General features: G+C 43.2%; 2 protein-coding genes across 2 annotated transcripts; one reads left to right on the forward strand and one right to left on the reverse strand.

The window, feature by feature from the left end:
• The first annotated feature begins 10,572 nt into the window (after positions 1-10,572).
• Positions 10,573-32,779, forward strand: MRPS18A (mitochondrial ribosomal protein S18A). The gene is made up of 6 exons (XM_030945917.1): positions 10,573-10,721; positions 10,894-10,925; positions 14,386-14,490; positions 22,401-22,524; positions 23,289-23,355; positions 31,972-32,779. The coding sequence occupies exons 1-6, from the start codon at positions 10,622-10,624 to the stop codon at positions 32,114-32,116; spliced, it is 573 nt and encodes a 190-aa protein (XP_030801777.1). The 5' UTR covers positions 10,573-10,621; the 3' UTR covers positions 32,117-32,779.
• Positions 32,780-34,078: 1,299 nt separating this feature from the next.
• On the reverse strand, positions 34,079-52,576 carry RSPH9 (radial spoke head component 9). The gene is made up of 5 exons (XM_030945916.1): positions 52,350-52,576; positions 52,010-52,172; positions 51,140-51,269; positions 50,433-50,585; positions 34,079-34,307 (listed from the first exon to the last, which is right to left on the reverse strand). Exons 1-5 carry the CDS (start codon positions 52,574-52,576, stop codon positions 34,147-34,149), a joined length of 834 nt encoding a protein of 277 aa, XP_030801776.1. The 3' UTR covers positions 34,079-34,146.
• Positions 52,577-60,948: the final 8,372 nt, after the last annotated feature.

Here is a 60,948-nt window from a genome sequence, read left to right on the forward strand (position 1 = left end):
GATTGAGACAGCAGCTGGGAGCAGAGAAGGTTCCAGCCTGGCCTCTGGGCACCCACAGAGGGCATAATAACTTCTGATGATCCTTACACAACAGTTGTGAGGCCATTGCTGCCTGTTTGGAAAGGGTCTTGGTATACAGTGAGGAAAGTTGAAAAAAAAATCCTGAAGAGACCAGTCTAGCTCAGCTGGTCGAGAACAAAGACCCTCCTAGCAGCAAATAACTGGGCACAGCCCTGACTCCTTCACCTAGGAGGTGATTTTCATCCAAGAGCTCCTCAGGAATAACACCTTTTCAGCCAGCTCTCTGCAGTTCCTACTGATTTGGTCTAATGAAAGTGACTCCTAACCAATACTGCTTTAGTAAAGTTTCCACCAGATCAAAACTGACCTCAGTTGGCTCCTGTCATTTCCAAAAAGCTCCTGCTGATTTGGCTGACTAACTGAGCTCCAGGAAAATTGTGTGTAAGCCTTGCATTTGCAGAGGGTAAATTCTCGCTTTCTGGAACACAGAGGAGACAGGAACAAAGCCAACAGGAACAAACCGAGTCAATTTGTCTGGACGAAAATGTTTGCAGCAACCCCAGCTCTAAGGCTACTGCATCTGAGCTGGACACCAAGACATCCTGGACAGACCAGCATCCCGTGCCACAGAGACACAAAACTTCCCAGGGCCTGGCCACTTTCTTTCTAGCTTTATTTGATTGCTCCAGGCCTAGACACTAGCACAACTGCATGCTGCAGACACTTGCAGTGAGAACTATCATTACAAAGAGTTCCTTCATCTAGCAAGAGGCCAAAAGATTAGGCCTGAAACAGACATTCAAAAGCATGCTGTACTTTGGAGATGAGGCCAGCAGGATTTTCAGGCACTTTCCTCACCCCTCTCAAACTCTTGGCAGAGCTGTGATTCAAAATTATTGCTTTAATTAGAGACTTACAGCTACTTAAGCATCTGACTTCCATGCATGGCCCACCTGGCAAAGCAGGCACACCTCCCCCAAGCCCACGTCGGGCCCATAACATTTGCAGGCTGTGTGGGCTGCTCTGTTTCAGGGCTGTGGAGCCTGTTGTGTTCCCCTCCAGCTGCAGCATCGGCAGCCTCACGCTGACAGCTTCAAGCCATGCAGAGATGGTTGTTTTTGTAACCCACTCTCTTTTAACAAAACTTTCCCAAGCTTATTCCTCTGCATTATAGTTAAAATCACCTGCTGCTCAAGGAGATTCAGATTATTAAAGGAAAATTCCAAAAAACCTCCAAAAACCTGGGAAAACTGACACATGATGGGCATCCAAAGAAGAAGAAAGCACCTCAGCACTAACCAGTTAGTCCAAATACTGCTAACATCTATAATTTTTGACTGGCAACTCCCCTCCTCTCTCTGTTGTTCCCTGATGTCACCACAAAATCTCTGCTGACCTGCAGCTCTCCCTACTGTTCCAGCCCTGGGACAATATATTCCCCAGTAGTTGTCTTTGAGCCTTGATCAACAGCCAGTGTGACAGTGACATGCTGGACTACTAAAAAATAAATCACAGCTCAGATCTGGCATCCCACAACCCATCTCTGCTGCACGCCTGGGCTTTTGCTCATGACATCCCAACTGTTATTCCCAGAAATGTCCCTCATTCACAGCCCAGCTCCTTCCATGCACTTCAATTCACCACCTTCTTTAGCCCATATAGACAGAAACCAGCAGATGTGGAACATGTGAGTCCCCATGTTGCATCAGTCCCAAGGTGCCCATAGTCCAGTATTTTTCCTCCTGAAAAAGCTACCAGACAAGAGAGGGGAGGGTTTAAAATCCACTTAGTAGCCTGTCTACCATCTGAATTTGAACTGACATTAGCTTAGAAGCTTGAATCATCACGTTTATTCTGGCTTTCAATTATGTTGTTAATAACTGCAGTGATTCTCCACATACTTGCCATTCACACACTGCCCAACCAAGTAAACAGTAATACTGTAAATGCACTGAGTAGCACTACTCAGGTCTTTTCCTAAACTAATAGAATTGAATTAGAGCAATTCAAGATGTCTGAACAAATGAGTTTTCTCTCAAAGCATGCACTGTCTCCTGGCAGTCTACAGGGAAATTCTTTGCCATGAAGCCTCCTATTCAGTAAGTTTAGCTCGGTCTCTCTGAAGTCCTCTCTAGTTTTGATCAACCTAAATTTGGCTAGTGCTCACATAGTAATATTTAAAGCTCACGCAGTGCAAATGAAAAAAACATGCTATAAAAGGATTCAAAACAATACTATTTGTTTTTTGGTTTAAAATTTTGGTATTGAATTTCATACTATTGAATCCACAGCCCTGGAGAGCAAAATCCCCCTCTTAACTCAAAAGAAGCTGCACAGATTCTTCACAGTGTGGTGGAGAATCCACTTCTACACTCCCTAGTGAGTTTAGACTCCGTGTAACATTTAGTCCACAACTTTTTTGATTAAACAGTCAATGATATGGCCTTTTAGAGAAAGGGATATTCTCTCTCACTAGGAACTGGACTACAAAAAACACAACTTATTTCACACATGTACTGCCAAAAAGCTGTCAAATGGAAATAGCTTATTGTGAAATGTTTTTGTCATGAGAATGAATATTCAGTCAAGAACAAAACAAAACCTACCAACCTCTCCGACTTTAAAAACAAAAAGCCCTCTGGCCAAGAGTTTCAAAGCTGTTCATCACCCTCCACTGGCCTGAGATCCAGGATTCAACAAGGTTCAAGAGCTGCTGCCCAGTAGAACAGAGAATGAGATCCCAAACAGGTGTGGACCAGGTGTGAAAAAGTAGAAGGTTAACACACCCCATCCATCACTGGACAGCACATCTGTAAAAACGGAAATAAATATTAAACTCCAGTCACCATCTTGTCTGGAGATGACCAGAATTCCCCCCAGTGGCAACTACAGAATATCACGTGGTAAGGACTGCAGCTGGCCTGATTTACTGCTAAACTGTACTTGTATGTTTGCAGGAGGCTCTCATTCCCTTGCAGTGAAATTGCTTCTTCTTAATACAAGAGACAGAGAGTCCTAGTGCTCTTCTGAATATCTCTCTGGTTCATTTTTCCAGTTGCAAAGCAAATGGTTTGAAGTTTGATTGTCTTGCCAGACTCATAAAAACAAACTATCAAGTGCTAGCCAAATTGTGAAGAACAGCATGTTTTATGAAAACCCAATTAAACTATGGCCATCAGTGTCTCACTTTCATCTTTGCCGAGCACTGCCTCGGCTTTCTTGCTGCATGCCAAACTCGTATTCTTCTCTGATGCACTCAGTGAGATTACAGTTAATAGTTTTGTTTTGTTGTTTGGGGAAAACACACACACACACACACACACACACACACACACAAACAAAATTCCTAGTTTATATACTAGATCTGCAGGCTACAAGTATCTTTGGGGCCAGGAGGGGATTTTATTTCTATGTATTGGATGTCAAAATGGGAATTGTTTGTCATTATCACTTACACAAATAGGCACAGAATGTCTTTCCCAAAAACAAACTGACAGACATTAAAAGAAAAGCACCACACTGCAATACACTTTGGTAATCCTCAGCAGTAGAATAGCTTTTTGAGCTGCACAACATGACCCATGTAGATCCTACAGTCCAATGTACCAGGAGATTTGGAAAGTGTCATGAAAGTACTCTTTGGAAATTCTCTTTTCCCTTATCTGTCTCTAAACAGGTCAGGCATCCAGCCATCCACTCTAGAAGACAAAGGGAAATGCAAGATCATATTGTGTTTTCACCTGATGGCAAGGAGGACATCACAGTTTTCCAGCAGCCACCAGGTCTCTTCCAAGTGGATGACTAATAAAAGTACAGAATTCACTAAAAATGCAATGCACCAGATTGCCAAGTAGAAAGTACATACAGTTAGGGATGAAGTAAAACTGATTTTAATGGACCATTAATAATCACTTCAGCTCATATAACCTTTTTTCCAACATGCCAGCTCAGGAAGCAAGCTTGATGATGACTGAAACAAAACAAAACAGAGATGTCCTACTGTCTTGCACTGGTATCACTCTTCTATTGTCTTCTCTTTAGAAAACGGTCTAATAAGACTGTCCCCTATTGTTTACTACTCAGTGCGATTCTGATGCTAAATGATAAAAATGCATTGAGAAGAGCATTCCCTGCTTTTATTTGTTGTGATATTTGAAGCTTTTCATGCTGAACAATACCAGAAGATTTTTTAAAAATCAAAAAACCAAAAAAACCCAAACAAACCCAAAACCCTAGAAAGCAAATGCATTCTTTCCAGATTTATAGAACGCAAAGATAAATCAAGATTCAGATAACAGTTCTCTGTGGATTAGACAAATCTGCTGAGACTCAGAGTGGTAGCACATATAGGTGTGTACAAGAAGTGCCATGTTTTAAAATTTCAATCCAGCTGGAAAACAGCAGCATCACAAAGAAATACCACTCCGAGAACTACATCGACAGCACAGTTGGCTAAGTGAACACTCTTCTCAGAAATACTTGGAGGAGTTAGATGACTGAAAATCTCCAAAAGTAAAGGACTTTGAGGCGAATCCAGCTGATATATTTGTAATATGGTGCCAGCATAATTTCCCCGAATGGCTAAAGAAAAAGAGAAGCATGAAAGGGGTCAGTTGCGAATATATGTGCATGTGGGGGAGGGGGACAAGGAAAAGGCAAAACTAGCTGAGAACAGGCTCCATTTAAATTGCATACAGACCTCACACAAAGCACAGAGAATTGGTCAGTAGATTGAAGCCATCTGGCTGGAGGAGCCATAAGAGTAAAACCCTGCTGGAGATCTCCCCATCACGTCCCATCATGGTCCAACATCAGAGCACAGCACGGGCTTCCCCCACTCCAATCTCATGGAGTGAAATATGGGAAGATGAGCAAAAAGAGGATTGAAAAGTTCATCCTTATGACATAGCCCCTACTCTTTTCACAAAGTATGTTGTCCCAAGGCCTCTCCAATAAATCTCAAGCTTTGGTGGCAACAAGAGAGAAACTGAGTCAAGGCTCTACGTGCTGCAGCCAACAGCACAGAACACTGACACCAACAGCTGTCTTCAGGCTTCCATGACTCCCCAGTGAAAGACCACCCCAGGGCTCTCCTAATGTGAATGAACCAGAGGATTCTGGTCTCCTCCTGCTCACCCTGGCCATTTACAAGCATGTTTGTTGTAGAAGGCAGATGCAGCATTTGTTACAGTGCAGCCTGGAAACATCTGAAGAAGCAATATTTTTATTAGAAAAACATACAAATGTATTTTAAAACTTATAAAACATATCTTGATTTATGTCTCAGATAAAGCCTCTGATTTCATTTAATGCAAATTAAGACTGCTTTTGTTTCAGAACATTGGTATCTGAACACTAAGCAATGGAGTGCTCTTTATGCCAGCCAACCACTACAAAGGTAATGGGTTTTTATTGCCTGTTTTTCTGAAGTCCCTCCTTTACCTGGGTTGGAAAATCAAGGCACTTAACATCTGGAAAAATTAAAGCTTCTGGAAGTTTGCCGGTCTGATTGCCATGGTGTTGTTACAGAGTTTTTGTTCCTTATGATTCTTCCATGCAGCCTAAATATTAATTGCCAGAGATCAAATCCAGTGCAAGTGGTTCAGTTGTTTTCCATCATTTTAACTTGCCCATATGGAACATTCCCAAAGCATCAAAAGTCATCAGTATTTTTTAAGTACTGAGAAGCTCAGCACTTATCATTTTTACATCAGAAGTAATTTTGAGTGATTCTAAATTCTTCTCCCTCTAATAAATGCCATCACTGAGGTATTTTAGCTGGTGTCAGCAATGCCCCAGATAATGGGTATAACAGTAGCAGCGAAAATATATAAGGAGGGTGGTGGGGGGAGAAACAGAACTGAAATGCTCTCTCAAAAGGAAGTTGGATTAATTTTCCCACTAGATTTTTCTTGTTTACACTTAGCTTGAAATCTTGGAAGGAAATGTAATGAAATTATTCCTTGGTTATTTTACTTTGAAAAATAGCCATATCCACTGGGAAAACAAGAAAACCTTAAAAATATAAACAAGTTGTATTCAAGTGAGTCACTCGTTCTTCTATCCCAGTGCCATCTCTCTCTGCTCTCTTTGCAGCATTTCCTTCTTACCATCTCCAGCCACCTTTTCATCTCCCTTCACACTTCCAACGATTAATTTTTCTCCCAATGTCATTCTCCTCCACCCTCTAAAGTCAGTTTGAAAAGCTAGGCTGTCACTTCTTCACGGATACAGGCATTTTGGGTACACTATGGTGGTGTGGAATGGGCCAGCCTTTCCTGCTGATGAGATCTGGCCACTCTTGACCAGACAGCTGATTCACACGTGATGAACTCTGCAGGAGCCTCCATGCCCTAAAGACTCGTGACACAGGACAATCTTCAAGGACATTACTGTATCTCACTGGTTGAGTAGGATGAACCGTATTGTGGTGCAGGATGATTGTTATTCTCTTCCCTTATTTAGACTCATGACAGTTTTTGTCACATTTGTCTTTTATGATCAGAATTTTGAATTATCCAGGCTTTTGTTTGTGTAACTATAAAATATTATAATAATATGTGCTTTCTAAGTATGGACAACTCACCAGGATAAACCTGTGAATCTGTGTCCCTCTCATTACAGCCGAGCATCCCCAGAACAGTTCTTAGGATCTGTAACATCTAATTTATGTACATTTCTAACAAGTAATTTTGAAAAGTTTACTAATTTTCCTCATTTAAAATCTTGGATGATCAGTTGTTGGATTTGAGCACATTTCTTCGGCTTTTGATCGCCCAACATCAAACTACAGACTTTAACATAAATTCTAGATGTTTTGCAACCTACTTGTAACCAGATTCAGGTTTCCTAATTTTTCAAGAAGGGGGAAGGGCTGTTGGATGCAAAGTGAGCGCTGACCTGCACTGACCCCTTCTGGAAAGCACCAAGAATGTACCATTGGAAACAAACCTGCGCTGGTCCTGGGGGTGCGTGTGGGAACTACTTGACCTAATAGCTTTTTCCATCTTGATTCCTATGACTTTTAATCATGTTTGGTTGGAACAGCCTCAGCCTTCAGAAGCTATTTGCATGGGTAAGGCTCTAGAGCAAATATACATGTCATCCATTAACATCCAGCAGACCAGAAAAGGCTCACAGGACCAGAAAAGTTTCTTTGCAGATGGAAGCAGATACACTAATACATTACAAGAAACAAGAAAAATAACACAACGTAGTCCATTTTCAGACAAGAACATAACACAGATTAGTATGAAAAGAAAAATGGAGCCTTACAGAACATCGACAATGTGTAATCCCAAAGCAGTTCAAAGAAGAGAATACAATTTCTTTGAGAACAGCCCCATAAAATCTCTGGAGGCTGTAAGCAGTTAGGGCATAAGTTTCTCAAGTAAAATACAGTACTTCCTTGCTCCTGACCAGATCCACATTTTGGAGCACAGGTTTAATTTTTATTCAAAAGGAAAATGACTAATTCTTCAACTGCCAGTGACATTGCATTCTGCTCCTTGGAAACGTCCAGTTCTATCTAAACTGGATGACCCACCACAGTGCTGACAAATCACAGACTACAGCTGAACCAGCTTACAGAAAGAAAATCACTTTATTTTCCCTCATGTACGGGGACATCGTATTCAGGGCTACATTTCTTCTTCTCTGAACACAAGGGCTTGATGAAATAAACACATTCAAAAATTATCTGCAAGAAATCAGAAATATGTCAAATGTCCAAATTTGGAAATAGATTATGGGCTTCAACTCAAATTGGCACATGCTTTGTTTTTCTCCTTGGGACTCGATGGTCTGCACTGCTAACAGTTGTAGAAATATGCACAAGACAAAAAAAAAATTCTCAGGAGAAGAGACAAATCGCTCAACCCAAGCATGCGGGTTTTTAAGAATGCAACTATCTTCCTTCTTTGCATTAAATTATTTGTCACTTAAACCCCTGTAGAGACAGCATTTGTTTGAAGGTGAAGCAAGCAAGTGGAGTACTTACTGCATTTGAACTACCACCATGTCGCTGGTCTCCTTCTGTCTGACCAAAAGCCACACTACTGCTTAAGTATCTGCTTCAAAAGTCCCATGACATGGAGAAATTTTTGAACAGCCACTAATCTTCTGTCTACATAACTTTACCATGGTGAGCCAGCACTGTGCTTATCAACTGTTGATTTCCATCCCATAAATTAAGTTTTCCCACTCACAAGAGGCAACAAAGCTGGCGGAAGAAACTGCATTTATTTTAAGGCATTGAATAAACTCTTCTGCTAGGTTGTTTCTTCCCCTAGGATAAAACTCACTTTATAAAGAAAAGAAAACAACAACCAACCCATAAAATTGTGACTTCACTACATCACTGTGCCCAGCGATGTTCCTTCTCCTCATAAGGAAATAATTCCCAGACTGGATGGCAGTAAATATTTTGTTTGGCTCTTATGTTTAAGCTTTTGGACAAGTTGAAAATCACCCTGATTCTAGAAATTATTATATAGCATAAAACGGTGAGAGAGGAAGAGCTCTCTTCCGGCAAGCATTCTTACTCAATTTGTTCTCTGAATTAATGGGATGGCCCTGCTTTCACTGCTTGGCATAAAGTACAAGAGTCTGGACAGAAGCCCTGCCTTCATTCCCACTTCTTTGGAAAGTCCCAGAGTTGAGAGCTTAGACCTGCAACTGAAAGAGATTTCCAAAGTAGACTGTAACAAGAAGCAAGTGTAACACACAAGAGGAAAGAGATGGAAGGATCTCCTGTGACAGGAAGATCAAATTATATTTTACAATAAATTTTACATTTATGCTGCAGTTTACATTTTGCACCACATTTTAGATACAAACTCAGAAAAACACGCAGAACATCTTGGATGAGCACTGTTGACCACTTATGAAACAGAATGGCATGAATGTCCATCAGCATGCATGACTCACAAGTGATTTTAATTTACTCTGTTAGTTTTCACTTTCTGGATTTTTTTAAAGAGTTGAAATGACAGAAAATAAACAAGCACTTGGAGAAACTCCATGAATGACCTTTGCTCTCAAGTACAGTTCAACTCAAGTATGCCCTTCACGAAGATGCAGCATTACCATCTAAGATAAATTGTTTGTTGGTATCTGAAATCCCAGTGGACTATGTGGGTCTGAGCAAGCAGCTCTAGGCTACCTTGCACCAAAGGCAGGTGTGAGAAGTGAAGCGATGAGGTATGCTAAGAAAGGTGATTGGAAAAAATGATCTCTCAGGAGCCTTCAAACTGTCAAAGACAAGTGATATTAAAACAAAACTGGAAAGTGTTTAAACTAGACTGACTGTTTACAAGACTTACAGCCAGATAACACACTACTTCAAATTGTCACCCGTTGAAATGCACAAAACACTGCAGGAACAGGCAGGAACCTCAGGATCCCTGGAACATACAGATGTGATAATGGTGATTTGAAACAAACCCCCGAATCCCACAGCTGGCCTGACACCCTCCTTGATGCAGGAGGCACTCCAGAGCCCATCCAAACAGAGGAGCCATATAGTTGAAGTAAAACCACCTCTCAGCCTTCCCTCACTGGAAAGCTAGGAGATTCAGGAGCTGTGGCAAGAGTGTAGCTCAGGCTTCCACAACACAAAGGCATCACTACGAGTAGATTTACCTCCATCCTCCTAAACATGAACCAACTGTGCCCAGGGGATAAAGGAGACTGGTGGCATCCTGGCCTGGGTCAGCAATGGTGTGGCCAGCAGGACCAAGACAGGGATTGTCCTCCTGTGCTGGTGAGGCCACACCTCATGCGCTGTGTCCAGTTCTGGGCCCTCACTGCAAAAAGGACATGGACGGGCTGGAGAGGGTCCAGAGAAGGGCAGTGGAGCTGGTGAAGGGTCTGGAGCACAAGTCCTGTAAGGAATAGCTGAGGGAGCTGCGGGTGTTTAGGCTGAAGAAGAGGAGGCTCAGGGATTACTTTATCGCTCTCTACACCTCCCAGAAGGTCGTAGCCAAGTGGGGATCGGCCACTTCCCCCCGGCCACCAGTGCCAGGACAACCTCAGGCTGCCCAGGGGAGGTTCAGGTTGAACAGCCGGAGGAATTCCTCTACAGAAAGGGTGATTTGACTTTGGAATGTGCTACCCGGGGAGGTGGTGGAGTCACCATCCCTGGAGGTGCTCAAGGAAAGACTGGATGTGGCACTGCCAGTATCTAGTTCCCATGGTGGTGTTCAGTCACAGGTTGCACTCGATGACCTCAGAGGTCTTTTCCAACCTAGCGGAATCTGCGATGCTGTGATCCCGAGCTGATACGACCGCCAGAAAATCCAAGCCCCCAACCAACCAACCAAGCAACCAAGCAACCAAAGAAAAAAAACCAAAAACAAAACCAGGAAAACCCAAGCCCAGCACCAACCACAATAAACTCAAAAGAAACAAACGCAAACAATGAGGAGGACCAGCCCGCGCAGAAGACGCCGGGCAGGAGAACAGACTCCTCCCCTCCTGTTCCCCCCGGCTCTGCCCCTCGGGCCCCGGGGCGGGCGGGACGTGCCCCGAAATGGCGGCAGCGGCAGCACCTCCTCCCCGCCGGCGGAAGCGCCGTGACGGCAGCGCCGGCCGCGGCAAGATGGCGGCGCCCAGCCTGCTGCGAGGGGGGCTGCGGCGGATCTTCTCCGGGCTCCTGGGGAGCGGCTGGGCCGCGCCGCCGGCCCGGGCCCTCCGCCAGGGTGAGTCCGCAGGGGGCTCTGCACGGCCCCGCGCCCCGTTGCCTCGCCGCTGTCCTTGAGAGATGGTTGCGGTCACTGTAATTTGCCCTCTCCTCCCGCCCCCTCCTAAGTACTACTTCTTTCAGGCTGCATGGGTCTCATTGTGGCTTCCCGTCTCTTTTTTCTTTTGCAGTCGTGGAAGTGACTGAAGGCAACACGACCACAGTAAGTCCCTGCACCCCTTTTCCTTGGTAGCTGCCTCTGCCGTGGCCTCTCCTTCCTTCAGCCGTGTGTGTGTCCGTGCCCTACCCAACAAGTAAAGGAGAAACGGGGACGCTTTTCTGCTTTAAAGACCTCTCAGAGTGTGAAGGCAGAGCCAGGGTAGGGATTTGCTGGGAGTGCAGGTTAGCAGTGGAGGGTTTGGCTGCTAAAGGACAGGATTGTCACTCTGTTGCTGGTGATGGGTACCTCCAGTCAGAGCCCTCAGGAGCACCAAACCCCTTGCTGTGGCCCGGGTGAAGTCGGAATCCCTGACCAGAGGCATTCAGGATCTAAAACACTAGAGGCCGTTCTTCAGACGGTTCTGTTTCCTAAACTGGCGCCATTTGGCATCATCTTGAGTGTGGACAGGCACTAGGGAGGATTGCCAGTGGCTTTGTCACTTCACCCTGTGCTGGCAGTGCAATGTGGCACTGCAGGACGTGTCTGTACCGCCTACATGCCACACACATCTCATGCCTTTGATCTGTGTTGTGTTTGTTAATCGCAGAGTGTGCCATACTGGCTTCAGGTGATACAGAGCTTCCATCTTATAACACATGTGAAAAAAAATTAAGTAAAAGGGGTGTTTTCAAAGGAAGACCTTAAATACTAAAGGAAAACTGCTCCTGGAAATGAAACAGAAGTTCCAAAGTAACTGATAAAGAAGAGCATTTTCTTAGCTACAGTTTAAGGCAGGAAGGAAAAGATAAAAGCAGTAGAATTAAAACTTTGCATAGTTAGCACCATCAAATGTGTTACACTTTTAGCAAGAAAATTGTCATTTTTAGAGGCACTGAAATTCTGAAGGGGAAAGGAGATTGCATTATTCTGTTCACATTGCATATGGCAGTAGCACTATATGCCTTGGCTGGAGAGAGATAACACAGATATTTTTTATGTACTTATTTTATAGACATACATACATGCGCATATATATATATATATATATATATATATATAAGATGAGAGTAAAGGACGAATTTGGGAATGGCTAGAACAGGGTTCACTTAAATGTTACTCTATATACATATAAATAATAGGAAGGGGATAGACTATCCTAAACCTGCTTGTTCATGCCTTTGAAACTCTTAAGTATTTTTGTCAGAAATATAATTTCTTGAAAGTTTTGTTGTATTTGTGCTAGCAGACATTGTCGTGTCTGAAACCTGCATGGAGCAGAAAACTTACTCTATTTGATACTATATATCTAAAATATATGGCAGCTAGCAAGATGTCCTAAGACTGTCAACAAAAAATAAGTTTAAGATGTGACAGTAGGTATGATGGAAAGTATCTATTTCTTGCCTTCAGGTGCAAAATTACTAATCTTTGCCCAGAAACCTGAAGAGAAGAGTTTGCAAGTGTGATCTGAGGTTGTTTTAACCAAAACAAGAGGGGAGTGTGCACACTAACAAAACACGCTCAATGGATTGCTGTATTTTGTACTCAGTCAGTTTCAAAGGGGATGGTAAATTATATTCTCAAAAGTCCAAAACATTAACTGAGGCTTGAAGTAGAAAAAATAAGCATTACATTAGCAGAGCCCTTTATGAAAATAACTCTTCCTGGAGATTGGATATATTTGCTGTGTAATATCCTAGCATCAGTCTGGAATCCATCAATGCCCCTAGATGAGGGAAATGTTGTCAGAAATGGTGTAAATTGACAAACCAAAGGGCTGATACATTTCTCAGTGTATCCATTGGTCACTCCATTTATCCTGCCAATTCTACATCAGTCTTCCCTGAATCCATAGTTCCCTGCTCATCTTTCTGTGTTTTTAATCAGTATTGAAGGAAGTGTTTGATGTGAACTAATTGATAAGTCCCAGAGAAATACAGATTTAATCAGCATACTGAGAGTGTAGATCCCCTACACTCCCTTTCAGATGTTTAATAGAATAGCAACTGAGTGGATTAACAGTATAGAAGTCCACAGCAGTTGGGAGGTAATTGCCAAAACTTGTACACGGAAATTTATCTCAAGAAAAATTGATGTTGACGTAGCATTCTGAATCTCTGTTTATTTCCAAGATGGAATTACAGTCATAGTACAGTCTGAAGCCAGACTGGCAAGAATCAAGACTAGATACACAGACTTCCCTGAAAATAACTTCACTGATTAATAAAAAATTAGATACTGGCCTACATCTTGTATTCATAGTTAAGTACTTGTTTTTGTAAAATTGGCTGTTGTACTTGTGGAGGGAGGAATCTTTCTTAAAAATTGACAATTCTGTCTGAGGTACTGAGATGTAAACTACAAGTAACTTAACCTATTTCTGTTTTATCACCAGAAAGGCAGAAATCTGGCATATGAAATAGTTCTGTGACTTCAGCTGGATGCCAGTTTCCAGTGCACCCTTACAGAAAAGGTCATGCTTTTCTCTTCCCAGGTTTTCAGGCATAGAACCTGATGTTTTCTTAAAAGTAATCTTGCATTCCACCTAGGTTTTCTTTTCAAACTCTGGTGCTTGCACTCTTTGAGGCTGACAGTTAGTGTTCAGAATTGCTTTTAATCTTAATTTGACCTGAGGAAACTCCAAAATGTCTTGAAGAAAAAAACAGCTTAGTTTTATTGTCTCTTCATTTGGGTGCAATTTGAGATAGCTCTTGTTTCCATTAGTAAGTCCTCAAAAAAGAAAAAAAAAAAACCAAGTACACATGCAGATAGACTTTGTATTTCTAACACATCTCTGAATAGGAAACAAGTTTGTCAAGTTCTCCCTTTGCACGTCTTGTACATCTCTTTGCATGTTACTTGTGAGAAAATTTGAGTATTAGATGCCACCACTTTATAGTGATGTACAAAATACAATTTTATAATCTTGTAAAAGAATTGTTCAGAGAATTAAACAGGATAAAATATTGGTATTATAAAATAAATCTACAAGCCCCACAGACATTTCCTAACTATCCTTTCTTAAATTTAAATTTTGCTCAGAGTTTTCCCTGCTTGTGATTTATAATCCAGCAAGCCCCTATATGTTTTCAGCTTTAACATGCATCTGCTATTCTGTGACATTCTCATATTCCCAGAAGAAAAGTTATTTTAAAGCTTTTAGCTAAAGGGCCTCTACACTTTCAAGGCATGGTGGTTCAATAAGTGGAATTCAGGTGAATATGAGACCTGCACACTGACTGTCAACTAGTTTACATTTAGAAAAACATACACAAGAATTTGCCAGAGGGTTTTCTATGCCCTTTGAATTTGTCCTTCTCCCCGTAGTCTGTGGCATAAGCATTCCAAAGGGCTTGTTATATCTCTGTAAAAGTGTGTTGAATGATGCAGGTACTGTTCCCCTTACATCCTCACAGAACTGGTCAATGTACTGTGGACTCAATGAAAAGTATTCTTTGAGTCACAGCTGCAGGTAGAGCTGTAAGCTGTGCCTGATCATTGCATGCTTTGAATTGTTCCCTAGATTGAAGGGAGAATTATAGAGGATGCTGAAGCACCACCTCCTCCAAACCCCTCTGGCCAGTGTCCCATCTGTCGCTGGAACCTGAAGCATAAGTACGATTATGTGGTAAGTTTAATGGGAGAATTCTCCCAACCGTCATCGCTGGACAAGTATTGCTCTCAGATCTACACACCCCACAACCTGCCCCTCTCAAGTTTTCCTGGGTGTAGTAAAGATAGTTAACTCCAGCTCTGCTTCTCTTGGGTGTAGCAAGAGCCTCCTACACAGTAATTGTATGCCTTGGCTGATGGTGTTCCTGGGAAAAAGGATGAGCTTGTATCAAATAGGAGATTTGGAATTACTCACATGGCCATCTGATCTGAAATGCCATATAGCTCTTCTGTGCCCAGCTGCCTTTCACCATTGCACTTCCCAGAGAATCAAACTGGAATGTAGCATTTTGTCAGTGGATACAGGCCTAGCTCCAGAGAGGCCAGAAGATTTGACTGGGTCACTTATATGACTTCAAGCACTAAGATTTCTTATTTGTCATTATTCACTAAGTTAGTAACTGTTTCATACAGCTTTTAAAACTCTTCATGAGTATGAAGGAGCATACATTTTTACTTACCTTGCAAAAGAAAAAACCAGGTTTTATTCAAGCATTTTGTAGGAAATGCTAATGAGAAGTTTATTAACTAAGAGGGGATAACACTAAACCTAGAATATGTGAAGGAAATCCTATAGTGCTGTGAAACAAAAGCACAACAGTCACGAACGCTTCAGAATAAGAAGCATGATATAGCAGATGCAGAATGTAACTTTACAAGAGGTCACTCAGACACAGAGTTTCCAAAAGGACTAATTTACCCCCTTGCATGCTCAAAACCCAGCACTGGAATTAGAAAAGAAGAAAAACAGACAGGAACATGCTGTTACTAAGATAAGGCAACAGAAAACTCAGAATAAGCTAATGTCAATAGGATTAGAGAGGGGGATACAAATACATTGGAAAAAAGAAATGTTTGTGAGAAAGTCCATTACTGAGAGGAGAAGGGGACTGAAAGCCACTTTGGCTGCAAAATGACTGTGCTGCTTGTGTGTAGTCCTAGTGCATGCATGCAAAGGAAAAATTATGTTTTACTATCTGTATATTGATGGCAATTTGCAAATGTAAAACAGCAGGGAAAAACAAATACAGAAATACCTTAAGCATTGCATTAGGTACAGACCAGCAGGCCCGTATTGCATGTTGCCTCAAGGTCTTGAAGGAATTAGCTAACAAATACATTACTTCGCTCACGGGATTTTTTTAAAGCCTAAAAAATAATCCTAGGGAATCACCAAATTGTTTGAAAACTGCAAGTGACGTAAGTAGATAAGAGAGGAAGGAGAATGATGCTCATGATTACACATTGGTAAATAAAACATTGCAAATTCAAAATAAAAGGTGTCAGCTAGGAGTAAAAGCAAATAACCTGTTGGATAGGACTAATTAAGACTCATGAATTATGAAGAATAGGAATACAGCAATACTACCAGACAAAATACTTGCAATTACTCCAGACAGGTGAAACAACAGATGTGAGGTGTAAATGAAATACGTTTAGTATCTTTCACAGCCTGTGTTGCAGAAGTGGAGACATTTAGAATCTAATGTTGTTGGTGATTCTTACTCAGGCTGGGTGCAATATTAAACAGTGAAATAAGTTGGGGGCAGGGGAGTATTTAGTGTTTCCTGGCTTGGTTTCTCAACAACGTGGGAAACCTGGATATACAGTGAATTTGCAGATCATAATAAATTAGGTGAAATGACAAATACCATTAAGCTTTGTAAAGTACTACAAATGTCTGTTTTCTGTGGCCTGTGTTTGAATGCAGAGATTCCTTGCAATTCTTTTTCATGGTTACTGAATTGTGTAGTGATCAAAACTAACTTGTTACTGACTCTGGAAAATACTTTTTTAAGGTTCATATCATTTTATGTGACTTATAAATTCAAGACATAAACAGCATCATTAAACTCAGTAATTCTAGAGATTTACAGAAAGCATTCCATGAGTCACACATTTACAACCCTTCAGAAACTATAAACTGATGTTCAGGGATGAAATAAGTTACGGCAATGGATTACATCTTGGAAATCTATATGTAGACTTACATAGATTCAGTTCCTGCTGCCATGTGTGGTAGAAGACTCTGAGTATCTGGAGAGATAATGCCATCAAGAACCGAAGATGTTTTAGACAATGTGCTTCTGTAGAGTCTGAGTTCCAGAATTAGAAATTGGTCACAACAGACAGTGTGAAATATGAGTTTTACATGTGTTTGTAGGGTGAACTAAGTTATGAGTTTTCTTCCACACTTCACTTCGATTCTTAGATCCTGATTTCTACTGTGCATTAAGTAGGCAAGAGGAAACTAAATGTGAAGAGAGATTCTGCAGCCAGTCTTGAGAATCATTGCTAAGATAATTTCTTATCTAAGATAAATTGTGGTGCTGAGAGGCAATCTACGAATGTAGATTCATCTCAGCTGTCACATAGATTTTGAATGCATGTGCATCTAGTGTGTATATATCCAGTGCTCCTTCTGGACAAAGAGCTAAAGAGAGCACTGTGAAGTGGTATTTTGAAATTGTAGAGATTTCTTACCTCATATTTAGAAGCATCCCTCTGTGGGGCTGATTAGAACTAGGAGAAATTTGACCACTTCTCACTTGTCCCTTATGTTTTTCAATGCTTTGTACTAGTTGCATATATTCAGGATTTTCAAATGTTAAAATCTCCCTTTTCTGCACTAAAGTGAATAAAAAGGTGAATAAAAATCTCCCTTTTCTGCACTGGAGTACTTTCTGCTATTTTATTCTCTGCTGTGGCTGTGGTGAGCAGCAGAATCTTGAGATGCTTTAGTGAAGTGCAGGCATTTAACTCTGTGGGCAATTAAACAGTGGGACATTTTTCTCAATGATGGTTAATTGTCCTAAATATCTGTAAATTGAGAGCAGCTATTTTTGTTAAAGATATAACCTAATTCATACAGCATAACCTATAAGGTAAGCTTGGTGAGAGATTGGAATAGATGGTGGTTCCTTTGAGATTGATAAGCTGAGATCAGTCTGTTGCACAGAAAGGAAAGTGTGAGCTTTTTTGCTTGGGACGCTTATAATTGGACTGAATGAGGCACTATGAAAAGGGAAGTGTTGAATTAGCCCCTGAGGGAGTTGAGTAATATGACCTCACAGGACTTTCCTTTTGTCCTGTGCAGCTAGCACAGTCTAAAGTAGTGGCATAATGAGTTACTCTGGCTGTCAGAGAACTGGGGGACCAGTGTCTCCAGAGTCATTAATCAATCGAACAGGCATTGTGAGCGCTAGCAGGTCATGATTCCAACCTGCCTCAGCTGGGGTGTAGAGGGCTGCAGTTGTCTTTCCCAGTTCAATCCTGATCCTCTGGTGTGGCTCAGGATAACAGAGCTTAATATATAAATTCCCACAGTTTGTGGTCTGCATATGTCTGTCTGTCCAGTGAAACTGAGATCTCGGTTGATTTTTTTTCATATCCATCGAAGATAAAAAAATTATTTTGGTCATTGTACAGATGCAACTGGATTGAAATCTGCAATTTTACAAAACGTGTGGAGAATGGTGTACAGCTCCCAGGAGCTAGGGAGAGAGGACAAACTAGATTCTTATATAACTGGAAATAATGACTGACAGACTTGTCTGATACAGCCCAGTAGTAATTTGGCTGCACAGATAGAACTGTTCTTGTGGTAAATAAAAGTTTTAATGAATCACGTGTCAGTCAAGGATCCTGCTTTTCTAAGTGTCTGCTGACATTAAAATGCAGTGCCTCTGCATTTTGGTTACCATCTATTCACAAGAATATGTGGTACATAGTGCTCCATCTAGCAAGTTTGTCCAGCCCTTTTAGAAGTGGAGGCTAAACTTGTTTTTCATTTCCCCCCCTTATCCACTTCAAACATCATTAGTTTGAGTAGGCAGTAAATATGTCATCTTGCTTTGGCAACAGTTAGGGGAAATCGAACTGCAGGCTTTGCCTATTAGCCCTAGATTAATTCAGTCCAAGTTGTTTTCATCAAATGCTGCAGATTACAGGGGTGGGAATCTGGGTCCAGCCTCATGGGAGCTGTCCAGTGATTAAAGCAAATCAGTGGTTACAGACTTGGCTGTCCACTAGCACAAAATGTGAATTTCATGGAACATGACGGCACCATGAGAACTTGCCAGACATATTTTTTAATTTGACCGCCCTGTGTACTTGTTCACTTCCCTCTACAGCTGCCCCATGAAGTTGGCTGTACCTGTCTGCTTTGTCCCAGTGGTAAGATACATCTGTGTGAATATTCTGGGAGAGGCACCTGGCCTGTTGACTGTGGGGAATCTTCAGAAATGGACAAACCTTTGGTCAAGAGTGCAGCATTTTGAGCCAAGCAGCATGACTGTGATTTGGAACTGTAGCAGCTGGGACATGACTGATGATTTCAGTCAAGAAATGACTGCCACACCAGGGTGTTGGTCAGTTGGTGACACTGTTGGTCAGAGATGATAACAGAGAACAGATTCGCTTGATTTTTTTTTTCCCCATAGGAAGAAAAAAAAAAATTATCTCCATTTGCTTCCCACCACCTCTTTGCATGGAAACACTTGATAACAAGCCTGTGACTCCATGAGGTGTGGTGGTAATATGAGAAATCGCTTGGACCACACACACACCCTTCAAAAGAGTGTGTGGCCTACTTAGGCTTTCATGGCTGCAAAGACTGAAACTGCCTCAAATTTGCCATCAGCTTTCTTCCTCTTCTCCACAGAGTAATGCAGCAGGCTAGTAGCATAGTCTTGCAAGTTTTTTTCTTTCTAGGTACTTAGAGCTGAACAGTTTTTTTTCACTTAGGGAAGTGTTATGTGCTAAATGGCAGATTGAGCTGTTGGTGATTTGAAGATCCATACATCTAAAGAAGGGGGATGGGGGGGGCGGGGATAGAGTCCTGCTCTGGTTTCCTGAATCCAATCCAGTGTATTTCAGGAGTGGTCAAAAGTCAATGTTCTTGGACATTTTGGTTGGCCTCCATCCAGTTTCTACTAGTGCAGCTGGCACCATCTGGTGCCCTGGTTACTGTTCTCCTTGGCAGGGCCATTTTTAGCTGGGCTGAGGGATACTCTGCTTCCCTTTAACCATGGATGGCCTCCCAGGAGCCAAGGGCTAGTCGCTCAGCTGGCTTTTCTCCTTTGGATACAGCATAGTTCTATAGGGTGCTTGGTAAGTAATTTTGTATCAGTGAGGTATTAAAGTCGGTGTCTAAATGTCAGTGGGCCTACATGACATGCCATGTTTCCAAAGGAGCTGAGACTCAGTCTGAATGGGTTCACTGTAGACGAGTGGCTGCAGAAGGCAAGAATTATGGGAAGAGGGAAGCTGCGTGTCATGATGATATATTAGTGAGCATGGTATTGATTGGGGGTGGGAAGGACAAAAACAAACCACAGAACCCCCAAACAAATAAAAACCCTCAACATTTTGTCTATAACACTTGTAACCAGCATTTTATCCCGGGTGACTGGAATGCATTTTTAAAAAGAGTAGGAAGGAGGAGCGTGAGAGCTACTAATCTATCAGCCTTACCTCTGTGCCTAGGAAGATCACAGAACATTCCCTCTAGAAGCTGTGCTAAGGCACATGGCTGACAGATTTGATAGATTTGATAGAGCCAACAAGGCTTCACCAAGGGTAAGTCCTGCCTGACCAACCCAGTGGCCTTCGGCAATGGAGTGACTCCATCAGTGGACAAGGGAAATAGATATCATTTATCTGGACTTCTGTAAAGCCTTTGATATGGTCCCCACAATATTTTTCTTTCTAAACTGGGGGGAGATATACTCAATGGCTGGACTATTAGATGCATAAGGCATTGATTGGATAGCCACATCCAAAGAGTAGTGGTCAACTGCTCAGGTCTGATAGACATCATTGACAAGTGGTCTACCTCAAGGGTCCTTACTGGGACCAGTTCTATTTAGTACCTTCATTAATGACATAGACAGTGGGATTGAGTGCACCTTTGTCAGGTTGCAGATGTCACAACTGAAGGGTGGGATGCTTGTCCAGAGGAACCTGGACAAGTTCCAGAAATGGGCCTGTGGGAATTTCATGCAGTTTAATGAGACCATGTGCAAAATGCTGCACCTGGGTCAGCGCAGCCCCCGGTATCAAGACAGGCAGGGAATGAACAGATGGAGAGCAGCCCTGGGAAGGACTTGAGGGTGCTGGTGGATGAGAGGCTGGACATGACCCAGCAATGTGCACTCACAGGCTAGAAACACAATTCTGTCCTGAGCTACATCAAACAGAGTGCCCAGCAGGGCAAGGGAGGGGATGAACTCAATGATCGTTAAGGTCCCTTGCAACCCGAACCATTCTATGATTCTACGACAGCATCTCTCAGAATCCATCATTACCAAGGGCGTCCTAAATTCCAGCAGCCCCCTTGATAGCTGAGCTGGTCTTGTGCAATGGGCTGCATGAGTAATTCCTAGTTAGCTAGATTTCTGAATACTCACTTTATATTCACTTGTGATTATTTGCTTTTGCAAGGCCAGTAAATGAGTAAATGAAGGTAAGAATGCTCCAGGGAGCTCTTTGTAGAACAGCAAGGGTGGGGGGTTAGGAGCAGGTCTGTGAATCTGTGACCTAGCAGTCAGGATCACCCAACATGAAAAGCAACAAGTGCTCTTTGTTCTTGCCTGTTGCCCTGGCTGAGGGGTGCAAAGTGCTGCCATGCCTCGTTTGGACTCGCTCTGTCTGGACACTCACTGGCTGGTCCCCTCAGCATACAGGCACCTCTGCATGGTCCTGCTGCCTCCACTAGGAACATACAGCAGCCGTGGAGAAGTAAACTCAACCAGCAACAAGTCTGTTGCAGGGGAAATAACAAGTGGGAAGTCTCTGGAGTCCATTTGGGCCAACTTATGCTGATGTCAGGATGTCAGGAATGCCTACTTATATTGGCCTGAGGGGTATCTTTGAATACCCCCTTGAGGGGTATCTAGCTCTGGTGTTGTGTGTGGAAATGGAGAGCATGGATCTGAATCCTGGGCTGTTGTACTGTGTACAGTTAATGGGACACTTGTGCAACAGCTGTTGCTGCTGTGTTTAAAAATTTGTCATTCCAGCCCTGTGATACTATCTGATCCTAGAGATCCCTTTAAATTGTTTTTATTAAAAAGGCTGCTTTACATTTCTAGGGTTTTTAATTGTAAAGGTCAACAGCAGCGTAGTCTAAATTGTTCTCGAATCACAGACGAGCCCTCAGCATGCTTCAAGTGCTCCTTTCGTGCACCATGACTGTCACAGCCCCACCTAATGCACGCACAGTTGAAGGACTGACTGCAGCAATTTATCCTATTAGTCCTTTCTCATCAGCACATATTCTTTTCTTACATAAAGCTTCCTCATGCAACATCTTGGAACATTTCCCTGCTCTCCACCCCTCTGGAGAGACCTGAGGGGAGCTCCACCATGGGAAACTAGATAAAAGTTTGAAGAGGAGATAGCAGAGAACAGTCCTGCTCTGAGGGAACAAGGAGGGAGTCAGAGGTGATCTAACATATCTGTGAACTTTAGGACAGCAGCTGTGATGGCATTTCAAGTTGTGTAAACAATATCCATCTGTAGGTCTTGTGTAATTCTTAGTACCTAGGACACATTATCTTAGCAAGAATCTTGGAGCAAGTAGTGAGACAGTGAAGGAGCAGGGATTGCAGCTGACATCATGTGTTTACACTAGTGAAGTCAGGGGAAGACTCAAACCATCTGAGTGACCTTACTAAGCTAAACTGGCAGGCAGTGACAGCAGGCAAAAGCCACTTGTTGCCAAGCTGCAGACAAAATGCGTAGGGAGGAATCATTGTTTGTTTTACATTGTTTTGAGTTCTGTACACAACACAAGGCTCAGCACAACACCTGCAGTCACAGCAGTGAAGGTAGCTGATGGTTTTGCCCTTCTTTCTCCCTCAGGATGTCTTGCTGCTCAGTCAGTTTATCCGTTCAGATGGAGGGATGCTGCCACGAAGGGTCACAGGCCTCTGCTTGGAGGAGCACAAGAAGGTTGCTGTGTGTGTGCAGATGGCTCACCGTGCAGGTACATAACCCCTGACTGTAAGGTACCTACTGAACCTCTTGAGAGGGGTCTCCTGCCCAGTTCGTATAGCTCAGTGAGATGTCATTGTCCAGTCACCCAGCAAACTTGTTATGGTCCAAGTGCTGGAACAGGGTGATGGAACAGAGACTACTTGTTCTGCTTTCTCTGTGTCCTGACTCTTGCCTTGACAGCAGATATTTATCCCTATAGATGAGACAAGTGTTGCAGAAAGATCTAGGAAATGGCTCAGTCTCCAGTAACTAATGATTAAACACCTGCTTCTGAAATTACTTGATTTACCTAAGCTTGACCTACCCCATTAGTAATGTGCAACTCTGCCATCTGCCATGTGATGACTTTTTTACTTTTCCCAGGTTGACACAGTCAAGAGTATTGTGCTGATCTTTGTGCCTGGTACCTGAGTTGTATCCAAGTTAAATGGACTGAGAATTTTAATAGTCAGATTTTCCATCCTGGAGATGGAATCTGATGGGACACCAGTGCCCCGTGTCCTCTGTAAAAGCCTCTGTGATAAGCCCAAGTGACAGTGTCTTTGGTGTATATTTCTTCCCTATACCCAGCACAACTTCCCAGCTTCTCTGGCTGGGGTGCAGATTCAGCAGTGACTGAAGATAAAATAGCGTTTCTAATGTACTTGAGCTTTTGTTGTGCTGTTGCCTGGCTTATGAGGTGTAATGTGACTTCTGAATGCAATAGAAGCAAAGAGACACTGCAAAATATTCTCACATCTTTTTCTGTTTCAGGTTTGTTGCCAAACCATAGGCCTCCACTTCCTGAAGGGCATGTTCCCAAGAAACCCAAGCTGAACAGGTGAATAGTCTTGTCTTTCCACATTTCTCTTATTCAGGAATAAATTGGAAAGGGAAAAGCAGTTCCTTACAACTGGGTGAGAAATGCCTCAGGCAGCAGGGTTCATAAGGAGTACTCAGGATTTTGGAGAAGATCTGTCATGATATTCTCTTGGCAGTCTTAAGGACAAGTCATATCTCATATAAACCATTTGTTCACACAAGATTAAAACTGCCACACATGTTAGAGTCTGCCTGCCCTTCCTCAGCTGTGCTCACCTCCTCATCACTAACAATCAGTAAGGCAGTCACAGGAGGATGCCACAGATGGAGTCACAGCAGCTCAGAGTAGCTGAGATTGGAAGAGGGAGGCCTCTGAAGATTGTCTAGTCCAAGCTCCCTGCTTAAGCCAAGTCACCTAGAGCAGCTTACTCAGAACTATGTCCAGCCAGGTTTTGAGTATATCCAAGGATAGACCTTCCCCAGATTCTTCTGAGGACAGCTTGTTCCAGAGAACCAGCCTCATACAAGACAGTGTTACTTACATTCAGACAGAATTTCTTTTTAATTTGTGCCCATTCCCTCTTGTCCTGTTACTGAGCACCAGTGATGGGGGACAGCCCTCCCCTCTCTTCTTTACACTGTCCTTTCAGGTACTTAGGAACACTGGTAAGACCTCACTGAACCTTCTGCTCTCCAGGCTGAGCAGTCCCTTCTCTCTTAGCCTTTTCAGCCCCCAACAGCAGGAGGGTGTCCAGACAGTGATACCAGCAGTGAGGAGGGCAGGCTGAGCAGCCAGCAGGGGCCCATCACAGGCCTGTACCTTCTACCCCATTCCAATTTCCTCCAGTCAGCGATTCGCCCTCTGCCCCCTCTTCCCCCTCCCCAACCTGAATGGCCCCTGGCCTTTGGTGGGCAAAGGGAAAGCCTGCAGCCGCCTCCTGCTCTGTGCTGGGCGCTTGGAGGTGCTAATCCCCTGTTTATAACCTCACACTTTGTTTCCATGGGGATGTCAGAGCCGTGTACGAATCTTGCATTAGCAAACCATGGGGTTACCAGAGGCCATGGGGCTGTAGCTGGGAGAGCTTAGACTGCAAGGCTGGAGACTCCTGCATTTCACGTCTGACTCTACAGTGGAGATTTGAGAGAGGCTCCTGGAAATGCTAGCAGGCTGCATAATGGGTATCAGTGAGGGTCAAATTAGAGGACTCAACATTTGATGCAGGCCTGTAGCCATCAGATACTTCAACTGTAATAACTTCTTCCTTGTGTCTTAGAAGTCTTGAGTATTCTTTGGTATCTCTGTCTTATTTGGCAGCTGTGGGGTGGAGCATATTATCTTGTTAGCATTCACATTGCAACCCTGAGTAGCAGGTTGAGACTGGAAATGGTAAATGCAGTATCTTTCTGAAATCACACCAGGACTCCAGATCTGATGCCCTGACTCTTACAAATTGTTCTATAGACCTTTAGTAAGAACAAAGAATGAATACCTCTAGATACATTCTGCATGCAAGTAGGTGTGCTACACCTCTAAATTAATTAAATTAGAGATGACTGCATTGCTAGCCTCTCCCTACACTGCCCTTGTTTTTCTCTTCCCAAAGAGGGAATGTAGCAGGCCTAGTGGAAACAGTTTAGGAAAAGAGAGCAGAGCTGTTTGCTGACAATATGGAGTCGCATTGAAGTAGGCAGACCTTGGGGTCTGAGTGGACATAAGAGAATAAGATCAAGAAATGGGATTGCAAGTTTTGATGGTGGGGCTGACACTATACAAATGCGTCCCAAGAACTAGGATAAAGTGCAGGAGTACTCCAGAAGTTCTGTTCTCCTGATCCCTCATGATATTGTCTTATCAGCCTGTTGGAAGGGGAAAGCTCTGTGTGTTGGAGCCTTGCAAAATCTTGGCCATTCTGTAAGAATTTTGACCATGTGAACCCCCACCTGTACTTCCTTCGTTGCTCTCTGGAGCAGTAGCTGGCATGGCATAAGGCAGGAGTTACAAATTGCTTCCTTCCTCTAGCCTGAAGTGCACCCACATGCTGAATGACTGAAGTAATTTAGCTGGTACTTATTTTGGGAATGAAGCCAGAGCTGTTATCAGAAGTTTCCCACATAAATGACTTGTCCAAGCTTACCTTGTCTTTGCCTCTGTACTTGTTTCCAAAGCTTCCTGTGAGTCTGCCATAACTTGGGAAGCACTCAATCTGTGGTGCTGCCAAATGCAAGTGAACTGACAGGGGAGAAAAGGGGCAGAAGTGGGCTTGAACTTTGGAGTCAGACAAGCTGCCTTGTTCAATGCCATCAGAACATGTCTGCATCATCCTCTAAACATGTAATATCAGAGCTATTCACCTGACTTAGCTTGTTCCTTCATTGTGTTTATGTCTACTGGATTTTTAAGTGCCAGTTCAAGAAGACATCAACAGGATCTAAAGAGAGCCCATTATAGCAGGCAGTGCATTACTCAGTTAAGTGATGTATTTTCCAAATCTTCGAGCTTTATCTCTTTTTGAGATCACTGTATTGGCTGTTCTAGCCATCTTTACCACTCTGCTTAGATGAGAGGTAGCAGTGCCTTTCTGCACTGCTGCTATGGCCCTGGGAATGTCAACAGGGAGAAACAGAGATGCCTCATAATATGTTTGGGCCCCTTGTTAAAGCTTTTCCAAGACAAGCACAGGTAATGTAAGCAATCTGTTGTCTGTCTCTTTACTCTGGATGGAGAAAGTTTTCACTTTTGTAAAGGAAGGGCTTCTGAGAAGTCACTGTCTACTCCAGATGTTACCTCACACACTTCTGTGGGAATTTGTAGTGTCTGGGAGCTGCCTGCCATCTTACACTGAGGTGAAGAATGTTTTACTCATGGTAGAGCTCGTGACATACTACACCATCAACTGCTAGAATGACAGGACTAAAGCCTAAGATAGCCATGGGGACTGATTCCACTCACACCACCTGAGATTGAAGGAGATTCATCACTTCAGTGTCAATTGGGACTCAGAGCCCAGTGCCTCTGCCATGATACAGACCTGAGCATTGAATTACTGCATGTAGACTCGGAGCAGCAACTCTGGCCTGGCTGAAGTCTGGCAGATTACTTCATTTGGATGAGCCATCCCTTGCACTTTTTTTCTTGTTTGGCAAAGTTCTGGTTGGTGCTCCCTGTGGCCAGGCTTCCTCCAAGGCTGTGTCAGTATTTTTGAAAGCAGCTTCATTTGTTGCCAAAAGAGGGACAAATGAGCCTGATGAAAAACTGATGTGTTCCTTAAATAATGTGTACATTGTCTAAGGCCAGCTACACAGGAGGAACTCTATGGCTCCTGGGCAAATGTACTAAGGAAGTATATAAAGAACTGAGGAGCTGCATTAATGTATACTTTTGAAAGCACTAAAAAAAAAAAAGCTGTTCCTCGGATATATTTTTACTGCAGTTGTGGCTGTCTTGGCCAGAATGTGTGGCCCATGTCACTGTCACCCTGATTAAAGTGAGCCTGCTTCAAATCCAAAGAGTCTGGCATGCACTGGCTAGCACCTAGCTGGGATTAAAAGGTATCATGCCTCCATATGGAACTATCAGCAAACTGCCTTGTTTTAACAAGGGTCAGGGGTGCTGACATGCCATTGATTTAGTGTTGTGAAGTGTGGATTTATCATGCAGAACCCCTCTGCCTCTCAGGAAGGTGCTCTTCTGGTGCTTATTCAGTGATGTTTTCCAAAAAGCAGAATTCCTGCTCTGTTTTCTGAACTGGTTATACTATCTCAATTGTACGAACTTTGGACATTCCCTTCTACATGCCCCAGATTTCTCTGCAAAGCAATAAGGATTTCCCTGCTTTGCACTGGGTCATTTGGCAGCTGGCCTTCCTCTACCCACTCCATCTCCTTATCCTGTTTCCACTACTGGAATTCAAGAAGAGCAGAATGCTTTGAGAATATCTGACCTGCAAATCCTGCCTTGTACTTGGTTATATAGCTGTCTAGCATAGTATGGAACATTCATCCATGATGTAATGTAACACAGAGGAGGAGATTGGGAACTGCAAAAGAAGGCAGAAGATGAAAGTGAAATGTTAAGCTTTGTGGTCAGCTAAGCTGAGGGTGGTAGGAGATATATAAGAACACCCTGTGGTCAGAATTCAACTGGGGAGCATTCCAAATCTCCCTCTTCTATCCTCTGCAGTTGGGACACTGTCCAGGTGAGACTTGCCATGATATTTCTCATTTCTTGGACTTCAGTTCTTTGCCTTTTTGCTTTCTGCTTGATTCGTTTTTGACAGTGATAGCTCATGAATGTTACCACTTAACTGCTTTACTAGCTATGCTGCTTTTGAAGAATTGGCCATGGGAGTAACCCACATCATCCATGAACTCTTGAGTCTCATGTCCTCACCTTCTCTTATGTATCATTTGTCTGCAGAAGTTGGACATTGAAAACAAATGAAGTTTACCCTGTCAATGCAGAATTACTCCCTACAGTTAATTTTCCTCATGTTTGGCCCAGTCTGGGGCTTTCACTCTTTCCAGGGGATCATTTCACAAGCAAATTTGTCATGCAGCCAAGGATTGTTCCCTCATCCTCAGCCTGTATTCTCCCTTTCAAAACTTCCTGCTGTTATTTCTGCATTTGTTCATGCTCCAGCCTGGCGTGTTCCAGTTAAGTGCTGCAGCAACAAAATATTTTCACTAGCCTGTGAGGCTGAGGAAGTTCTAAGCGATTTCACCAGCATTGTGTAGGGTGACAGACTGTTCCCATACTCCAGAGTAATGTATATGCAGCCACCACACATCAGAATCATTTGGGAAACAGTCAAGCTCAGCTGTAGGTCAAACGTCTTCCTTTCAGTAATGGAAACCTGAATAGCTCAGCAGTTTTCTTTTCAGCATGGAAGTTTTTGCATGGAAAATGTGGACTAACAGTCCAGAACAGTCCCTGAATTCAAGCCAGCATCTAGATGCTCTTTTAATATTAATATACCACTCATGTTCTTCTGGCACATCCAAAATATTGGTTAAAACACAACACTGTGTTGTGAAGTTGTTCCCTATCCAAAAGGACTAGGGGATATCACAGGTTCCCTGACTCTGGGGTCTGTCAGCAAGAGGTGCTGTAAGATTATGGAGTACTTGATTTTGAGTGCTCAGCTGCCACTCTGTTTCCAAGCTTCTTACTGGAAGAGCATAACTTGGCACAGATAGTAACCAAGTCAATCCCGCCTCCATCACCTGAACTGGAGGAGTTGTTCTGTGTTAAGCAAGAGGCAGGCTCCCTACAAATTCCTCATGAATTACAAAGTTCTCAGGCTCTGTGGACACCTCTCATCCCTGGGAGCAGAATCTGGTTTTCCTGCTATCAGCATTTCACTCCAGCAGCATGTGGTTCCTCTCATCTGCATGGGAACTGTGTTGTGCATAGCATGTGTATTCAAAAGCAAAGAGCTAGAGGGGCTGCAGGTGAGCAAAGCCAAGAGGTGTCATGGGAAGGGATGTGGCAGGGAGGAGGCAGTCTCGCCAGCACTTTGATCGAGTGCTTCCTGCAGTCTGTAGCCCTCTGCCTTCTGCTCTTAATCCAAACAAAAGCCATATTGAAAAAATTCAGCGAGGGTTCAGAAGTTCAGACTTGAATTCTACCAACATGGCCTTTGCTTGAGCTGTGTATGTGGTTTTCCCATTTCCCTTATCCTGCACATGAAAGCCTCGTGCCTACTCCTAGGTCTGAAGTGGTGGCCTCCAAGTGGGAAGGCCTGCCCACTGAATAGAATCCATGAAAACAGACTTCCACATGCTACAGAGATTTTAGGCTATTACAAAGACTGCAGGTGAATTAACTACAGTTGTTTCCATCCTGATTGTATCTTGCCATTTCCCATCAGGGAAATCCCACCAGCGTTCCTATCACGGTTTTTTTGCATAAATTTGTGCACTTGGAGTCTAGGAATTCTTGTTCTTGCTTAGATCTCTACCAAGGGGGCAAACAGAGCTCTGAGGTGAGTCACAATTCCCAAGACTGGCAGTTATGTCCCCTTTGCCTAGAGTGGGAGCTCTGCACACTGAAGTGACGCATGAGGTCACTGCGGACCAGCCTCATTTGGCGTCCACCTGAAGAGTCTGTCCTGACAACCTTCAGCTACTCGAGAAGATTCAAAGATTCTGCCAGTGTGTGTTTGTAGGTGATCATAAAAACTCCCCAAGACAAACCTTATTTGATACAATGAAAAGTAGGGGCACTTGGTGAGAAAAGGGTGTACCCTACCTTACATGGACGGCAGAGTTCGCGGGGAAGTCCTGTGTACTGAGTTTTGAAGCTCTCCTCTGTGAGTTTTGTGGATTGTTTTTACTCACAGAAAAAAATCCCAAATCTGTGAAATCAGTAGGAAATGGAGTTAGTCAGAGAGAAGGAACTTTGTAGACTGACTGCTCCCAGGCATCAGGCTTTTGCACTGCTGAATCAAGGTAAAAAAAAAAAAAAAAAAGAGGCAGCAAACAAAATAGGACAAGTTTGAGTTTGGGACAAAGCAAGTATTAAAAGCCCTAAAAGCAAATGTGCTCCAGGAAGGGAAAGCGTCCAAATGTCTGTTTCAGCTAACAATGAAAAGCCCCAGCCTGCAGTCCCCAAAGGAAGCCAAAAGCCTGGACCAGAGGGCTGGATTAGACCTGCTCAAAAGAGAAATAACAAAAGCTTTAAAATCAGGCCATTACTAAATCCTCCTTCCTATGCAGAATTGGGGTGTGCACTTCCAGCCCCCACACAGAAACAGAGGGATTTCTTAAAAAGCCACTGTCTGTCTAAACCTGCATACAGCATTGATGTGTATCTCACATTCACACATTCACTACTCTCCCAGTGAGATCATTTATTATCACAGGAGCACTTTCCCGTAATCGTGTGGACACGTGACCAGAATTGCACTTGGCACATTGATGCATTAAAACAATTTGGGATTTTTTCCCTCCTTTTCTGTAAGTGTAGTCTTGCAATAGCAAAATTTGTGCTACAGCACCCCCCTTGCAGCAAGGGGAATATGAAAAGGAGGACCTAGCCCATGTGCTCATCTAATACCTTTACAGCTTCTCCCAAAGAAGCTGCCTTGCCATGGTCCTTTGCCACATTCCAAACTGGGGACCTGTGTTTGGTCTCTCTGAAGTCCCCTTGCATATGAAATTAGAGACAGGAAAGTCTCTCCTACTTCCTGTCCCAATGCTGTTATGTAAGGGATTCCACTAATGCACTAGCATAGCATTATGGCTCAGAAGGGACGAGTTTAATGCACATATAGGAAAAGAAGTGGCTGGATTTGCTATGTGTTGTCACCCAGACCCCTCCTGCTGGTGCTTCTAGGTGTTTTAACTGTCATAAACTCCTCAAAGCAAAGCATTTTGAAAGTGGCTTGATTTCAGAGGCAGAAAGCTCCACATGTGATTAATTTTTCAGTTTGTGCTATTAGGGAGTACTGAGGAAGAAAAGTGCTAAATGGGCTGCTGTTCTGCAGTCTGTAGCTGCCTGGCATAGCAGGCTTTCTTTGTAGCTCTCAGGAATGTGCCAAATGCCTTCAAACAAATGTCTCTGTCCAAAGTTCTTAATATCTCAAATTTGCACAATGCAAATAAAAGGTAACAAAGCTTTTTGTGGGGAGGATGAGTGATTGAGGTTACATTAAGACCATGGGATTACTCAACAGTGGCGTGCAAACATCGCTGGACAAAGTTTATCAGTCTGTTCCAAATTCTAATTTGTTGGAGCATTGTTTGTGCAGATTATGCTAAGGTTTTACTTTGGATCTTTATTGTCTGAAAAGACTCCTCTTTCTCTAAGGACCTCTATTCCCCTCTCTACTGGTAGCAAAAGATTTAAAGCCTAACAAAACTCCAGGCCACCCAGCCACAGGGTAAGATTTCCAGTAACTGATTCTGGATCTGAAATCCCCTGCCTGTTTGCAAAGCCAAGTCTAAAACTTCAAATGGTAAAAAGCAGAGGATATTTGCCAGACACTGCTCTTCACAGAGATTTGTAGTTGTGATGATAATTCCATTTTAATACCTCTTACACTGTAGGTGCTGACTTCCTGCACGAGCAAGCTCTTATAGCATTGTACAGAGAACACTAGAGCAAATATGGACATATAAAAATACAAGACTAGGCCAGAAACCCATTGCATGCAGAAGTAATAGCTAATTATCCCCACAAAGTAAATGTATTCGTTTTTAGAAGCTTTCTCACAGAATTTAGCCTTTGTAATTAGTTTACCTTATTGAGACCAGCTGTTGAAATAACACTTCCCCTAGAGGCTGGATGCATTCAGTCTTGGACTTAGTTGCAATGAAGGGATTTGGCACTCCAGTTTAGCTGCAGGTGGACAACTTGCCAGCAGCCTGGAGACTACACCTGATTTGTTTTGTGAAATTGGAAGCAAGCAAGTGCCAGTGGGTTCAGTAGAGAGATGAGCTTAGAAATTCCAAAACAAACAAAAATTCCTTTCCCGTGGTCCCTTCTGAATTGAGGGAGCTCTGCTCATGGTTATTCCTTTTATAAAGAGGTGTGTTAGGGAGGCAAAGGCTATAGTGTCTTGCTTCTGCTTCAGCTGGAACATTTTCTCAGTGATCAGTCTCAAACTGAAATGTGTTTGTGGTGTTTTCACAGGTACCTGACCCGCTGGCCCGTCAGATCTGCAAAGCCCATTTGGAAGAGGGGCCCTAAGTGGGGCAAAAAGCCCTATCCAGTTGGACACCCTTTGCTGAAGGATAATATCAAATATACACAAAAGCCTCTCTGTTTAAACCACTAGTGACCAGAACTAGCATAGTCAGTAAGCACATGTTGTCCACTGTTCTGCTGATGTTTTTTCAAGTTTGTCAATATCTCCAATTTTCTTATTCCAAAATTGTCTTTAGTACTCTATATTGTGTCCAGCTGTAATCTTTTCCTCTGGGAGAATACAAGAGCCATCAAAGCAAAGTTCAGTGTGCAGGATGATTTGATAAAAGCAAGGGTCAAAGACTTCTACCTCAAAGCCAGAAAGGATCTGTAGGCTTTTGTTTCTTTATGTTCCACAAATAGGTTTGGAAAAGGATGTTTCCTTCTCTTCCCAGCAGTGACTGGTGTTTCCCCATTAACGTGTGTTTCAACTCAGATTTGCCTCATTTGGGCTTTTGTACCTGTGACACAGATGGAAGAAAAATTTCTCTGCAGCACTGTATTTTCTCAGCAGTAACAGAAATTGTTACTGACTACTGAAATTAATTTTTTATTGTTATTATCATCTGTTCTATCCATAATTTTCAGCAGAACACCTGTGGCAGTGGCAAACAGGTGTGTATCTTACATGTCCCCTTAAGAATTCCTGGCTTGTTCATCACTCCTGAATCTGGCAAATACACAGTGTCAACATCCTTGATGACCGCCTGTTTGTTTTTTTTTCCCCTGGCAAATAAATTTTTCATAAATCTTCCATGTCGTGGTATGGTTGCTTCCTGGGATAGTTTGGAACTGATTATCCATCCTGTAACTAAAAGGTGGCACCATTTCTCTCCCTTTGTAGTACACATACAGATCTTCCACCTATTTACCATTGCTAATTATGGGCCTGGTATGACAGGCTCATTAAATTTATCATGGTCATTATTGTTTTGGCTCCATTTCTTTGGTATTTATCTGGGGGCTACAAATCAATACAAAATTTTTATGTACTACTATGCCAATTAACCTTGTATCGCTTTTATTGGAATCATCTGCTAATACCATCAGCATGGACAGAAACAAAAGGTAAGAATAAACCTGTATGATCCAGGAAATCAAATTAGATTTAAATGGTTCTTTTTAGCCTTATTTTGTGAAATAAAAGCCCTAGATTCAGCCCCTTGAGCTGGCCAAGACCTTTTGCTTTGAGAGACAGAGCCAAGACTTCATTAACCATACTGAGATAAAATCTCTGGCTGACTGTATCTGTTTTATAAAGCTTTGAAAGCTACAGCCCTTCAGAAAGGAAAATATTTTTCTTTATTCTTATACACACAGAAGTTACTCTGTCTTCTAGCCCAGGTAGCTCTGCTCAGTGAGCTTTGCTAAAGGACGAGTCACTGGATTAGACCACTGTCTTGAGATGAACCTGAAAAAGCACATTTTTCAAGACCAGGTGATGCCTACAGCTGGTTTTTTCCTACAGTTTAGTGACATGAGCTGGAAAGACCCCTCGAATTTTGGTGAAATCTTAACATCTGAAAAGCAAAGTACTGTCTTCAGTATGCCTTTCTAGAGTTCAGGGTTTAATACAGATCTCTTACAGTATACATCCGCTTTCTGCCCTGACTCCCTCTGCTTTTGTCATTCATAGATGACAGCAGGTATTCATTCATGTTTCCAAATTAGTTCTTGTGTAAGCAAGGTGCTTTTGTAATCAGACAGATGGCCTAGGTTTGATTTGTGGCCTAGAGCTTGCCTGCCAGGGAAGAAAATGCCACTTGTCACTATCTGTAAGATCTGCAGTGACACGTTACAGGGAGAGCTTGGGGCTAATAACGCCAGGGTTGTGTTCAATCCCCATATAGGCCATTCACTTAAGAGCTGGACTCAACAAGCCTTGTGGGTCCCTTCCAACTCAGAATATTCTGTGACTCTCTGAATTCCATCTGGAGGTCAGGGAGGATTGCATACAATGAAGTCCTAGGAAAAGAATCAGGGCCAGCATCCAGGCACAGAAAAATCCTGCTCAAAGTGCAGAGGTTTCACATTTTTATTAGAACAAGCAGTAAACAAAATTTCCTAAGTATAAAATGTAGATATTTTCTAGTTCTTGAGTCCTTCCCCCAGATAGAAGAGTCACAGCATGAAGGGCAGATCAAGATTCTTCTCACCAGTGCCAAAGTAGACGTAGCCAAATTGCTTGGTCATTGGGACATGGTAGAATGTCAGTCCCAGCCACAGCAGGCTCCGCAGCACCACCACACTGCCTCCCTTCTCCAGCTGGATACTCCAGGAGCCTGTGTGAGAAGATGTGCAAGTGAATCACTGGAAAAGAGAAAGAGGCAGCACTCCTGCAGCAAGTTAACCTAAGCTGAGAGAAGGGCTGCCATGGGTTCTGCCTGACCAGTTAACAGTGCACAAGGTTACACTGGGGTTTGTGACACCTGAAAGGAGGGAAGTCCGGGAGAACATAAACCTCGATGCCCTGTTTTCCTTTTGTCAGTTCAGCACTGCAGGCTGCCCTCGTTTCCAGATGTCTGGGTTCACATAGTAGCATATTCCCATGGCTATGGTGATGATGTTGTATGCGTCACAGGAAGGGACCCTCAAGCTCCAGACTGGTATAGCTGATCCCCAGGAGAGGCTGCAGCTATTCTTGGCTCTGTCTGAGTGGGCAGCAGTTACTCCAACAAGCTCTGCCACCTACTTGGTGTAGCTAATAGCTGTAGAGAGCCAAGATGAGCTATAGCAATCCTGCATAGGAATTAAATTTGTCCTTAAAATAAACTTCTAGCATTAGTAGTAGGAAGAGAAAGAAGGTGCTTTCCTCCTTCAGGGAAGACTAGTTTCTCTGATGCAACAACTGGAAAAAAATGAGAGAATGAAAAGTAGGGTATTTCCTATCTGAGAAATATATGGAAAAGGTTAATTCTCTTCAGTCCTTCTTGGCTCCACCGTTGAAGAGGATGTGCGTGGTAGGGGCAAAGGGATTAGTTTCCACATTAATTTTGTTTTGGCTCCACAGAAGAGGTTCAGAGCCAGTGTGAAAATGCAGTTTCTTCTGGATACAAGGAGCTCAGAGCCTCTGAGTATTTATTTTGCATCTGACATGACAGCTTGGGAATTGTGCCAGAGGGAGGGGGCTGAAGAATCAGCTTGGATTCAGTGCCGGAGGGCAAGGAGCTGCCAGGAGAAGAAAATACCAACTTCAGCACCAAATCAGTAATACCTAGAGGCTACAGTGTAGGGAAGAAAGGTGCTCCTGAATCTCCATCTAAAAAAAACAGGAGCAGGTCCATCCAAATTAAAAAAATGTGGTTGGAACTGTCAGGCTACCATTGGCCTAGAGTCAAGCAATCAGCCTATCTGTACCCAAAGCCAAAATCTGCCAATTCCAGAATAAGCAGAAAGCACATAATGTGTTGGGCTATTTAGGCAGTATTCATCTTTGTAGATAATTTTAGGCTCATTAATTTTAGGCTCATCAATTTATGCTATGATTCATGCTTACTCATGTCACGGTTAGCCTGGGGAAGGGCTTCTGTGATTGCTGTCAGCTGTGTGTCCTCCTGCTCCCACTCACTCGTGACTGGGCCAATTTTAGTCACATCCAACAAAGGGCTGAAGGGCTTTAACACCCCAGGTTCCTACAGCAGGTCTCCCTGGGATGTGGCCCAAGGGCTGACTGCAGCTCCTGGAGCTTTGGTCTGCCAGCAGCTGCAAGGAAGCACAAGCTGTCAGGCCTGCCTGGCAGCCACGAGGCAGCAGCTAGCTGGGCAATCCATGTTCGTGCAGCCTTGGGCTCTTGTGTGCTCCTTGGCAGTAGATGTTGTCTCACGTGCAGTTCATGGAACTACAGTAGCTGAGGGAAGGAGGGAAGTTGAGGGGAAATATGGCTACAGAATCAGAAAGGAACAATACAATCCAAAACATTGTAAAACCAGGTGTTGAATTGTGCTGCTCACCTGTTACCTAACTCTTCACTTGCTATCTCTGTACTTCTCAAAAGTTTCTTGGACACCACTGTTGCCTCTGCCTCCTTCAGAAGCAAGTTCCACATGTTTGTTATACCATAATATGCAAGTCTTGTGTCATCTCTGATATGCTACCTTTCAAAGCACCCTTTTCAGTCATATGCAAATGTGGAACTCAGTGAACAGCAAGAGTACCTGCCTCCTTCCTGACAGACTGGACAGAAGTACAAAACAGACATTCACAGTCAGGAGATTTCTGCTTTGGAGAACTTACTTCTAACTCACTCTCTTCCACATTTCCACTAAAGACAAACAACTAGGGGTGCAGTAGAGCAGAGGACTACTTAATATCAGACAGTCAATACAGGTGTGTGCCATCTTTCCACCTTCCTTGCATTTTGACATTCTTTACACAAGTCCTAAGTACAACATGAGCTAATATCTTTACAAGCAGTGGTTTCACATAAAATGCAACCCTAATCTCCAATCCCGTCTCTCCAGTACCACTCATATGGACACAATCTGGCCTGGATATTTTTCATACCTGGAATAAAAATGCCTATTATGGTTCAGCCACTGGGATTACAAATCCTGACTGAGGGGATCAGTGTGTTCTTAAGAAATTCCATCCCTTGGATAGCATGGAAACCCAGATGAGGAACACTTCGCTACATGGCAGATCATCCAGTGACTGAAGCAGTGCAGCCATTTGCTGTCAAAGGACAAGCTTTCAGTTTCTTCATCTTTGTCTCCAAAAGTTTCCAGCATTTGCTAGTGACAGTAGCATGACCATGTGCAGGAGCGTTGATCAACAAGTAGCAGGCAACTAGGTCTGAATGTAATAGCGACAGGTAACTCTCAATTTCTCCTCTGAATGATTGCTCCCAGCCCATGGTTCTTCAGCTTGAATTTGTATAAATGACCTACAAGTCTTTCTTCCAAATACTGCTGGTACTTGCTGCAGCTTTACACACTGGTTTTTGGGGAAGGGGATGATGACACGCCGTAAACTTTTGATAAAGTTTCTCTGACAAAAAGATCATTCAATAAGGAACTCTTACTGTCTTTGATTTAGGACCGGTCCTCTGAGAAGCAAGTCTGTCAGGAATAGGACTATGCCTTGCCTTGCTGGGTGGTGAAAACCTTTAGGGATTATCTAATTTGTTAATGCCTCTCAACATATTGGAAGCATCTCACAACCTGGGTACATGTGATAGCTTGTTTTATATATGTTCACCTACACAGATAAACCCTCTGCCCCAAACCATTTTTACAGAACAAAAGGAAATGCCTGAAGCATGACAACAGGGAAAGGTAAGAGGGAAAACAGGGTTTTCAATGCTCTTAGGAACTGTATCTGGATTTAGACATCTTTTTATTGGATAAATTCACAGAGGAGGTAGAGTAAATCAAATTCAACATCATTAAATGCCCATATCTGTGCTCTGGGGCAATAGAGTATATGGATCCATGATCTCCTCAGAACATTTACCCAGTGACACACAGGCTTGTCAAGCTCAGCGGAGTATTCATCAGCAGTTAACTCTGCTGATCAAAGGAACTTCCCCTGCACCTTCACACCTGGCAGAAATGGACAGATACAATTAATTGAAGATGGCTCCATTCACTTTCACGCCAAATCTCTGAAGGCTGTGATGTACAGTTTCTACATTTCCCTATCATCTGTCCAAGCTGCCAACTCTCAAAGAGTTTGAATTTGTCATTTCATAAATGTGAGACCTTTGGGGAATATTAATTATTATTGTTATACTTTCCAGCTCTTCTCTGGCTCTTTGTTCTACACAAATATGAACAGTAAAGTTTTGCTGATGCTGCATAAGCCTTCCTGTGAAGTGAGGGCCTGAACAAAACCAGGCAGGTTATGTAAGGGCAATCCCATCTGGACCAGCACAACACAGGTTGAGAACAGGAAAAATTTACAAGAAGCTCTCTGGAACTGTAATGTCATTTTCACTGGCATCCTGTTTTTAGCCAAAATGATGATTAATCCTAGAGCTGCTCTTTATTCTGCAGAACCAAAGAGGAGCAGCAGTGCCACCTCCCACCTTCTACTAACTGGATCACTAGAGACATTTTTCTATTCTAATCATCAAATTTTTCATTCTAATCATCATTCCAGACTGGACTTTTGCAGTACACAAAACCCATTCAGAAACTGCATTTGATACACAATGCTGGTGTATCTTTTACGAAGAGATTACATTAAAGTTCTGGAACCTCTTTGGGTTCTTTAGACTTTTTCATAAAGGGAAAAAAATTAGAAACTGTTATCTCATTACTTTTTTTCCCCCATACCTCAGCTGTATTTGAGGAAGTGCTGCATAAAACAAAATTTGAACTTGTGAGACATGGAGAAAGTTGTTCTCTCAGAAAGATACAGGACACTTGTGTTGTCTTCTATCACAGCTCAAATGTCACAATACTCAAACTATATGCTTTTTTTGGGAGGGCCCACCTTTCTTGTCAGAGTTTGAAATATTGATGTTGTAAATCACTCTAGAAAGTAACTAATGAACAGTATGCAATAATGGCTTAAAATAAATAAACTACCTTTTCTTCCTTAAGAGAAAGTCTTAGAAATGCATTTAATAATGCAATATAAAAAGGAATAAGAACTATGAAAATTAAATGCTACTTTTGTCCTTTTTTTTTCGTTTTCTCTCTTTTGTTTTTTAAACTTCTGTGCTATTACAGATGGTTGTTGGGGTAAAACCATCACATAGATAACTTCAGGTCTGTATTACTATAAAAATGTAGAATTAGACAGCTGGGTCCAAATCCTTTCCATCACTGGCTGAGAATATTCCATGGCAGTCCCTGTGTCAGACAATATGTCTCTTACTGAGAGACTGGGAAGCTCAAACCATCAGTCTGTAAGGTACACCAAGATTCCTAGATAAAAGTTGTCGGAAAAAAAGATTTTGAAATATTATTATTTTCCTTGGAGAGAATACAACTAAAACTAGGAGACAGCAAGTTAAGGTTGGATTTCTTAGACTTAAATACCAATTTTAACTTGCATCTCCATGTGTGCTGTCTCTAAATCAGGCAACAGAGTTAACTGCACACATCATGTAAAGCTCACTGAGGCGCAGGGAACTGCTCATTGCTCTCACACAAGAGATTCCTACCAGTAACACTGCTCTGGTGAGGTTCCCAAAGTTCAAAATACATTTCTTAAAAGAGCAAGTTAATATTTAGGCTGCACCCAGCAAACTTAAGAAAGCCAAGCAGGCTTTCTGTGCTGAAAGTATTGCCTGTTGCTGCTCCAGAAGGGAAGGGAGGGAGCTGCTGTGTGGGAGGAAAGAGCATGGGAAAAGTATCCACTGGATGAAGATCTGGAGCTTCCTATCCCCTCTTTGGATCAGGCTGCAGCCTCCACCCCTCCAAACACAGGCAGGAATTTTGAGGAGTTCCTTACATCTTTCCCAAACAAGAAAGTGCTTTGAAGATCCTGATGCTCACCCTGTGTTAAACCACTGCCTTTTTTTATGGCCCTTCAACAGCTGCCAGAACACCAGGGCTGAATTTCAAAAGTCAACCTCCTTCTCAGCTTCTTCTTCCTTTCCAGTCGCCAATAGAAATCCCTGTCTCATCCCCCATGTCTGCCTCAGCTATGGGCTGAGTCTTGTAATCCACAGAAGCAAGAGGGTGCGTGAGACATGAGCTTTTAAACAAAACCCTTCCAAGAGGGCTGTTTGCAGAAGAACTTTCCTGCTGTAACTGGTCCACTTGCAGTATGACCTCTCATAAGACTGCTGCTTTGGAGGTGATTCAGCAATGCCTCATTTCAGTGCAAGCTTGAGAAGAAACAGCTTTAAGAGCTAGACAGCCTGATAGAGAGGCTCCACATTGCAAAAGCTCACAGAGGGTCATAAAAGTGACATTATCAATTCTTCTTCAAAGGAGGAAATGTCTCAAGGGAAAAGCAGCCACAGTGTGGTTGCACTTACCATTAACACATTATGCTGCCACAAGAGCAGGTTACAACATCTATTGCTGCAGTTAGTCCTGAGTGAGAGTGAAGTATGGAGTCACAGGACAAATATTAACACCCGGAGAGGGGCAGCATAACCATTTCCCTCTGCAAAAGCAGCCGCTGCTTGGCTGCATGACCCCAAGCACTTAGAGCTGACAAAGCCTCACTACACCCGTGGGATTTAGCTGCCATTTCCCTCCAACAGAAAATCCTACATGGGGAAGAGCTTCCTACTTCTAATTTGTTGTCTGTAGGGAACAAAGACAAATTGCAAACCAGAGCAGCTGTAAGGAAAGGTCACTGTGCTTTGGCTCTCGATAAATTGTGCCGCACCGACATTTCACGCACAGCCTACCAGCCATAAGGACACATCCAAACAGTCCTATGTGGGGCCCAAACTCCTTCGTGCCACTTACTGGCTGCAAACTAAATCTCTTCTATTTGCTTGACACACCACCTGCACCCCATATGTTAACACTGCTGTCAATATTTCCAATTCCCCATATAACTATTTAATAATAATTAAATAAAAACACAGACTGGTTGCAGGTTCAGTACTATTTTTAAAAGCCTCCAGAGCCAAGAAAGCACAGCTTACAGTCAGATGCTGCCAAGTGGTTCTTGCATGGTCCTAATGTCTGCCATGTCCTTGACACACAAATACCACCATGCTCAAAACCCGAAGTAAAATGGTCATATTTTAGAGGCTTTTCCTCTCCATTATCCTCTCTCACTGGGGATGCCTCTGCAGTAGAAATGATTTTGACAGGCCCAGGCCTTCTATTTACACTTGAAGAACCTGTTTCCTGCTGACAAGGAAGACCCAGGGATTGCAGTGCTGTCCCAGATACACGGTATTCAGGTACCTCCAAGTAAAAATGAAATTCAGGCCTAAATGATATTTAGACATCTGACAACAGTGCTGCTTAATCCAGCTGAAGCAGCCTCTACCCTCAAACCCTTATTCCCACCCTCATCATTCTTCCATCACAGAGACCACAACAGTGTTTATTTACTGCTTAGTGAGTCAGGTAGGGGAAATAATCTGGCTGAAAAATATACTAGAGAGAAATAACATTATTTTTCCAGCTGGAATCTGCACAGCTAGCAATGCCAACACAAAAGAAGGGACAATACACAGAAATAAATGAGCACCAGAGGATGGGAGGGACTGAAAAAGCTAGCACTGAAGTAATACACATCAAATTAGAGCCTCCCTTACAGCCCTGTTAGTTTGCCCTTTAGTCCTAAATCCACCTGATAAAACAAATCAAAATGAAACAAAAATATTCTAATTAAGAGAAAGATGTAGACTGCACAGAAAGCATTAGAATAAAGACTTGCAATAGGGCTGTGCACTAGAGGAAACAGCAAGACCATATGAAATCAAAACTTATAAGGAGTAAAAAAAATTGATTAAAATCCATGCTATTTGTATTCTGACAACTACAGTACAGACTACTGAATCTTGGGTTTTCTGTAGTAAATTTAGAAATCTTTTGGAATGGCAAATCAGCTCCTTCCAAAGCACAAGTTTATGCTGGGTCTCATCACACTCCATATTTCTTGTTCAGCTGGTCGCTGTGGAAACGTTTTTAGAGCGTGCCAGGAGTCACGTAGCATCTACCTGGGGAGCCCCTGCATTAATCCGTCACCTTCGTGGGTTTCTCTGAGCCCATTGGCTGGTGGCAAGAAAAAGGAGTCTCTCGCCCCTCCCTGCTCTGAATGAAAGACGCTTCCTCTAAATCTTGCTACAGGATTTCAGGCTCAATTCAGCTTCTTTGGGGCTTTTGTCACCAAACAAATGTGATGTCTTTGAAAGAAAGATTAACAGTTTGATGAAAGGATGCAATGGGCAGCTTTGTTCTAGCCTGCTTCCCCTAGAGCTTTTGGTCACTGTCACTTTCTTACCCACGGGAGAATATCTGTCTGACTCTCAGAGGAGATTATGGCCACCTTGTAAGATTTTTCCTCTCCTGGTAACAAAGCACTGGCCACTTTGAGGAGGTGATAATGATGAACAGGGGCTGGATTAGGGGCAAAGAACCTCACATTGATCTCTGAATTCTGAGAAAACACAAAGGAGTCGATGCTGGGATTCAAAACCCACCAAATGATTAGAGCACATCCAGTTTACTCTCCTGCAGGAGGGGCAAGTCCACAAGCCCTGTCAGTCCCCCAGTTGTAATTCTTACCTCATCATCAAATTAGCAAGGCTAGTTAAATAAGCTTGGGATGAGGAACAGATGGCACGGATTATAAACTGTTGATGTTTTTGTACTAAACTAGATATGAGTTCTGGACCAAATTACCGGAAGAGTTTACCAGTTTCTGAGAATAATGTCACACTGAGCATTTCCACATAGCACAGTGCAGTGCTAATTCTGAACACTAAAGGCTAAGCATCTTTTAATGCCTCTGATAGCCTAGCTATTTCTGCTCATCATAACTGCTGTACAAATATACCCAAAGATGAACTGTCCCTTGTCCTTTTCCCTTTACACACTGCCACACACCCCTTCAGCATGCAGATTTGCAACCCATATGATATTTGTGTACAGCAAAACAAGATTATGCTAACTGGCTTCTTCCTTTTAAAAGCCCTGTGGCCAAATGGGCAGCAAACAGCAAAGCAAAGCTGCACACAGGGCTGGCACCAATGCCAATGACGGCACAGGCAGGAGCTGCCACTCCTTGGAGCTCCTTCAGAAACAGATCCCTCCTAGCAAAAGCTGACCTCGTTCTGACTTCAGTGACACACAAACTGTTCTAGGATTTCCCCCACGAGTAATTTTTCATCATTCCCTAGAGAAAAGGTTAGGCCAAGGCAGACTGATGTGGTGATAAACCTGCAGCTTCTGGTTCTATAAGACTTTACCAGCGTTTCCCATCATTTTAGCAAGAAGTTCATCTCCTTTTTATGTCAAAGGAACCAGGAGCTTAAATAGAGACAGGGTGGGTCATGATTTCTTTCACTGAGGAGAAAAAAAACCTTTAAATAAAACCGTTTTCAACCCTGGAAAGTTACTACAAAAACTCTGCTTCTGTCCTCATTCTTTCCCTACAGCAGTCTGGAGGGTGAAGGACTCCACCACAGCTTTCAGTTGATGGGCAGCCCTGTTCCAGTATAAACTCATCCAAGGTCTGACTAAACAAGAGCCTGAGGTGATACAGACCCAGGACCCAAAAGCAGTGAATATGCTGCTTCATTACCCATAGACACAAAGCCCAAGGAAAACAGGCCCCTTTCCACGGCCAGCCTGTCAGAAGCTCTAATACTAGCTGGCCCAGGAGCCCTCCTACCGTGCTGCCACATGAGAGGTTCCAGTCTGATCTTGAACTCCTGAGCTGGCAGGAGTTTGTAGGAGGGACAGCATCTTGTCTTGCTCGCAGGCAACTTTCTTGGTTCACTGCAGGAATGGCCTTAACAGCCTCTACACATCACTGGTAAAAATTAAGAGTGACCCTATTTTTGAAGAATGTAGAGGACATGCTTATATATTGTGTATGTCCATTCACATGCATGTGATCTCTAAGGATGCTGAGAAAGCCATAGAAAAGCTTAGTGACCATTCCAGAAATTGGCTAAGCTTGAAAGGGAGAGAATATCTTCTCTATACCTACAGTTCAGGAGGCCAGTATGCCACACGCAGTCTGGAAACTCAGGACATACCTTTTCCTTGATTTGATGCTGCTCTTGGTGATTTTCTTTCTCGTTTTACTTTTTCGTGGTTTCCTTTTCTGTGCTCAGCACTGACAATGCTGGCACCATAGTGCACCCTGCTGGAAGGCAGCAGCTAAAGTCATCCTGGAATTATTTCTAGGGACGGCCGACTTCAGTTTGAACAGGGAAATTCAGGTACCAATGCCTTTACTAACAATCCACTAAGCGAGCTACTGGGTTCGATTTTCAGATCAGAAATCCTACGATGTTCTGATGCACACTCATCTAGTTTTCTCATTCTCTAACACTGTATTTTAAAGCTTGTTTGTCAAAACTACTTGTATTATTGTCAGGTAACTCCATGGGATTCTGTAGCTCAGTTTCACACATTCACCAAGCCTAAGGATCACATCTCCTAATGAGGAATGAGGATAGCTGTGAGCCATGCTAGGTATTTCAGTCTACATTTTCTCTACCTCTTTTTGTCCTTGCAAACATCAAGTACTGCCTCTCATTTATTATGAGTCTTTTAGTTTGGATTTCAGTGAGACAGCTTGAAAAGCCTTGTCCCCGTGTGGCTCTTGGCAGGCTAAGGAGTAAAGTGCTCTTGCTCTCGGCTTCCACAGAGCTGGGGAGGTGCTGCTTATTGTTAAGCAATGAAAGGGGAGGGCTCAGGTCACATCTGTGAAATGTTAGTGGAGAAGGGAGGCTGGGTGAAAGTAGGTGGCCAGCACAGCATAGCACTTCGCTGGATTTTGCAAGGCCACTAGGGAGATAGGCAGCCATTTGTCTTAGAGCCCTGATAAAGGGCCCTTGCCTCTGGTGGCTGGCTGGGGGCTGTAAATACCTCTGCAGACACAGACTCTTCAAATGGCTGGAGACCGAGGCTGATAGGGGATTAATCGCCTTGAAGGGAGGAGGGAGGGGGGAGGGGGATCGAAAGCAAGTTAATTAGCTGTGTTAATGTACAGAGATAAAGCAGGGTCGTGCCTTCTTCCTTCCTGCACCCTGACTTTTGGGACAGCCATGATGGGGCTACCAAAATGGCCCTTGAGAGCAGCCACGGAAACTATCTCCCACTTAGAAAGGCAGCCCCTCCATCTTCAAGGACCCATTAGGCACCAGCTTTTGCTAAACCGATAAAGACCGTGCTAATGAACCTCAGATGACAGGAGGTTACTGTTCTAACCGAGGCCACTGCTCAGCAAGCTTACAGAAAAGCTCGTGCTCAAAGTTTTCAGCCAAAGAAATGGCCACAAATCTCTTTGTCTGTAATGCTGTACAAGGAGTGCTCCAAAACCACTGCACTTTTGGGTGAAGAAAAAGCTACAATCCAAGTGGCTGTCACTTTCTCCACAGTCAAATGGTAAAGGAGCTGGAATGATCTTCTGTCTAGGCACTTCTTCTACCCTACCTTCATCTTAAAATGGCAAATAGACAAGACTCACTGTCTCATCCTGTCACTGTATACCCATTTGGACTGAAGCTATAAAATCCCTCCCAGCAATACAGATCAACAATGGCAGTAAGTCAGGAATCTCCTCAGCCCTCTTTTGGGCCCTCACATATCATAGTTCAGAAAGCAATGCCAGCTGAAATGAGCTGACTTGCACTTGGAACCCATTGTCACCTTTGAGTTACTGTCACTGACAATGAAGAAGTCCAAGCTGACCATCACCCTCCACGGCTGCCATCAAGTTTATGGCCAGGCATGCCAAGAATCTGGACTCCTACAAACCACTGCCCATTAAACTGAAGTCACTTACACATACCTGGGACTATCAACTTGTATTTGCATTTGACTGAAACACAGTTCCCAGGAAGACATCCAGCGTGATGTTAAGATACCAAGAGACATAGGCTCATCCATTACCCTTGCTAACTGGTAATCTTTTCACTCTTAGAAATTGGATCTCATTGTTCATTTTAGTTCTGGATATAATTTTTAGCTGCTGATTCCTGTTATGCCTTTCTCTGCTATAATAAATAGTTCTTCAGTACCTAATACTTAAACTCCATGGAGTATTTACACAGTGTAATACAGCCATTCTCACAGGCTTTTCCTTGAGATAAACAGATTGAACTGTTTATGTCTCTCACCAGCCCTTGAATAATTTTGTGACTCTTTTCTGCAACTCTCCAGTTTTTCAATGTGCAGTAATCCAGTTATGATTCCACTAACAGTATATGCAAAAGTAAAGTCACCCCCTGTTCCTAGTTGCTACGCCCTTGTTTATGTATCTGCAGATCAAGTTACCCTTTTAAGTCTCAGCATCAGCCTCAGAGCTGATGTTCAGCGGGTTGTGCCTGGATTTCCTTTCAGAGCCACAGTTTCTAGAATACAATTCCCAAATTCTGACTTACATTCCTTACTTTCCTCATGTGACTTTGCAGGTATGTACACCAAAATGTACTGTATTTAAGTAAGCCCAGTTTTCCAGATGTCTCTATCCATCCTGCCTTGTCATTATTTGTCTCTCCACCAACCCTTTACTTTTAGAACATTTATAAATAAGTTGAAGGATATCAATATTGGCACTGGTCCCTTTCTGACCTCTCCCAGAAAAACACCCATTCACTGAATTCTGAATCACAGCTGCTAAGGAAGATTAAATTTAGGGGAATAATTCTGCAATGCCAGGATTTATTAAAGATTATTATGCCACAAGTCTCCTGAGATAATGATTTCAGAAGTAACTGATCTGACTCTGCCTGTTTCATGTTTTTGATCCACAGTAAATGTTGTTTAACTCTACCCTCCCTTAGCAAACAGTCTGAAAACTGTCTGAAACAGTATTTCATTGTCTTTGCTTGATACAAGTCCATATTCTTTCCAAAAAGAAAACAGAAAAAAATCGAGCTCTTCTGCCCTTCCACATGCTTATCAGTCTTTTTACCATCACCATTTAGTGACAGTTTCCAGTACCTTTACTGTGCTTTCTTTTCTTCTCAATATAGTTTAAAAAAATATCTGCCTTACTATTGTCACAGACTACTCTAGTTATTCTGGCTCCTTTTGTCATTCTCTACTTATTATAAATTCCAATTTATATCAATCATTAATCATTCCAAACCTTCTGCATTTCTTTTATACGTCTTTTTTTATTCTAATTTCTACTCTTAATCTACAAGTGAACTGTGGTAGGTTTTCAGCCAAAAGCAGCTGTTTACTGACTGGGGGTCATGACTTTTGAAGAAAGTCTTCTCATATAAATCCTATTTCCACTCATATCTTTTCCTATCTAGACATGCCTCCCTGCCTACATCAGTTTTTAGCAGTGTTCTGTTGGTGTCCCTTATCTCCATATCAAAGTGATCTGATTCAGTAATCTGTAACAAACCCTCAGAGTCAAGTTATTGCTTTTCTGAATTGCAATAGTTTGAAAGTGCCAAAGACCTGAATTCTGCATCCCTTGTCTCACTTCTTTCCAAGCTTTCCATTCTACACTCCTACCTCAGGCTTTCACTCATCCCCTTTCTTTATCCTTGCAGAAAGGGGCACAGTCTGATCTGATACCAGGTCACACGGAGATCAACCTTCCCCTCCATTTTCACTTCCCCCATTATTATCAGTGCCTGAAATGTGTCTATTATTTCATATCTTCACAACATTAAGTCATCAAGTGAAAATGCTGTAGGCATGCTAGGAATTATTGCTATTTCCTTTGCCATTCTATTATCTACAAGCAGATGTAAAACTGCCACAGCCCTAGTTCCTGAAATACTATGTCCAGGGTTCCAAACTCCATGCAGCAGAAAGGACAACTCTGGCAATGTGCAAGCAGCTGAAAGGCCACATCTAATTGTGCATAAAGTTGAGCAGATTGTCTGCTTAGACTAGAGCAAACAAGCTTATCTTTAATGCAGACATATGGCCAGCAAAACCTACAGATCCCAGCATGCAACGTTCTGGCCAGCTGGCCATTTGGATCAGGATTAAGCATTACTTGATCTGATACTGTGGTGACAGAAGATCTGTATCAAAACCCCTCCATGTTCATGCTATTGAGACAAGGTTCTCATTTCCCACTTTCCTCTAGAATAATTTTTAAATGTGCCTTTTTTTTAAAAAAAAAAGCTAAGTCAGTCACTTGTCTGTGGGAGCTGAGACATCAAGAAATAAAAAAAATGATTAAAGGAGGAGTAGCAACATATTCTGAACTTTTAAAGTGCACAGATAACCTGACAGACACACAGACAGAATCTGGAACCTGCAAACACCACAGATATCACTGGTAAAGATAAGAATGGCAGATAGTTTTGTTACAAAACTCCAGGTTTTCCAATTTTGCACTAAACTCTGCTTTTACCATTGTTGCCTTTATTCAACCCAGTTTTAACTTCCTTTCTTCCCACCTCTCAGCTGTCATATAAAATGTTCTCTCTGCCTCCAACTTTCCATTCTGTAAGACACCTCTGCTCTCCTATAATGACACACCATATATCTCATGACAGTAACCCCCTTGACAGCCATCACAGATGCTGTCTCCAGTTAATAGAGAAAACTATTCCAACAGGGTTGTTACTTTTAGATAGGTTAAAATCAGCCCTTAATCTCTCAGTTCTGTTCTTTAGGTCTTTTAAGATGCTAGGGGAATTTAGCCAATGCAGGCTGGGTGCGTCACTCCAATGTCACTTAGTCCCAAATCACTTCTTATGTATTTCTTGAGAAAAGAGACAATTCTAGCTTCATTCACAATTCTAAATGCAATAAATTTGAGAATTCCTACTTCTGCTTTGACAATAACTGTTCAAGACAGGATCTAACCAGGAAAGGCAAGAAAAACTTCAGGTCAAAATGAGGGGATTTGCTATAGCTATGAACATGTCAGAAAATAGAAAAAGCACTGTCTACTTTTTCTTTTCTGTCAGGACCAACATGCACTGTCAGAGCTCAAGGAACGTAATCTGACAACCAGAGTTTGAGTATCTCACAACCAGGAGTGAATCTGGCAAAGCCATGCTGATAAAATCAGCAGAAAGCCTGTGTCTGTCCTGGTTCCCCCCCCCCCCTACATTTTCACAAGCAACCAGTACTTTTAGGCAAACTGAATGCTTGTTAAAGGAGGCTGGGTTGATCTTTCTTTAATGTCAGAGCTCCTATCTGCATGTGATAGAATGTAATTACAGAGGCTACATGCCTTGATGATCCTGTAACCAATTCCTGTCTCACCTCCTTCACCTTATCCCCGAATTCAGGACAGAGCAGGCAGAGCTGCACAGGCACCATGAAGAATCTTCTCTTGCATTAAGAAGCACTCAGCTGCACTTTAACTCAGGTAGTCTTTCAGAGGCAACTTTTTCAAGGATACTGAAATCTACACTAGCAGCAACATCCACCCAGGAAGGGGCTAAAGGTTCATGCTTACACAGACATCAATCTGCCAGAGGAACACCATCACAACAGTGGCACAGTTGAGCCCCACTTTCTATCTGCTACCAGGTAAAATACAGCTACAAGTTGAATTTGATTTGAAGACTATAACAAAGCCACCATCTTCATATCTAACACATGGTGTGTCTCCCTACCACGAGGGAGGGAGGAAAAAAGAGGAGGGAGCAGTGGGAAGGCAAACAGTAGCAAAACCCGAACTACCATACAAAACTGCAGCTAAAATTTTCTTAGGAGCTATCTAGGATCTAATCCCTCTTGCAATTCTGCTTTGAGTCAAAAGGGCCACCTCAATGAGCCAGTATATATAAAAATGTGCAGTCTGTCCAGACTACACCTCTGGAAAACGGCTGCATAAGGACACTCCCGGTAAGCTGAAGAGTTGTTTAGATTTTAGCGGTTTATGCTCTGTCAAAAATGTTCAGAATTCAGGCAGGAGCTCACATTCTCAGTTCTTTTTTTGCCAAAGGGATGACTGAGAGGAGGGAGTAAGGAGAGGAAGGGAAGGAGAGAGAATCTCAAAAGCTATTTACAACACTGGCAATTCACTGTCCATCCACTCAATTCCATCTGACACAGTCACCTAGTATCCTATCCTACTACTCCTCGACAGGAATAAAATAAAAAATCTAAGTTTGAATTGTTTCCCTAGAATCTCCCTAAACAGAGGACATGAAAACACTTGGTCCAATCCAAAAAACTGCACCAAATCAGCAAAGCCAGACAGAAACAAATAACAAGCCGCTCCCATCTCTTTAGAGAAATGTCTTGCCAGAGAGATCTCTGGAAGAGACTTTAAATATATTTGCAGCTGTCCAGCAGAACAGCAGAGATGTAAACTGAAGATACAATCCAGTATGCCTGTATTTTTTTCTCCTTTCATGGTGTATAATCCTGCCACAGTGCAGACTATTCCAACAAAGTTTATCCAAGGAACATTTGAATTCACCCTCTTCGAGATATCAGCTTGGTGTTAATGAGAGCCCATTTAGATAAAGAAGAGAAATACTGGGTGGAACAAGAGGTGTGAAATACTTCAAACCACATAAATTCTCTCTATCACTGGTGGAGTTATCTCTCCCAATAGGGTCAGCAGTTGTCACAGGCTTTACAGGAGTCAGGAGGGAATATGGCACTGAGGCAGAGTATGACCAGATGTGTTGAGAGGATGTGACAGCCCTGGTACACTTAGATCTTTCCATTTTAAGCATTTAGAATTGCTTAAAACAGGAAGTAAAGACAATATTTAGTAAAGGATAAAATTCCTTTACAGAGTCACAGAAGCTTCTCATACCACCTCTGCAGTAACCCACACCAGTCCCCTCAGTGTTTCCAAGGCTACTCAAACTTCCCTATTGCCCTCCCTCTCATTGCATCTGTTGATTTTACTACCTTTGCCTTGTGGGATATCATGCTCCAGAGAATTTAGAAAGTCGGTGGATGGGTCCAGGTCAGCCTTTTCCATCAGGGTTTTATTCTTCAGGTCAGTCGGCTCAGTGAAATGGAAATAGGAACTTAACTTTTTTGCCTCCACCAAAGACAGACCTGCGAACAGCCATTGGGGAACATTACTACATACATGAATGAACTAGGGTAACACTTATTACACTATCGAGTATAACATTATTTCTCTAATGCCCACAGCCCAGAACAGAATCACAATCTTTCTCTAATAGACTCCACAGAAGGCTTGTCAGAAACAGGGGTCAGCACTCCCTGATGCTGTGCATTGGAGACCATACTGACTGCAGCCCCAGATAACCAATGGGTACCGACTTGAGGACAACTTTCTGTGCCCATTTGGTCATATCCTATATCTAAATGGACAATTCGCCACTTCTGCAATTGCTAAAAACTGCCATGAACTACAGTTTATACAGACAAATTATTCAGTTATATGACTCAGAACTATTACTGACTCTTTTCCCACCTTCATACACCTGAACATTAGTGGCATTGGATTTTCTCCTCCCTTTTCGTCTTATCCAAGGGGAAAAAAACCCAACTGAAATCAAAATATCAGTTAGAGAAAGTCATCTTAATTTACAGCCTTTATGATCAAAGTACAGTTGATCCTGATAAAGACAATCAGAATTTACCTTCAAAGTGTCTGTTTTCATGCACAGACCCAAGAGGAGTCTTCACAAATGCCCCCCGGGGGACGATACCAACTGCTCTGTCTATCTGTTCTATCGTAGCAATGAGGCGGGCCTCCTCCTTCATCACGGGCTTTAGAGAAAAATAGGGAAATCTTAAAGGCAGGGCTTTCCTTGCTTTCATTTCTGAAAATGAACTTGAGGTGACACAATGGACTTATCATCTTGGAGTCCAATGGCACTAAGAGGACCTCAAAAGACATTCATAACATAGGGCAGGAAACACGGTTAGAAGCAGACAGTTTAGACTCACCAGAGATCTAACTATCCATACCTTCATTTGTTCTTTCCTCCCTCTCAATTCACCTACTTATGACTTACATATTCATTTATAAAGCATGCTGCCTGCAGTTACAATTAAAACTTCAGAAACCGCAGTGACGATCTATACCAGTTGTGCATTATAAAGCATATTTACTATTTCTGAGGCCTGTTGAACTCCAGCAAAAACTGAAGCAGCAGTTCAATCAAGAAGCTGTTGCTACACAATGACAGCGAGGAATTACAGACAGTTGCAGAATGTTCTGAGCTGGCAGGGACCCATAAGGATCATCAAATTCAACTCTTAGGTGAACAGCCCATACAGTGATTGAAACTGCAACCTTGGTGTTATAAGCACTTGCTTATAAGCAATCTTGGTTATAAGCAACCTTGGTGTTACAAGCACTGTGCTCTAATCAAGAGGAAATTGTGTATCCTTTGCCTGACCACACGCTCATGCTGTTCACTACTAGCGAGGAGAAGCCACCACCTGCGCAGTGTGAGGGGCACAAATGTAGTGAAAAGAGTTCAAAAACGTTTTGCTGTATTTACCTCCTTACCACTCTGAACCAGTCTTGCGGCAGCTTCTGGGTTTATCTCAGCCAAGCTGTACTCAAAAGAAGGATCCCCCTGAAAGCGGCCCTTCACCTCCTCAGCCAGTGCAAGCATCTCCTCGGTGGCTGGCGTCAGGAGGCTCCAGTCCAAGCAGTTCAAGCTGCCAACGACAAGCACGACTCAGGGCCGAGCCCGGTAAAGAACAGGGCTCGAGGCAACTTCGCCAGGCCCGTGAGGGCATTCCCTGAGACTCCCTCCCCGGATCCGGACAGCACCGCCCGCCTCGCACGGCCCCAGAGCGGCCCGGCCGGTCCCTCTCCCCGGGGCGGCCCCGCACCTGTACAGGCGGCTGCGCGGCGCGGCGCGGTCGGGGCCCAGCCCCTGGGCGATGTAGTAGGCGCCGCGCACGCCCTGGATGCAGCCCCAGAACCAGACCCGCTCGAAGCGGTAGTCGCGCTGCAGCAGCGGCAGCGAGGCGCCCAGCGCCGCCCGCAGCTCCGGGCTGAGCCCCGCGCCGCCGCCCGCCACCAGCGACAGCGCCGCGGGCAGCGACAGCGCCTCCATGGGCTCCGCGTCCCCGTTGCCGGGAGACCGCGGCCCGCCCGCCCGGCCGGGGTCAGCCCGCGCTTCCGCCGCCGCAGCCACGGACGAGGCGGGCGGCGCCGGAGGTGCCGGGCTCAGCCCGCCCCGCCCGGGACACAGAGACCCTGGCGAGCAGCATCCCAAAAAGGATGCGGCTATGGGTGTCTGCCTGCGCTGTGTTCCTCAGTTTCAGGAGGCCTAAATCCAAAGCCAAGTCCAAAATCAGGTGGGCATACAATTGCATTGTGCCTTCACCGGAATACCTCAAAGGGCTCAATTTGCTTTATTTCTTACATGGACAACAGGGAAAAATAACCCCTTCTGAAGCTCACTGCTTACAATGTCACTCTTACAGATCCTGAGGAGCGCCATGAAATTGATAAGAGGACTGAAGCACCTTCCCGAAGAAGACAGGCTGAGAAAGTTTGGACTTTTCAGCTTGGAGAAGGTTTTAGAGCAACCTTCCACTACCAAAAGGGAAGCCAGAGAGGAACTCTTCATCTGGAACTGTAGTGATAGGATAAGGAGTGTCAGGTACAAACTGAAAGAAAGGGAATTTAGGTTAGATATTAGGAAGAAATTCTTTACTGTGAGCATGGTGAGACACTGGAACAGGTTGCCCAGGGAGGCTGTGGAAGCCTCAACCCTGGCAGTGTTGCATAGGGTTGGGTAAGGCCTTGAGCAGCCCAGTCTAGTGGGAGGTGCCCCTGCCCATAGCAGAGGGTGTTGGAACTAGATGAGCTTTAAGGTCCATTCCAATCCCTTAACATTCCATGATTCTGTGATCTTATCTATCTCATGTACCTCTATAAATAAATGGCTTATTTATAAATTACAGCATTTGGATTGCTCTTTGGCAGCTCATTTTGCTGAATCACAGACAGCCAGGAAACAGCTCCTGCCCTAAAAATCTTGCCATCTGGCTTAACACAAAATACAATAAATAAGTAATGAGATTGTGCAGCTGCTTAGACAAATAGAATTTCTGTTTGACGTCTTCAGGAAATTTAAGCTTTTATATATGTGTGTTATATAAATAAATATGTGCATGCACTTACATTTAAATCCATTGTAAAGTCATAAATTCTTTCTTTTTCATCCGTTTCCTGTTCACTTCTAAGGAAAACACTGATCCTGGGACCGCTGCCTGTAACAGTTGTCACCTGATTTTTTGTCAAGTGAGATGTTTAATGGGCTGTACAGCACACAAGCTGACCCATTAGCCTTACTTACCCTGTACAAAAGGCAACTCAGATTCCTGAAGATTAACCACCTTCTCTTTGATGGGAATCAGGCAGAACACGCAGGAGCGACCGCAGACTTTTTGTCCACGCTGCCACCTACCTGTGCCTGATTTGCTCAATGGAATAGGAATTTTCAGGCTTTGTAGACTCATTTAATCACTGATTTCTCTAGGAGTGTGTGTTAGTATTTTATGTTAGGGCTATGATTGTCCGGTGAACAGCAGAACTGCAAGCCAGACTCATTTCACATGAGTCAGAGAGGCAACCCAAGATCATAATGAATTTCTGCCACTGTCAACCACAGCTGGATTCAAACCAGATGCTAACAGCTGAGAGGCTCTTTAGCCTGTTATGGATCTTCCAAACCACCTAGTCTCTAGTCTTTGCCTGCCCTGACTGAAGATTATCAAAAATAATATCTATAGCTTAAGGAAATTCTTCCTGGTTCAGTAAAGTCTGGTGGGTAACTCTGCTCCCCTTTGTCTTGACCCCAATTACTAAACACCGATAAGGATCGGGAAGTAAGTGGTTGCATTATTTAACAAATGAAAGGTCAAAAGCGCTGCTATTCAGTAAGGTCAAAGGTTACCATCACTGTTATTAAACAGTTCGAAAGCAGTTTCTCCCATTCCTTGCCATCCCAGGCTGAAACAAGGAGCTGCTCAGCACTGGGCAGACAGGAGGGAAGAGAGGCACCAGGCATCATTCAGCTGGCAGCTGGCTAGGTGGCATTTCTGAGACACCTGCTTCAGCAAGGGAAGGTCCACAGCCCAGCAGCTCCCATCAGAGAACTGAGTTCTCCTGCCTTTGCACAGAACATACACATACCTGTGTGCCAAACAGCTTCTGCTTCTCCCAGCTTCACGCTTCAGGGCTGGCATCCTTTTGGGGGAGAAAATGGTCTCAGGCTCCCTTCCACTCATCCCAGGCAAAGTAGCAAAGCTTGCAGAACTGAGCATCTTTAAATATGTGTGAGTTGCTGCTGTGTGCACAGTGGCTCTGGATGCTTGCACACCTTTCACAAAACATTTGAAAACACTTTTAGTGATGTGTGAAGTGAACTCATCTTCCTACATGTCCTCTAGTATACCTCATCTCCAAAGAAAGAAAAATAGCTATGTCACTTCCATTTCTGCTGGTACAGATTAATAAGGCTGTCCTCAAAATCCCCTTGCAGAGCAACTATTGCACTGTCCTGGGCATCCATTGGGCTGGCACTGATCACAAGGTATAGTGCTATGCATCACCTGCTTTTTTGTGGGGACAAATCTGCAGTTGGTTCTGATGCAGCAAAAAATGGATAAGCATTATTCCTCCCAGGTGTGTTGAATATAAAATCTAATTTTCCTTCAGATCATCTCAAAATTTCAGACTGTCTCTGACTTCACAAACATTTCAGCTTTGAATAATTTTCCTGCTTGTAAGTCATTACTGCTAAGGATAGTAAAAGATAGTAAGCCAGAGAGGAAAGTATGGGGTTTTTCTCAATAAGGAAGGAAAGATAGATGGCTGCTTGTAAGAAGGGGAGGAGACTGAAGATGACAAACAGCTGAACAAACTTCAGGAACTGCAAAGTGAAGCCTTGAGCTATGCTGAGCATAAAAATCAAGGAACTAGAGCCAAGTGGCTGTTTAATAGCAACAGAAGGGATCAGGAATGTCCCTACCTGATATAGTGCAGACACTTTCCTCTGTCTTGGAGATTGTACTAAACATGGAAAAATGCTGGAAATACCTTGACTGCACACTGTTCAAAGGAAAAGTGTGGGTCTTTTGGCTTGTCCAGGACCAATGCCATTTTCTCCATTAGTGGGTCCTGAGCTAGCTTTGTGCAGTCATGGGGAGACACAGAGAGGAGGGGGTGAAAATGCAGTGTGTGCTGTGAGCTGGACTCCTCCACTTCTGGAATGCCTGCAATATCATTCTCAGTAACAACTCAGCAAGAAATTTGGCTAGTAGGTCAGGATAGGAGCAGATGTGCTGAGATACAGAGAAAATCTGCAGGATGACTGTCACAAGCCTTCCCTGGAGATTCTCTTTCGCATAATCCTGGGCAGGCAATATGCCCAAAAAAAGTGGTTATCCTGCCTTACTCAGGAAAAGACAAGCACAAGAGCCAAAAAGCTTTGTCATTTTGTGACATGAAATTTTCTATGTCTTTAAGGTTTGTTTCATGCTTTTCATCACTCCCCTAATAGCATCTATCATACTGACTGCTCTTGGCACAGGGGGCAGGTAGAGTTTACTGGGCTAAGAAAAACCTATGTGCTGATAACATCATCCTGCCTGGGCATCACTCGAGTTGTGATGTTGCTGTGATACTTCTAGCTGACAGCTGAGCACACATGTCTGTCTTGGTTGTTTTTCAGGTACCCAGAGGGGTGAGATGTAGCGCTGTGACTTTGCACATACCAGGCTGCCAGTTGGACTGCTGACAGCCTGAGCAGGAAGATGCTGTTGAGGAATCCTGGGAAAGACAGACAGCACAGGGAGAAATTGCTATGTCAGTGTAGTTCTGACTGTGGTTAGGCTTCAGGAGGATTTAATGCATTGGTATAGGTGTTATCCACATTGGTGTAGGTATTATCCAGCCCATCATTTTAGTGTCTCGGCCTAGGATTTAATGTATTTACAAATAACTAATACAGGGTTTTTCAGACGTCCTACAAGGATGGGAAGTGCATGGAAGATTGCTAAATTGTTTTGGTGATTCCCTGGAAGCAACCTGCTGATAACATTCCCTGGTTTTTATAAGTTCAATTTTCAGGACTGATGCTCAACTCTACAAGCTGCAGTTGCTAAAGCAAAATGGTAGAAGAGCATGCCTTATAATGCAGGGACCTGGCTGATTTAGGCTTTTCAGAGCCATGACCAAGACTGCACATCACAGAGTGGAATGAATCAGCAGCCAGCAGTAACCACAGTCTTGGTGTAACAAGGTTTAATCAACTTGTCCTTGGAAGAGAGCTCAACAAGTCTGAAGCTTTCAGGTGGCTCCAGGCAGAATCTCTCTAAAGTGTTTAAGCAAAAAAGCAACGAAGACTGGGGTGATGCCTGATGTATGTGGCAAGCTGATGATGGGATGGGTGTTTCTGGCCCAGCACCTGAGAGCCCAGAGCAAAAGTAAGGAAGTGCATGCAGGGGAGCTCTGGGATCAGAATGATTCAAGGGGCAGATCTCATTAATTAAAGATAAGGTTTCCAGAAAATATTCTCCTTGTAGTAGTCTTGGTTTTTATCCAGGCAGAGCTTATTCCTGTTGGAGTCATCTGCATGTCTCTCTTTGCCAGATAGCTGGAGATCACTGGCCTTTTCTCAGTGTCACTTTCTATAGTGATTGCCATTTTCAACAGGTTTTTTTCCCTCAGAAAATACCTCTAAACATGAAATTTATACTCAGTCTAAGGCACCTGCTTATGTCTTTTAATCTTTGAAATGTACAGGAGCCTGAGACAAGCTCAGGTGGGGTGTGCAGCTTCATATAACTGTCTGTGTCCTCCAAGCATCAAACATGCAGGAGGTGTTTGCATCCCCATCTTTGGGGCACTGACTCTTGCCAGCAAAGCTCAGCCATCTCCTCAGCAAGCCTTTTGCCTTTGTGCGAATTCGCTTTTCCACCTGCTGCTGAGTTACTTTGTTTCAAAAACCTAGCTGCATTGTGCTGACATTTATATGTGGTTTCTATTCCCAGTAATAGAGATGAGCCAGGTAAATTATATCAAAAAAGGGGTGGAAAAGAGGGTTCTTTGCCCAGCATCTGCTGCAGAGGCTGTTCCTCCACATGCAGTGTGTGGCCCTCACCCAGGCAGCCTTGCAGCTGCACTAACAAAGGAGGGGTTTCCTCATTTTTACTGCAAGACTGGAAAATATGTTCTGTCTAATTCAGGAGAAAATGTTACTCCTCTGAAATTTCCAGTTTTTCTTTCCTGCCTCAGCTCAGCTCCAGGCAGAGATTGAGGAAATCTGAGATGACCCAGGAGAGAGAGCAGCAGAGACCTCTGCCTAAACTGTTTGAATAGATAATACCCTTTCCAAATGCTGGCACCTGGGAATCCTTTAATGACTTGGATGGTGCTTTGGGTAGACTGAATATCTGCTTTCAGAAACAGAGGCTTATTATTATTTATTTATCTGCCTTAAATCCTGCAAGCAGTTAGAAAGTAGAAAGTAACCCTTTCTTGTGTTGCATTCCTACCACTGTGCTGAATATCATGAGGCTGAAGTTTGTTCTCATTTACTCTGATTTAACTACAAGTGTAAATCTATATTAGGGCAGATACTTTACATCAAATTTTCAAAGGGCAGGATTTGTCTCTATTCATTTAGTAATCTTAAACACACATTTCCCATTCATAAGGGAATTATATGTGAAAAATTCCAAATGTTAAATGGATATGTGCCTCCAACATAGCTATTATTGAAAAGCTTAGTAATAATTTGTAACTGAGAGGATAGGGTTGTCACTGAAAAAAGTAATAGACCACCCTGTAAAAAGTATTTTGTCCTCTGCATTGGGAAATTATTTTAACAACTGAACCTTTACTGACATTTCTTTATTTACAGAGCTCTGATAGGAGTACTTTTTCCTTCTTGTCTGCATAGAGGCTTCTATTTGGTCTCAAGAGAGAATGCAATCTCTGGTGTCATGCGTATGCCTGAAGACTCCTCTTAATAACCTGATCCAGAGTCCCGATCACCTAAAATTCATTTCTTACCTCTCTCCTTCTTGTCTAGAGTTGTTTTTCATTGTCTGCATCACTCCCAAAATCTGATCTACTCTATAAATCATAATTTGTAGGCCTGAGCCACATTCTTTTCAGATCTATTTTCCAGTTCTTTGATCTTTAAACAATTCATAGCAAAAACAAAAAAGTGAACAAGTAAATGCTGCAGCTTTGGAGGTTTTCCTTTACCTGAGCCCAGCTTACAACTGCAAGGGTGGAGGTCACTCTGGGTTTGCTGGGCACCTTGCAGAATGAATCCTCTTCCCAGTCTGGCCTTTAGTCTACACGGGATTGCAAGTGGTGTCACAGTAATAAGCACCAGCTTGCTTTCCTGCAGTAACTGTTACATTTGCCTTTGCTTGTACCAGCCTCTACCTCAGAATTTCCTGCAGCAGGGTGCCTTGTCCAGCAAGGTCTGGAGGTCACTGCAGATCTGAGCCAAGGAAGTTTCCTTATGACAGTAAGAGAAACCACATGCCCAATTCCCCCTGTGAGTTTGTCGATGCGGCAGCACAGCAGCATGCCCATGAAAGATGGTGTGGGTCTTTCACAGCCAGTTATTTGGGCTTCATAGACAGCCACAGGGCAATTTCCTGCTCAAAACAGCTTGTGAGGCGTAAAGGTGCATCTGAACTATGAGGCCTGGGGCTGTTTTCCAGCTTGGAGGCCCAGGTGTGCACTGCAGTCACATGCTGCTTGTTTGTCAGGATGCGGCCTGCGTGTGTCATTGTCTGCCCTCTCTTCCCTCTCCTCCCTACCATGCTTCCAGATTTCCATTGGAAAGAAAACAGATTGAGGGCAGGAGGGTGGGTGGTGTGGTGGACTCCTGGTTTAGACTGCCTCAGAATTTCACACAGTTCACCTCACTAATAACAACACATTGCAGAGCTTGACCTGGCACAGAGAATCACTGTGGGATGGGCTGTTGCCAGCTTCTGAGCACCTAAGACCTGCAGACTGGGACTGTGGTAGTGCTTTTGAACCAAATTTCCTTTCCCAGACAACCACCACGTGGTGTCCTCAAGCATTCTTTGTTTTACAGCTACCATTACCAGTAGGGATGAGCTAAAGTACAATAGTTTTGGGAGAGGGCTGTTAGGGTCAATTCTGACCAATCTGCCCAGTTCTAGGACTTCAGTGGGTCTCTGTGTGCAAATGCTTAATCAATTTTAAAATACAAAATCCCCTGAAGTTTCCTTTTCATTTGACCACAGCTTTATTTTTGCCCCTGTTAACCCAGAATCACATCCTTTCAGTTTGAGATTATTTGTCTTAGAAATTATGGGTCACAGCTGTATGAAGTTGACTGAGGGAAGGTGAATGCTGCAGCCATTTTCTAATAATCTCCTTGATGTAAAGAGAAATAAGATCTCAGGTATGCTGTTAGACGTGTGCATTGCTGAGCAGTTGGAAGAATAGTGCTGTGAAAAAAACCTGAAATCAGAAATAGGTTAAAATACAGGTTTAACAACAGCCAGAGGCTATTGGTTGAAGCCTAGGTCCAGCAGAAGTCAGTGTCAAAGCTTTCATTGATTTTGCTGGATCAGGATCTCATCTGGAGAGGGCAAATGCAGAGTCAATGGAACTGCAGTTGCAGAAAGAGCAGTAAAGCAGCTGTGGTCAATGTTTCATATGGAGAAACAAAATTACAAACCTACAGTATGACCTTGATGAGAAAGTTAAAAGTGATTTTGAGGTGTCTACTTGTTCTGAAGAGAAGCTAAAGAAGATAACATAGTGAGAGATGATTAGAGCACGGCCTGGGCTCTGGCCACTGGGAGATCCTCTCTCCCAAACAAAACTCACAGCTGTCTCACATTACTGACTAAAGCAGAATCCTGAGGGGAGAGATTCCTCACAAATTACTTGTGAGAGCCCAACAGCATGGTTCAAACTCCCAGAGGACTTCTGGTTACAATTGTATAACAATACTAAAGTCCATTGAACTGATTGCTTAAACCAGAAGTAACCTTGACTGATGATGAGCTCCCTTGTATGTTGTAGAACTCCTACCTGGTAAATATTCACAGGCTTTGCACCCATCAGAGCAGCCCCCTGCTCTCTCAGTAGTAGGAACATCAAGCAGTCATTCCTACCCTATAGGAAGTGGTTTGGGAGAAGGCAGAATGAAAGAAATCTCTTTTTTAGTTTAAACAACACCTCCTTGGGTACTCTGAACAATCATGAATAGTAAGTAACATTACTATTTCTCTTCCCCTCCACTGTTTTTAAGCAGAAAATTTAATGCTAATACAACCTGAAGGTAGCAAGGGAAGCTTTTGTTTGTTTGTTTAGTAAGTGCTTTTTAAAGTCCTTTTAAAATCATATTTTATAAGGATTTTTTCTTTGCAAGGTTATGGCTAGAAAAGATCTGTAGTGGATGCAAAA

This window comes from Camarhynchus parvulus, chromosome 3 (genome assembly GCF_901933205.1).
Source record: "Camarhynchus parvulus chromosome 3, STF_HiC, whole genome shotgun sequence".
NCBI lineage: Eukaryota > Metazoa > Chordata > Aves > Passeriformes > Thraupidae > Camarhynchus > Camarhynchus parvulus.

What these genes read in the sequence shown, in the direction of transcription:
- MRPS18A (XM_030945917.1), top strand. Translation starts at nt 10,622, where the DNA reads ATGGCGGCGCCCAGCCTGCTGCGAGGGGGGCTGCGGCGGATCTTCTCC. An exon ending in GGCCCGGGCCCTCCGCCAGG is followed by an intron (nt 10,722 to 10,893) that starts GTGAGTCCGCAG and finishes TTTCTTTTGCAG; the next exon opens with TCGTGGAAGTGACTGAAGGC. An exon ending in CTGAAGGCAACACGACCACA is followed by an intron (nt 10,926 to 14,385) that starts GTAAGTCCCTGC and finishes ATTGTTCCCTAG; the next exon opens with ATTGAAGGGAGAATTATAGA.
- RSPH9 (XM_030945916.1), bottom strand. Translation starts at nt 52,576, where the DNA reads ATGGAGGCGCTGTCGCTGCCCGCGGCGCTGTCGCTGGTGGCGGGCGGC. An exon ending in CCGCGCAGCCGCCTGTACAG is followed by an intron (nt 52,173 to 52,349) that starts GTGCGGGGCCGC and finishes TGTCGTTGGCAG; the next exon opens with CTTGAACTGCTTGGACTGGA. An exon ending in TGAAAACAGACACTTTGAAG is followed by an intron (nt 50,586 to 51,139) that starts GTAAATTCTGAT and finishes GGCTGTTCGCAG; the next exon opens with GTCTGTCTTTGGTGGAGGCA.